We start from the raw sequence: 72,089 nt of genomic DNA on the forward strand, positions 1-72,089 counted from the left end.
CTATTTTAGAGATGGATAACTCTGTGTAACTGTTTTTCCTTCAGTAATGAATTATTAAATTGATGAGAATTCATAAGAAACAAAAAATTAGTAAAGAAGAGGAGTTAGTAACCTTCTCTGTCAGAAATCATATCTCTAATCAAGGCTGTATGTTCAACTTGGAGACTAACATTTACGCCTAAATCTTTTCTAGCATCATCTAAAATTTTCGCACCCCAGACAAATTCATCCTCACTACTTATGAGAAGACGAGAACGAATTTGATTTTCCCTTTCGCAGAGTTCAATATTCTTGCGGTTAGCTTCATCTCGCTCAAGTTGAACTTCAAGGAAAGCCTCTTGGAATTTCTCCAAAGCCTTGGCACCTTGATCAGAGATACGATCCTTATCATCTATGAGACCGCTAATTTTGGTTCTTAAGTCATGGGTTTTCTCTTTGGAATCAATAAGGAGACGCTTAAATCTGTTGGCTAAACCTAAACTGGATCTATGATCAATTTCTGAGAGGCGAAATTTAGATCTAAGTTCATTTAGAGAAAGAGATGAAATTCTATCATTTGAGAAGCTATTTAAGGAATTGTTAAGACGTTAAAGAAGGGTATCATTATCCAAGGCATTAGGAAATGAGCGAAGAAGGGTAGCTTCATCAGAAAGACCATAAATGTCTGCAAAAAGGATCATTTAAATAAGATAAAACAACAGGATGAATGAATAAAGAGAAAAGAGAAAAGTAACATACCGTAAAGCTGATTATTAGCTTCCTGAAGACTAGAAATTTTGTTCTTATATGAGGACGAATCAATTTCTAATTGTTTATTTTTCTCGCAAAGACTTTTAACCTCAGCTTCCAATGCTTCATTCTTTTTGCGAAATTGAAGATTCTTATTTTCAAGATTTTCACGTCTTCTCTCTAGATCTGAGGCAACAGCAAAAGAAGCTTTTCCATCCTGCGAAAAAATATAAAAAATATTAATATATAAAGAAATTTTGAATTATAATAATGAAGAAGTAAAAGGATAAAAATATACCAGACTATTGAGAGAATGCAAAAAATCGGGAGTCACTGATTTAGAAACTCCACGAAGAGAGCTATCACCATACAGTAAAGGAACATCGCAAAGGGTAGCGAGAGATTTACAGGTATCTGCGAATTGGCTATCTCTCATTCCTTGTAGAGAATCAGAAAAGAGGCCAGATAACTTAGCTATAGAAGATTCAGGTGGAGAATCTTCACTTGCAGAATATCATCGTTGTCCTCATCACCCTTATCACTTTCAGAATTTTCGTTGTGAGGAAGAGGAATATTGAAGGGGAAGAAGAACGAACTTTCTTTTCTTGGAGGAGGACCAGTTATTTTTCTTTGCGAAGAGCACCTTTACCTTATCACCAATCTTCGCACAACATCAGACAGATTCTTTACTTCAGCAATAATCTTCACACCACAGATAGAAATAAGAAAGAAGTGGATGGAGTAACAGTACTTTAAAATCAAAGAGAATAATTTCTTCCTCATCTGTGTATGAGCGAAGAGGAGCTAACAGAGTACTAGATTTCCCAGTCCTGTTATAACTATCCTCAGTTTTGGATCTGCGGAAATATCGCAAGAGTTAGCCGAACGAATAGTAAAAAAAATAAAGAAATATAAATGAGTTAAAGGGGAGAAGAAACATACCTCTTTCCTTTCTCGGGCCAAGAGAGAAAACCCAAGGTGTTGATAAGCAGCGAGATTCGCAGGAAGAATATTTGACCAGCAATGTAGGGTCCCTTTAGCATCAAAGGAAAAACACACCATTTATCATCTTTAGATTGGCGAGGAGTTGTGTTTTTACCAGAATGCCAGTCAATATCTTGCATGAGAACTTTTGCTTCATCAATATTATCTTTACTTTTTAAGTGAATACCCCAGCGAGTATTCTCTTTCTTCATGGAGATAAGTTCATAGTTCTCAAAGAAATTCGCCACTGTATACTTCTCAGCAACTATCTCTTGGTTTGCGAACTTAGGATCCCTAAGTTCTTTGGAGTACAGAGATCCTCTACCAGCACCACGATTAGCGAACTCTAGCATCAGACGGATGCAGTCCCCACTCAGTTGGAAGATGGCTCGCGAAAATCCCGAATGAGCGAGAATTTCATAAAATAAAGGAAGATCTGGATTATAAAGAGGGATGGGGAGACCTGCGAGAATCTGGCCTAGAGAAATTATGATTGATTGATCAACATAATATTGATCAGAGAAAATCTTGACAGAAAGAATTGATTTGGCATTCTCACCAGGAATGGTGGAGAGTGTGAAACCTTTATCAACAAGATCTTTTTGGACATCTTGTAAATTCTTCTCATATCTATGACCACTTGGATCCATGTTTGAATATAGAGTATGGGAATGTATGGAAAGTAAAAGGATTGAAGGAAGGAAAAGTTACAGTAGCAGAACTTGCAGAAGAATAACAGAATTGCAGAGACGATAGAGTAAAAATAGAAGAGAAAGTAAAAAGAAAAATAGAAAGAAGAGTAAGATGAATATATAAAGGAGATTTTCTTTACTCGAAGAAATAAAGAACATTAAGACGAAGAGACGTGAGCGGTTGAAAAGTTGCGGTTACAGAAGACGTGTCAAGAAACAAATGGACGAAAGAATACGTGTGATAAATGTAGAATATGAAAAGATGAGCAGCTGCGGCATTTATCATATCATTCTTTACTTTGCAGAGAAGATATGAGAAGAGGCAAGATGTAGGATCAGAATCTCGCAATGATAATGTTTCAGCGAAATTATCAATGACACAGCATATTAGCGTCGCAGAACAGTTTCAGAAATGATAGAATAAATGACGTCATATAAAATCACGAGAAAGATGTGATAGTCTGCGAAGATTAGAGAGTTTGCGAAATTAAATTGTAAGGTTGCGAGAATATCGCAATCATATCCGAAAATAAAGGACAGATTAGCTGTCATCCACTATGTATTTCCTTATAAATAGTCGTTCGAGTTGTAAAGAGAGGAGAGATCTTTTTGAGTAAGAAACAAGTAAATAGGAGAGAGAAAGTCAGAGCAGAGATCATTCTTGATTTCTTTATCTTTTCTGTAAGAATTCAAAGATTCAATAAAAATTAAGAGTTAAACCTAAAATGAGTTGATAATAATGAAATCATATGAGGGGTGTAGTGTAGGATTTCCTGCAACTACATAATGGCGCTAGAAACAGGGACGAGTTGAAGATTATTCTAGAAAAAGCTAAAGATTGATATTGAGATTTGTGAAAATTTAAAGTGATTGATTAAGAATTTTTCATAATTTCTTGCAATACTGTTAGCATTGAAGAAATGGCTAGAAGAAGAAATACATCCGAACAACCGACTACTATTAGAAGAAGCAAAAGAATTGCTGGAAGAGAAAGAAGTGAAATGGGAGAATCTACTAGAATGAGAAATAATAGAGAAAATCAAATTCAACCGCCAATTCAACAAACACTAGTTCAAGAGAGGAATACAGATTATGACAGGGTGAGTACACACTTGGCGATCAAATTCAGCAGAAGAAGAAAATAGAAGAAGAGCAACAAAATAGAAATTATAGACAGGAAGAGAGAAATCAAGAAGCAGATGAAGGAATAATTCATGGAGGTGAGGAAATTGGAGCGTTAGAAACATTGAGACGAAGAATACATGAAGAAAGAAGAGCTGAGGCAGAAGAAACGTGCAAATTTAACAAGGCAAAATCACGAATTAAGGATGGAGAATATAAGACTACAGAATAGAAGATCGAGAAGTATTACAAAATCATATTCAAGATCGACTAGAAGAGAAATGAGGCGAAATTCACCCACAATCAATGCTGGAAACAATATTCAAGAAGAAATATCAAATCCTAATGAAGAATATCGCGAAAATAGAGAAAGAACTGATGATCGTTACATTCCACAAAATGAAACTTTTGATGATGGGAAAATTGGAGGAAATCAAGAGAACGGCAAAATCAGGACAAAATAACCAAGATGGCGAAGGAAATCAAGAGGAAGGAAGAAGAATTTTACATGTGAGAGAAACTCAAAGAAATCAACAGACAATTGAAGAAGAAATTGAAAGACATTATGCTGAACAAGCACGTTTAATCTGCGAACGTGAAAGATTGAGAGCGGAAATGGAAGAAGAACAAGAGCTTCAGGAGACAATTCGCCAGAACAATCATGACAATCGAGAAAGAAGGCGTACACAAACCGGAATAACGATAATCTCAATGAGGAGTATGATAGAGTAAAGAGAATGGCTGAAAGACAGCGAATTGAATTGATAAGAAATGAACAAAATTATGGAGGGGAAAATGAAAGGACATCATCATTTGCGAATTCAAGATAGGATGAGGAAGAGAATCGCAGAAGAAGACGAGATGAGGATAATGAAGAAGAGATGCAAAATTTCGCAAGAGAAGATAGACGTGAACGCAGAAGAAGAGAAGCAAAATTAAAGAGACCAATGGATCAAGATTCAGGTGTAAATAAACAAATCTTGAAAGAATTAGAAGAAATGAGAGGAATGCTAAATAACAGAGGAGAAGTAGGTAGAAGACAATTGGATGAAGCAATAGAAGAAGCTGCGAAAACTCCATTTACAAGGGAAGTACAATTAGGAGGAATACCACCGAAATGCAATTTCCCGCATTAACCAGCATTTTTGATGGAACAACTTGTGCAATTCACACATTAAAGCTATGTGAGGTGCATGTTACAATGGGAAAATCATGATGCGGTATTGTGCAAATATTTCGCATCCAGCTTAACAGGAGAAGCGTTAAAATGGTTTGAAGGTTTACCAAAGAATACAATAACCTCCTTCAATCATTTGCAGACTACATTCTTGGGGCATATATAAGTAATAATTCCTCACGACCTGGTATAGAAGATGTGTTTGGATTAAAACAAAGGATTGGCGAAAGTTTGAAACACTTGACTAAAAGATGGAGAACTATGTGTAGCGAAATGGCTGGCCGTGTAGATGAGAGATATCTCATATTATCATTTATCAATGCTATGTTTGCAACAAACCTATTGTATGTCCAAATTTTCAGAGTCAAGAATACGATTACAATGACTGAATTGCGAGAACTTCAAGAAGAATACATTGCTTAGAGGAAAGGCAAAATGAAATGGAATCATATCCAGTTGCGAACACCAGCTCACAAACAGCGAATGCAAGCTTATTACCCAAGCTAATAAACACAGTGGCGAATACTTCGCAAGTACAACAAGAGAAAGGTGACAAGTAACAATCAGCAGAAATTGGTAGCTATGGGGAGCCGAGATCAAGAAGAGTATGAAAGAGAAAGAAATTTCTACAATCGGGAGGAAATAACAAGATTCAAAGACTCGATCAACCGCAAGAAACTTATGGAGGTCAAAGACCAAAACTTAATAAGGACAAGGAGTCACAAGGTATATGGGAAGAAATCAAGATGCCACCTCTAAATGCAAGTGTGGAGAAGATATGGGAAGCTATAATTTGATGGAAAATATACCAACACCATGGAACATGGGAACGGAACCACCTCCAAACCACAGAAGTCATGAATTTTGTTCTTATCATCATTTTCATGGACATACCACAAATGATTGCAGAAATGTAAAAGAATTATTTTGAGAATGATAGATCAAGGAAAACTAAACGACTTTCTGGTAGGGCATCCGCAATCTCAACCATTACCACCACCACCAGAACATCACAAAGTGAATACGATGAAAAAGAAAGAAACATTCTTCATAGAAGTTGGTGCAAAAGCAAAAAATCTATTCTGTCACTCTATCGTACATTCATATAAGACAATTGAAGATTTTCATGATAATGTTTTGAGTAGAGTGTTCGCAAGAGATAATGATGGAAGAGAAATTATGAATATTGCGAAAATCTCGCACTAGAGGAATGGCGGAGAAACAATCATTTCTTTTACGCAGAAGAAATTCCCGAAGGAGAAGAGGTGCATGACAATCCATTGGTAATAAAATTAGAAATTAATCCAAAACCAAAAGAAGATGAGGATGATGAAGCTGAAGATTCATGGGCAATCAATAGAATTCTAGTCGATACTGGAAGCTCTGTGAACATCTTATTTTATCATACTTATAAAACCATGGGTGGAAGAGATGATGATCTTATACCATCAACATATAAGATATATGGTTTTAATGGTACTGCTAACAAGCCTAAAGGGGAGGTTACTATGCGAATTCCATTGAAGGGAATATCTTCTGAAATCTCATTCTGTGTCGTTGATGTAGAATCACCCTACAATGCGTTAATTGGTCGACCTTGGCTACATGGGATTCTAGGTGTAGCTTCAACTTTCCACCATGCATCAAATTCCCTCACCCCAATGGTGTAGGAATCATAAAGGGAGATTGGGTGAAGGAAAGAGATGTTACGAAACTGAGATAGAATCTTGCGAAGGAAGAGCAAACAAGAAGGAAAACTGGCGACACAAAATCAAAGATGTACAAAGAAGTGAGAGGTTGATGGTGGATACAATCGAAAGGAAAGGAGAAGAGATGTTGCGAAATTAATGCTAGCTCAGAATAAAAATGATGAACATACCACTACCAAGGAAGCAGTAGCAGAAAATAATAAAGAAGCAGAGGATGGCAAAGGTAATAAAAACAAGAAATGTATGAATGATTAAGTTGTTGCGATTCTCGCAATAAGTAAAATTCTCAAAAATACATTTGATTGAACAACAAAATTGAGATTGCGAAATTCAGATACAATATAATGATTTGCGAGACTCTCGCAGAGATAATGAATTTTACAGAAAATAATCAGAGAAGAATGACAAAAGAGAAAGAGGCGAACCTTTATGGCGTACACCCTAGTTCGCGAATACAATTTCGCAAGAGGCAAATGTAAGACCTAAAGTACGTCATATAAGGGGGTACCTAGCATGGCTCAGGGAAAGGCTACACCGCCACCGGAACCTGAGTCATGGAGATTTGGGGTCAATAAAGCCCATCCGGGAGAGGCACCTTGGATTCTCACTTAAGCATATGACTTAGGTTGGGCGACTAAGGTAATAAGGACTCTCCCAAGGAGTGAATCTGATCAAGGCGCCGAGGTACACGGTTGAGTCAAGTGGGGGCGTTTGAAGCGTCCTTGCCATTCTTGACAAGTCTTGGCTTATACTGCACTCGGCCTGAAGAAAACCCCACTTAGGGTGCAGTCTCGTAACCATAAGCCCTATAGGTAAAAGGGATAAGAGGCGCGAAAACAACTGGTTGTTGTTAAGACTGGATGGGAGGAGCTAACCTTGTATGGTAGAAGTACGCCTCCTTGAAGGGGCAACCAGGGGGAGATAAGGGCGGCACCCTCCATTAGGGAGCTGATAAGTGTCTTAAGACGCAAATGTCATGAGGCTTTTTATTCGCAAGGATATTAAGGCTTGTCATATTTGTGCAACAATCCTGAAGAGGCAATAATACAAAAGAAAAGATAAGACGAGATCAATGGGTTTTCGCATGAAAGTGCGAAGACGTCCTGCGATTTCGTCGCAAGACGGCAATGTCATGGGGCTTTATTTTCGCAAGAATATTTAGGCCTGTCATATTGTCGCAACATTCCTGAAGAGGCCATAATACAAAAGAAAAAGTTAAGGCAAGATCAATGGGTTTTTGCATGAAAGTGCAAGGACGTCCTGCGATTTTGTCGCAATGACAAGAGGTGGCATAATAAGACCTTTAATTAGGAAGGCAAAATAAGACCACACAGGAATGAGATTTTGAAAAGAAACAAAATTCACTTCGCAAATTGCGAAGTTATACAATAAGAATTTTTTATGAAATCTCTCATTTGGATTCAAATAACAGAGGCAAGTATGGGAATGTATGAAATTAGAAAATTATGTTATATAGATTTACTCAAAATTCAAGAATTAATGATTATATTGATTAACTGTATTGCAAAGAAGAATTGTTTTAATTATGCAGGTCAAAATGAAAGAAACACAAATATACAGAAAGAAGAAATAAATGTACAAGTATTACAAAGAATCAAAGAAAGAAATAAAGACTATTTCTTGGTTAATCCTTCATTATCTTCATCAGACTTGTTTCCTTCTTCATGCGTCAGAATCTTCATCACCATCAGAACTTCCATCACTATCAGATTCTTCATCGTCAGCTTCGCTATCAGAGATAATCAAACTGGGAGTATTCTGTGGGATTTCTTCTAAAAGACAAGGATAATCAGAATGTGGGATATTATGATCATCACAAACCATTTGGATGGTTTGATTGCGAAAATGCATAGCATCATTCTTAAAATTCGCAACAGTGATCTTGATTTGATTCTTAATCTAGAATACTTGTCGTTGCGAGAAGAAAGATTCTTTGCGAGTTCCTCCTTTTCAGCTTCAAGTTCTTCAATCTTTTCACGATATTATTTTCAGAATCTGCGAACAAAAGACAATCAATTATTAACTTGATGAAATTCATAAGAAGCAAAAGATTAGTAAAGAAGAGATTAACCTTCTCTGTCAGAAATCATATCTCTAATCAAGGCTGTATGTTCAACTTGGAGACTAACATTTACGCCTAAATCTTTTCTAGCATCATCTAAAATTTTCGCAGCCCAGACAAATTCATCCTCACTACTTATGAGAAGACGAGAACGAATTTGATTTTCCCTTTCGCAGAGTTCAATATTCTTGCGGTTAGCTTCATCTCGCTCAAGTTGAACTTCAAGGAGAGCCTCTTGGAATTTCGCCAAAGCCTTGGCACCTTGATCAGAGATACGATCCTTATCATCTATGAGACCGCTAATTTTGGTTCTTAACTCATTGGTTTTCTCTTTGGAATCAATAAGGAGACGCTTATTAAATGTTGGCTAAGCCTAAACTGGATCTATGATCAATTTCTAAGAGGCGAAATTTAGATCTAAGTTCATTTAGAGAAAGAGATGAAATTCTATCATTTGAGAAGCTATTTAAGGAATTGTTAAGACGTTCAAGAAGGGTATCATTATCCAAGGCATTAGGAAATGAGCGAAGAAGGGTAGCTTCATCAGAAAGACCATAAATGTCTGCAAAAAGGATCATTTAAATAAGATAAAACAACAGGATGAATGAATAAAGAAAAAGAGAAAAGTAACATACCGTAAAGCTGATTATTAGCTTGCTGAAGACTAGAAATTTTGTTCTTATACGAGGAAGATTCAATTTCTAATTGTCTATTTTTCTCGCGAAGACTTTTAACTTCAGCTTCCAATTCTTCATTCTTTTTGCGAAATTGAAGATTCTTCTTTTCAAGATTTTCACTTCTTCTCTCTAGATCTGAGGCAACAATAAAAGAAACTTTTCCAGCCTGTGAAAAAATATTAATATATAAAGAAATTTTGAATTATAACAATGAAGAAGTAAAAGGATACAAATATACCAGACTATTGAGAGAATGCAAAAAATCGGGAGTCACTGATCTAGAAACTCCACGAAGAGAGCTATCACCATCCAGTAAAGGAACATCGTAAAGGGTAGCGAGAGCTTTATAGGTATCTGCGAATTGGCTATCTCCCATTCCTTGTAGAGAATCAGAAAAGAGGCCAGATAACTTAGCCATAGAAGATTCAGGTGGAGAATCTTCACTTGCAGCAATATCATCGTTGTCCTCATCACCCTTATCACTTTCAGAATTTTCGTGAGGAGGGATATTTGAAGGGGAAGAAGAACGAACTTTCCTTTTCTTTGGAGGAGGACCAGTTGATTTTTCCTTGCGAAGAGCACCTTTCCCTTTATCACCAATCTTCGCAACATCAGCAGATTCTTCTGCTTCAGCAATAATCTTCACACACAAATAGAAATAAGAAATGGAAGCATGGAAGTAACAGTACTATTTAAAATCATAAGAGAAAATTTCTTACCTCATTTGTGTATGAGCGAAGAGCTAACAGAGTACTAGATTTCCCAGTCATGTTATAACTATCCTTCAGTTTTTGGATCTGCGGAATATCGCAAGAGTTAGCGAACAGAATAATAAAAATCAATAAAGAAATATAAAATGAGTTAAAGGGGAGAAACATACCTCTTTCTCCTTCTCGGGCCAAGAGAAAACCCAAGGTTGATAAGCAGCGAGATTCGCAGGAAGAATATTTGACCCAGCAATGTAGGGTCCCTTTAGCATCAAAGGAAAAACACACCATTTATCATCTTTATATTGGCGAGGAGTTGTGTTTTTACCAGAATGCCAGTCAATATCTTGCATGAGAACTTTTGCTTCATCAATATTATCTTTCCTTTTTAAGAGAATACCCCAGCGAGTATTCTCTTTCTTCATGGAGATAAGTTCATAGTTCTCAAAGAAATTCGCCATTGTATACTTCTCAGCAACTATCTCTAGGTTTGCGAACTTAGGATCCCTAAGTTCTTTGGAGTACAGAGATCCTCTACCAGCACCACGATTAGCGAACTCTAGCATCAGACGGATGCAGTCCCCACTCAGTTGGAAGATGGCTCGCGAAAATCCCGAATGAGCGAGAATTTCATAAAATAAAGGAAGATCTGGATTATAAAGAGGGATGGGGAGACCTACGAGAATCTTACCTAGCGAAATTATGATTGATTGATCATCACAATATTGATCAGAGAAAATCTTGACAGAAAGAATTGATTTGGCATTCTCACCAGGAATGGTGGAGAGTGTGAAACCTTTATCAGCAAGATCTTTTTGGACATCTTGTAAATTCTTCTCATATCTATGAACACTTGGAGCCATGTTTGAATATAGAGTATGGGAATGTATGGATAGTAAAAGGATTGAAGGAAGAAAAAGTTACAGCAGCAGAACTTGCAGAAGAATAACAGAATTGCAGAGACGAGATAATAAAAATAGAAGAGAAAGTAAAAAGAAAAATAGAAAGAAGAGTAAGATGAATATATAAAGGTTATTTTCTTTACTCGAAGAAATAAACACCATTAAGACGAAGAGACGTGAGCGGTTGAAAAGTTGCGGTTACAGAAGACGTGTGATAAATGTAGAATATGAAAAGATGAGCAGCTGCGGCATTTCTCATATCATTCTTTACTTTCAGAGAAGATATGAGAAGAGGCAAGATGTATGATCAGAATCTCGCAATGATAATGTTTCATCGAAATTATCAATGACACAGCATAATAGCGTCGCAGAACAGTTTCAGAAATGACAGATTAAATGACGTCATCTAAAATCACGAGAAAGATGTGATAGTCCTGCGAAGATTAGAGAGTTTGCGAAATTAACAATTGTAAGGTTGTGAGAATATCGCAGATCATATCCGAAAATAAAGGACAGATTAGTTGTCATCCACTATGTATTTTCTTATAAATAGTCGTTCGAGTTGTAAAGAAGAGAGAGAGATTTTTTTTGAGTAAGAAACAAGTAAATAGGAGAGAGAAAGTCTAGAACAGAGATCATTCTTGATTTCTTTATCTTTTCTTGTAAGAATATTCAAAGATTGTTCAATAAAATAAAGAGTTTAAACCTAAAATGAATTGATTAATAATAAAATCATACGAGGGGTTTAGTGTAGGATTTCCTGCAACTACATTACTTGTTTTAGAAAGTTCCCAATCTAGCTAAATTCTTTCCAAAGTAGGCGGCTCAAAACCACGCCTGAGGCGAAGGCTTTAAGAATGAAAATAGAAGAGACCAAGAACATCAAAATCAGACTGATTTTGGAAATTTATGTTCTCCATCAATTCATAGGAGACTTCGAAACAAAAATATGATATAGAAACGGGCGATCTTTTTTCTTCGAAAAATCCGCCCAGAAGGAAATAAGCTACATGTAAAGAGAAAGCAAGAACATCTGCAAAAAAGAGCGAATGAATGTGCACGTAATTGTCATGCATATTAACATGGAACTGTTCTGACACAGTTTTGAAATTTTAATTTCATAGATTTCATAAGTTGAATTACGATTATTTCGAGATTTTACAGATAAATGAACCATTTAACTACCAACACGTGTAAATTTTTAAAAAGAAATCAAGCACGATACTTTTGAGGTTTTGCATCCTAATATAAGGAAAACTTCTTCTTGCTAAAGTCATAATACATGGATTTCATAAGTTTAACTGCAGTGATTTCGAGATTTTATAAATAAATGAATGAACTGTTTAACTATTAGCACGTATAAATTTCTAAAATGAAAGCACGATACTTTTGAAGCTTTTCTTCTTGCTAGCCGAAAGACTAAACTTTTTAATTCTCATTGACCAAAGTCAAAGTAGACACTTATAGCGACTTAAAAAAGAACAAATATTTATAATTATTTATTGACAAGCTCAGTAAACCCGCATAATTGCGCGGGCTAGTTTATTAATATGATAGACCTGATCAATGACTTCTCTTGACCCCTCTAACTTACATCTATAATAAATAGCTTCTTGTCAATTATTTTTCCTAAACGAAAATATATATTTCGAATGAAATATGATATCTAGCTAGTTGTCCATTTTACGCCTCTCAGAGGAAGTTTATTTTTCGATAGGTTTCTTCAAGTTTGGCTAATTACGGGTGATTTAAGGAATCAGGAAGAACAACACGAAAAGATGTGTTTAAGGGAAGTGAACTAAGGAACTGAAAGTTTGGGATGCACTATCTACAATGTCAAAAAATCAGGGTTTGTAAAATCTACAAGATTAAGCATTCAATTAAAGCTTTGAAGGTAGTCCAACAATAACTCAAAAGAAAATTCCTCTCATGACTCACCAGGTATAGAGATTTTCGCTCCTGTGATTCCGTGAGAGTATCTAAAATTTTGTTGGAATTAGTTCAAACGAGTAGGAAATTAGTGGTCACTCTTTGAGAAGCACAAAAATTGGTTCATCAAATTCTTAATTATCAAACCGTACTTCATCAACAATTGTCTTCATTATTTGGTTTACTGTTTTGAGTTTCTTATACGGGACAAACCGAGAAAGAAATGTGAAAAGACGAGGGTACCCAAATATACCTCAATCTAAAAATTTTCCACCTATAAGTCCTTTTTTCGAAAGTGATTGTCTATGGACTGAGTCGAGACAATACAACTAATCGGTTCACACTTCGTGTGATTGTCTATGGATACGAGATCGAGACAATATGACAACAAGATAACTTGGGTGATTGACTATGGATACAAGATCGAAACAATACAACAACGAAGTATGTTTACTTGATAATAGGTTCGGACTTAACCAAACACAATAGGATTGATATCAAGTAAATAGGAATTAGCGTTTGTGTATTTTACTTCTAATTATAATAAAAACAATTACAATTGCATAAATAGAAAAGAAAAAGACACAGCAAGATTTTGTTAACGAGGAAACCGCAAATGCAGAAAAACCCCGGGACCTTGTCTGAAATTGAATACTCTCAGGATTAAGCCGCTATACAAAATCTAAACCAACTTCGTATAGTTAAGACCTGCAACTAAAACTATAGTTCACCTAGTTTCGTCTGTATCCCTGCGCCTCCAACTTGTAATAAGTGACGCACTTGGAACAATTCCTTTGGTTTGTATTCCAAACAGTAAAGGAACAACAAATTTGTTCGGTAACAACTCTTTTCAAACAAGTGATATGAGTTTGACAAAAGGCTTTTCCGTTTATCCCAATAAACTCCTTTATCAGGTTCTTAGATCTATCCAATAACAACTACAAAAGTAATTCTCAAGACTTTGCAATCAATACTTCGAATCACAAATAAACGTATTGATGCCGATCTACTCAACTAATCAATCAAGGTTATCACAAAGATAAACTGATTATAGATGGATCCCCAGCCGATCAAGTTTTATGCACACCAAAGATTATGAACCAAAATCAGAAATCTTCTTCGTCTTCAAATCTTCTTAGATCTTCAATAAACACCTGCACACGATCAACTTAAATCTCTTGTGATCAATCACACATAGAACGGAGTCTGTTAACAATGGATTATCACAAGACGTCTTTAGATCTACAAACAGTCTAAAGATCCCCGTCGAAACTTTGATCTAGTTTGACTGAATCTTATATCAGAAGAGAAGATTCTCAAGCATAAACAAACTAGGTGCAATCAAAGTTCAACAACCACTAATCAATCAAATCAACCGAAAACTAATAATAAACTGCAATTATCTAGTTTCCCACCAACGGTACTCGTAGAGCTTCCCAATCCCAAAGAAGTCTTTAAAACGAGCGGTCGTAAGAGATTTCGCCTAATTAGGGTACTTTCCTCTCCGAATAGACGGCTCCAATAGTAACAACACAACTAGGTAGTTTTGCTAGCTCTGAGGATTATTTTCCTCGAAATGAAAACTTCAATATTTATAGTCAAGGAAGTTTGGACACCAAGGAATTTCCAAAACCAAAAATATTCTCAAGATATGCAATATATTTCCAAATTCGGTTTCCATAATTCCAGGAAATGCTTTGTCCAAATATTCATCGAAATCTCAGTAGAAAATCTCCAATTAGTAAATGCACATTATTACTTTTTATTTTCTAAAGTTATGCATTTTAATTGCTAGAAATTAAAAGCATATAAAACCAAAAACCTTAATTAAAAGATTCTCAATTTATTTCGATATGGGATTCTCCTTTAGCTATTAAGGAATATCTTCAAACAATAAAAGATAAGAGTTATTGCACATATTCAAAGTATGTCGACATCTTTAATTTGTAAATCTTTTTTCATATTTACAGTATTGGAACCGATTTGCCACACTTCCAAACGAGTTTAGGATTGGTTCATCTGATTTCCAAGAACTGTGTGATTAATCAAAAATATTCAATCACCATTCATGGGTTTAACGGTTCTACCAAAACAAATTTTGGTTCTACCTCCAAGGATCGGTCACATTAGCTTCCAAAATATTGTTAACTAAGTACCAGGATCGGATACCACTTATTTATGCTACATACTTATGATCGGTTGCACAAGTTATAGGATCGGTCACACCAATTACTAAAACTTGTTAACGTACTACAAGGATCGATTACACATCTTGTGATTAGTCCCAACCAAGTTCTAGGATCGGTTCCCCAATGACTAGGAATGGTCACACCAATACAAATATCGATCATACCATCTCAGGTGATTACTTAGGATCGGTTTCACTAATAAAAGTCGTACCAATACAAAAGTCAGGCCATGTGAATAGTTTTACCAAGTTACATAAAAAAGTTATGAGCGGTTATACTAAACACACATATTGGTAATCCAAAGATTTGCAATGAATAATAATACCAATAAGCCTAGAGATTTCCCTTTCGATTCATAAAACAAGTTTATGAATTGTACTTCCTTTAAATGAATGTAAAACATTGTTTCCTAAGACGAAATATTCACCCATGCACATAATCACAATAGCATTCATACGATTATGTCGATGTCTTATATACGAAGTTCAAAAGATAGACGTTATACTTCGTATTGTAATTCCTTAATATTATGTCTAACTAGAGTATAATCATCCACAGCTTCGCAGTTATCTTTTCAATATGCACGACTTGAAATATACGTTAGGAATGAAACGGTTCAAGTCAAATATTACTAACCTCAAGCGGAAGGATGATGTCGTCGTTGTAGCTCTTTACTTCTTCACATTCTTCAAGTCTTCATGTAATACTTGTAAGTCTCATATCCTATTAACTTTCTAGCTAACCTATACGAATTTGACTCTATTAAATAATCAAGCGACTCTTTAAATGAGTTTTGATTCACCAAAATATGACAACCAACCTTGACATACCAACGCTTGGTGGGTTCAGCCGAGCTATGCTCTAACAATCTCCCTCTTTGTCAATTTTAGTGACAAAACTCTTACATCATATGGATAAAAAAATTACAAGAATTCATTACACATTCTCTTGATTCCAAGTTTCAACAGCACAATAACCTGTATACATTCAATCCATAAATGGCGTTGCTGACATTATAATAACAAAACTAATACTCCTCCTAAAGGTAAGATACGTAGATTTTCAATCCGCACGTCTTTGTTAACCGGAAAAAATTGCGGTGAAATCAGAACCAAATAAGGCAAGATAACAATAGTTTTTCTTAACCGGATGAAATTGAATCACATACACATCCATACACAATTAATGGAATAAACATCAATTGTACCGAAATTTTCTTAAGAAAAAGCAATAAATATATGCAATAAAATCAGGCTTTTCTTAAACAGGAAAACGATTAACTAAAAAATTCGTTACCTCAAGTTCCGCATCCTCTTCTCCTTAGAAAAATATGTCATTAATCGCAAGTTCACATTAGAACTATCCCCCGTTGTGTTGTCATCCTCTCGCAAGACAAAAGAACAACAAAAAAAATCAACCTTTACTAGAGAAAGGTTGAAAACCAGTTTTAACTAATGTGATGCAAAAGTTGAAACCCCGAAACACATATGTTTTTATGCAAAACCAAAAAGATTCAACGTATTGTGACTTTTTCACATATTAGTTTCAATCAGAACCCCTTATGATCCTTTGATAAAGCCTACCAACATGGGATAGAACTTAATCCTGCTAAATCAAAAAGTCACCCAAACCATAAGGGTTCACACCATATGAGATCGAATATCAAGGTTATGAAAACCGAAATCAAACATCCCATAAACATACATAGCAATAATATAAAGCATTCAAGCACAGGCTGTGAAGTCGAAAAACTATCACAAGAAAAAATATAAACTAATAATTTTATTCATAAATAATAGATAGTTTTATTCAAAATAGACCTTATACAATTATTGAAAGAAATCAAAAACTGATGTATATTTTCTTTTTTTGAATCTCTAATTTTATTCTTTTAGAGTTTCCTTCAAAATTGAAGCTGGATTAAAAGACTTCACAGGATTCCAATCATCTTCTATGATTACTAATCTTGATTCAGGACTAACAACATTGTCATTGACTTCCTTTACTTCCTTTCGCAAATCCTTTTCCATGTTCCTTACTTCACACAAAATTAGATCTAATTTTAGTGAAAGGTTTTTGATAAAATCATCAATGATTGAAGAGATTTTTTCACTAGGAACATCTTGATGAAGTTCTGGAGATGAATCTGAATCACCATCAGAAGACTCTAGAAGAAGTTTCTTGTTAGGAAACAATATAGTCCATACTTTTTCAGTTTTTCGAGAGTTGCAGCTAGAGGTAGACATTCTGTCAAATCTCTATAAGATGAAGTAATAGGTCTTCCCTCTTATAAGTTCGAGAACTTTTTCTCAAAATCTTTGAGAATATTATTTGAATTAAATTCTTAACTGAAAAATCATTATTAGAAATATTTTTATCCAAATGTTTACAATAATATCCTTATTGTATACTTTTTTAGGGTAACAAGTAAGGATCCATGATAACCAGTTAGGTTGTCATTTTTTGGTTGTTGAATTTTCTTCCGTTGAAGATTTCAACATTCTTATAGATTTGAGGAGACATTATGATTGAACTATTTGGTTCATTGCTCAAATTTGATGTAAGATCTTGATGTCCAATAATTTTATTCTCCCTTTTATAAAGATTTTTGATCTAGACTTAGATCTTGAATTTTTGGTCTATAGAGTCTCCCTCTCTGTATAGTATCAGGACATTGCTTTTGATAATGCCCTCTTTGTTTGCATTGGAAGCAAACACCAGAAGTATTCCGATTTTTGGGTCTAGATTATATAAATTTATTTAACCTTGTCTCCTTGCCTTTTGATGCATACAAACCAGGTGATGATTTTCCAAAGCAATTGAGTTTATCTCTCAGTTTATGATTTTATGCTTTTAATTTTCTTATCTCATCTTGACAACATTTGATGTCGAGAATGAGTTTAGATACTTGTACCTTTTCGGAACTTTAGATCTACAAACAATCTAAAGATCCAATTCCTTAATAGAATTAACGAGCTTGACTATACCACTTTGACCAATCACTAGGAGCGGAACATATAGGCTACCGACGATCTGATTGGCTAGAATAATAGACGAGCAGCAGGTAGTTACTATGGCTCCTGATTGGCCGAATATAGGAGGACCTAGGCTTTCCAATTTGACCGGACGGTGAAGGGCGAACCCTACTGTTGATGGTGGTTTTTAGCTCAGGATTAAATTTGTAAAACCTTGCATCTGATGTGACGTCACTCTGCGAGGAAACGAATCCATGAGTGTTAATATCTCCACTGGCACATTTATTGAGTTGTTCAATATATTTACATGAAATTATCCAGACTGGAGCATGTAACAACCATCCCAGACGTTCTGTAAATTTCGGCGCCTTGCCTATATTCACTTAACATAAGTTCCTTTGAATGCCTTATATGCTATGTTCTCCGGCTGGACCCTTAACGTTGATATGGCATGACAATTTGTGTTCACTCGCAGCAGAGTAGCACGTTTTCGAATATCAAGGATAAGGTATTTTACATAAGATATTAAATCATAAAAGCATGCTGCTCTCTAGCAATGAACTTAAAAGAACACTGTGTCAACACACAGAATTCAAATCAATTTCCCTGACTAACTTGCAAAAGTTAGGGTTTTGCGCCTCGCGCAGTATATCAGACCTTGTTTGTCGAAATTAAGCCTAGCCAAACTAGGTAATTAATCCTCCATGGATTAGGAGGTGCAAAACCTTGCCCATAGTCAGAAAATAGGGAGGCGTGGCCATGCCTTGGCGCCATTTTCCATTGGCCACTCCCCATCCTAAAACCGGCCATATTTCCCTCGACCAATCAGGTCGCTTTAAACTCGCCACACGCACATAAGTTGTGGCTGGGCCCATACTTGTCGGCCCCATTTTCCATCGACCAATCGGGTCGCTCTAAAGCCGCCACCCTCTCACCAAAAGTGTAACCACGCCCATGCTTGGCCGACCCTCTTTTAATCGACCAATCAGGTCGCTCTAAAGCCGACACACTCTCACCAGAAGTGTAGCCGCGCCTTATGTTTGGCCGACCCCTTTTCTTGTACAATCAAGTCGCTCTAAACTTACCACCATACATTAAAGGCCAAACGCACCCTACCGCGCCACCATACTAACTGGCAAGCCAAACGCGCCATGTCACAACAACATATTGATCGACATGCCAACATGCCACTCTGCCACGTTAACATGCCAAGATGCCACTCTGCCGCAGTAACATGCCACTTCGTGGCACCTTGCCATAAATAGCGCCATATGTGCTAACCTACCTCCTGTTCGTGGACAACGCCATGAAAATCTTAAGATTAGGGTTTTCGGGTCAAAAGCACGCATATGTATTAACCATAGCCCTAATTTTCAGTCGTGGCACAAATCATGTCATTTCGACCCCACAACATGCCACGAGCCGTGTGGGACCCGGGAAGCCCTAAGGTTGGCACCATATCATAGCCACCCACTGCAATCCCTACTCCAGTGGACGTTTCCACACTATGGCCTTGCCATAACTCCTTTGGCATAGCTATGGCGTCATTTGCACAAAAGTATCTCCATGTCGCGGCAGCATGCCACACGCACTAATTAGGGTTTCGACATGCCAAACCTTAATTTGGGCAAGGTTGCTACGCCAACCAAAGCCAAATAACGTTCCCCAGAGCGATGGGATTGATGTGGCAACATGGCCAGTGTTTCCACGCCACATGTGGGTCCAACACCATGTCGCCAAACCCTATCCTTGGACATGCCGCCAAACCCTAGCCTTGGCCATGCCGCCAAACCCTAGCCTTGGTCATGCCACCATTTCCTAACTTTGGCCACTGAGCCAAATCTTAGCTTTGGCCATGCTATAACGCAACAGACATGGCCATGCCACAACACCACTGGCATGCCGCTATACCACGGCTACTATCATGCCACTATGACACGACTACTGGCATGCCGCTATACCAAGGCTACTAGCACGCCGCCATGCCGCTATCCATGGCTCCACCAGGCGCCGTTATGCCAATGGCGCCACTCCGCTATACAACAAGATGCAGCCATAATCAATGGACATCCTTCCTCATGAGATGCAATCTCGGCCATCCAAGTTCGCCACCGAACTGACAGACTTGTGGCAAGTTTCAGGCGATCAGCTGCCTAAATCTAGTGGCTATGGCTAGCCAGGCGCCACTTGCACCACCGTGCCACTGGCATGCACGAGCCATGCCATCCATGCCATATTTCCATTGGCGTATACCAAAACGCCACCGCGCCATTATCAGGCGCCAACACAAGGTATCCATAATCAACTGCTACCCTCCTTCATGAGATGCGATCTCAGCCATCGAAGTTCGCCGCCGAACTGACAAACCTGTGGCAAGTTTTAGGCGACCATCCAAAACAAGCCTAATAGCATTACATGTTATTTTCCTGGGGAAAGTCCCTTGACTTTGACTTGCCACACGTAGCGAAGTGCTACATGTTTTCCACGAAAACACTCGAGACATCAAACATGTCACAAACTGGGGGATGCTCATCAGGGTACTGGTCTGGCGGCTTACAAAGTGCGGCGTGCAATGCACCCGTTACAAGAAAGTGTCATGAAGTGGGACAATTAGTGGTGGTGAAAAGTAACTATGTAAATGAATTCAGTTCCTTCATTATGGAAGCATAATTTCTGACGGTTACACGAACTCACTTCCTTCATCATGGAAGCATAACGTCTGACGGTTACACGTTACTCTTTTCTTCCACCACTCAATCGTTTCCACTTCTTACGAGACCAGGGTACGTTTCAATATGACTTGTATAAATAGGCTTCACCTATTTTCACCAAACAACAAGTTTTGGTCGGCAACAATACATTATCTAGAATTCACCTGGTAGCTTTCCATTCTGCTAGCCAGCTCTACTTTCAGATACAAGTCATAAACAACCACACCTTCAGAATCAACGATTCTGGTCTCAACACTCTCTTGGCTTCCCTCCCTAAGACCAACCCTTCTCCTTTACTTTGTGACGGAAGCAAGCCTGGAACGACCATTTCTTGGTTTAGGCCAGGATTGTACAGATTGATCTCTCGAATCAAAAGTACTCCCTTGCAGTGCATTGTTTAGGGTTTAGATTCGTTTCTCATCCACACACCCGAAATTACCAAAATCAGCAGAAACGATTTTCACCCGCAAACACCTGCGCACACCTAATCAAAAATATATCACTACAAGATGGGGAGAACTCCAGAACACAACAAATCAAAAATATGGTTGAAAGAAAAAAAAATGTCCGGCTTGTACCGCGAGAACAAATCTAGTAGTGTATAATCCCAAAAGCATTAGTTTCTAATATTATGAACATTAACTATGGGACAACTGGACAACCCATCCATATATCTCATCATTTACGAGAAAATCACAATTAATGTAATTGCATAACATAATTTCTTCATTTTCTTCTCTTTTCCCTTAGAAAAACCCTTAAAGACTCTTCAAGTAGCCTTCATCCCTTTGCTCAGATTTAGTCCAACTGAATGAATCTGAGTAAATAATTTGTTTTATTTGTATTATTATTAGTTTTTAGTGTAGGTTTTTAATTTTGGTTTCATTTTGATGTTGTTTGACATTTTTCTTCGCCTTTGGAGCGGCTATGTCTTCGCTTTTGTGCGATTTTGTCTTCATCTTTATGCCGATTCTATCTCTGTTTCGAAGGTAACTATTTATAGGATTTTGAGTTCGTATGTGGCTTGTTATTGGATTATTCAAGAACACCAATGATTTAAGTCGATGACCTTTGATTTCACCTTCAATCCAAGAGATTTAGGACATCCGGTTTCGTATCAAACAATGGTTAGAGCAAATTACTTCTCTATTTCAGAAGCATCTTTTTTTGAAGAATACAACTATCTTAAATGGTTAGATTTTATTCTGGTTTATACCATCCTACTCTTCCCTACGAAAGTTGGATTATTGTAGTTCATCGCTCTTTCTCTTCGTGATTTATTCATAACTAGATTTGTGCCTGTGCTACGCACCGGGTACTTTCTTTTCTTACTAATTTGGTGTGCGCGGGAGTTTGGGGGTAAAACTGTTTAACAGGTTATCTGGTTAAAAAGTGGTGGAGGAGGCAAGTGCTCGCTGAAGCAGGTGCCCGGAGTTGTGAATCGTCTGAGCCTTTAAACAAATGTACTGCACGTGAGTACTTTGAGTCCGAGGGAATAATCTGTATGACCCTGTCCTAAACTAAGACGATGGTCGTTCCAGTTCAATTCGGTTACAAGAGGAAGAGAAGGGTCGGTCTGTAGGGAAGGAAGCTGAGAGTGTGGAAATCAATGGAGATTGATCTGTAGGTGGTATGATGTGTTGAACTGCTCTCTGAGTGGACGAGAGAAATCCTATGAAAATAGTCGATGCAGCATATCAATCTCCTATATGTGGTGAGAGTTGAAGGTAGTGGAAAGATGAGGAAGTGGGAGATCAAGTAAAAACCATTTCCATTTTGTGCGGAAGACTGGGTTGATAAACCACCCACTATTCCATTTACTACTTAACTATCAACACGACTTACCACAACTCTCATCGTGGATGTACCTCACATGGCACGTGTTGTAGGCCTCCTGACCAAAAACCCTAGTGATATCCCCTCATGTGACGTGAATTGATATCTCATGTGTGAGTGATCAATATTTGACCTAAGACTATGAATCTTATGAACTGAACCGAGGATGTTCAATATTATGATAGATGAAGCATGGAATGTTGAACAGCAACATGCTCTGCTGACCATTTATGTTGAATTAGGTAACTGATGACTATGTCAGACACTATGCTAGTTAAAGCAGTAATGGTAGTCGAATGACTTAGTGACGATTTTATGAGATTGCTGGGTCGATCATAAATCGTTATATTGGTGCACTGAGCACTTGTGAAAATAATCATCACTGAATGATCATTTAAGGTCTTTCTCGATCCATGTATCATGAGTCAGTCGAATGACGAGGAGAGATTATAATATTAAAATAATGGTTATAGAGAACCAAATGTTGGTTGATGAACCAATAAAATACAGATCAGTGGTAACTTCTCAAATATTGATAGCTGGATCAACATGAGAAATACTGCAACTCAAATATTGATAGTTGAACCAATACGAGGAATATTGCTCTGAGCAATTAAATATTGATAGCTGAATCAATATTGGTGGTTCTGAACCTTGTTGACCGTCATCCACTACTAGTTGAAGCAATTAGGGTTTCGCTAGATGGAACATTGATGATTAGAGCAAGTATTGCTAGTCAGAGTAAATACTGCTAGATCCATAAATAATTGGTAGCAAGACCCAGTAAAATATTAACCGAATATTATTTAATTAATTAATTGAAATATTGATAGCTGGATCAATATTAAGATATTGGTGTTTGAACATGTTCAGAATTATGCTAGAAAGAGCATTCAATTCAAAACCCTAATTATGATCATTGGATGATCGACCGAAAATCAACCAATGGATGAAAGACGGACCACATCTACTAGTAATGGACCGACTATATAGTCTTTGGATGCAAGACTGAGCATTTACCAAACTCCTTTGCAGAGCATTTGGTGAAAGGATGGTTAATTGTTGTTTAACCATTATTAAATTTTGCTTGACTGAGCAATAGGTAGTAGAACCTAGTCATGGAGAGAGGAGGGACCGACCAAGAGGTGTGAAACCGGCCCTTGGTGGTCGTGGGACCATCTGATAGTGAGTGGATCATCATTCCCAGTTGCAGGAAGGAATTTGAACCAATTATGGACTCTGGATGATTAATTAGGTCAAAAATCATTAAGAGAGGTGGGACCAGCTTCTATAATCCAAAGGGCGTACCTGTGTTGCCATGCTTTTCGCGGACAAATCCTGAGAATTTTGGTATTTTCTGATGATCTATGAAATTGAGTTTAAATAAAACTCTTAATAGCGATGGAAGGACCGCTATAATATGTATTAAAATAATATAATTTTAATATTTCTCATGGTGGTAGAAGGATAAATTATGATGGTTGCGGGACCATTTGTTTTTTCATGAGTTTTGATTGAAAGAGAAATCCTTGAAGGAGGAAACACTAAAATAATAATAAAATAAGAGTTATAATACAATATTATGGAAAGGGGGAAAGGGACCGACCAAACCGGCGGCAGGCCGGTGAGCCCACCCACACGGTTTTCTTTATTTTTTTATTTGTTATTATTTATTTCTCTTCTTTTTTCTTCTTTGATCAGGTTTCCATTCCTAGTTCTTCCATGGATGCTCCTTTGAGCATTATTACTAAATACATCCGTGCCTTATGCTCGGGGTTTACTCGGGGTGCCCTAAACGCCCGAAAGGTAAATATCCATTACTTTCCATAGAATTCGACCGAAAGAAGCCATGGATCCTGATTAGATGAATATTTAGGGTTTAATTAGTATGTAATTTCTAGGAATTTAATCCGATGAATACTTCGACTAGATTTGATTAATAGTTACTCTATACTAGCATATAATATGTCTGGGAGCATTTAGATATGATGTGATCAGCATCATACGTTGTTCTAGGTTGATTCAGACACCAGAGATGAATTCTGAATTCAATAAAAATGTACCGAGTCTTCCAGCTTTAATCATGAAGTACATAGAATATTAAAATTTCTGCCTCAGAAATCCTAATATTAGGGGTGTCAACGGGTCCGGGTCCTCCCGTGTATCACTGGACCCGGAACCGGACGCTATTTATAAAGGTCGGGTCCGGGTCCTAATGGTTCTGGGTCCAGTTCCTAAACTTGTGGACCCAGATTCGGACCCGTTTAGAATCCCGGGTACTCGTCGGTTCCGGGTATTTGGTATTAAAAAAACTATAAAAAGAAACCTAAAAAGCTTAATATCTTTCTCTTTTTGGCTTGGATCATAGTATTTTTATAAAAATTTATTATTATTTTTTTATTAATATACTTAATAAAGATTAAATGTAAGAAAAAAAATGAAAAAAAAAATTACAAGTATTTTGCTAGTCTTGGCTTTGTTTTTTTTTTCATTTTTTTTCTTACATTTAATCTTTATTAAGTATATTAATAAAATAATAATAATAAATTTTTATAAAAATACTATGATCCAAGCCAAAAATTACAAGTATATTTGGTCCTAAGTTGTTAATGGGTTCAAATTTAGAATCCGGACCGGACCCAAATCGGCAGGGTCCGGTTCCGGGTAATGGGTACCCATTGATAGCCACACCTAATATCACTATCATATATTATTACCGCCATGGTATTGCTAAACTACGATTCACCTTGTGAATATACAGATTTCTCATGATTCCAATACCGATCAGAGATGCATAATTTTTCCGATGTGATTTTACGAATATGATGTTCGTCAAAAATTCACCATCAACAGCGGGGCGAAGCCACGTGGTGATGTATTTTTGATTTGGTGTGCGCGAAGCTTCGTCTGGCCCAGTGACTATGCATTTTTTATTTGGTGTGTGCGGGGCTTCGCCTCTCCCCGCCCCGTGGTGATGTATTTTTGATTTGGTGTGCCGGGGAAAATACATTAAATAAGTGGAAAAAATGTGCAGATTTTATTATCTTTTCTTTTTATTTTTGCACAAAATATGTGAATTTTTCCCCTTCATATATTAAATTTGGAAACAAGAGTCCTAATATATTAGGTACTCGATATTCAAATTGAATTTTGGACTTCCATAAAATTTTGAACATTGTAAGTTAGGTTTTCCTTTTGAGTTTGTAATTTTTAAACGAATCATATGTTGCCAAGTGCCCTTACCTAAATATTGTTACGCCAAGAATTCCAAATTGAATTTGATTTCCTTTTTTAATCTTTTTCTTGTTCTTTTTAAATCAATCATACGTTACCAAGTGTCCTCACCAAAACACTCGTTTCATAAAACTATAAAAAGAGGCATATTTCGGACAATTGGAAGCGAGAATTTCCTCACCGTTTAACGTGGGAGATTTATTTGTTTAGGCCTTTAAATCTTTAGATTTGTATTTTTTTATTTTTTTGCATTTGTATTTGGTTTTTAATTTTCTTGTTTTACGATGTTCTTTATTATCTTGTAAAACATCCATGTAACCTTTGTTTTTCCATAAAATAAAATATTACATGGTAATAAAAAAAGAGTTTTTTAAAAAAAACAGCATATGTCCGTATATTTGATAAGGTCGCAGGTGAATTTGCTCGATGAGTAAAATTATCCAATTTTTTTATATTCTGTTCCAAAACACCAATCTGGTTACTACCGGATGCGGTTGCCCGCCCTTAAAGCTTCTACCACAAGTTGCATAACTAAAAAAAGAAAAGAAACAATGTACATGTTTTCTGCTCATTTCGAAATCAAAAAGCATGTCATTACCTGCCGCTATGTAAACAGCATTGCTAATAGGGGACATCCATTTGTTTGGGGTAAACCAGTCTACTTTTAACCATGGATTAGTACATCTCCTAGCAAATCGACACCCATTAGCAGCCATGTACTGCGAATAGAGCTGGCAAACGGGCGGGTCGGGGCTTGCCCGTTACGGGTTACACGGGTTCGGGTTAATACGGGTTGAAACCCGCGGGTTGAAATTCTTCACGGGTTGTCATTTCTTCAACCCGTGCCCGTAACGGGTTGAACCCGCGGGTTCACGGGTTAGCCCGCCCGTTTCAGAACTGACAAGGGTTGCAAATTAAGCCATCTTTTCTTGTCCATACTGCCAAGGGTTGAACTCAATCGGTTGCACAACCTCGATTAAGCTATTCACTTTTGCTCTGTGTTCATTATACTTTGGCATGCCAATAGGAAGAATTGGCAACATCTATTATTTTCTTCTTCGTAATGAGAACATAAAGCTGATCAGAGTACTACTTACGAGTACAACAGATTCTCGAGCAGCCATTGTCAGGATATCTGCACATGACACAACCCCTGGGCACACCTTCTCTACTGCAGTCTTTATATCATCAATAACATTGAACCCCCTCACAGAATTCTGCTTAGGATTCGCGTTTTGCTCCCCTGTGAAATTTGATGCGTCATCGAGCAGAATTGAACCATCACATCCCTGATAAAGTACACGAGATAATCAATAATACCAAAGCTGTCAATCCATGAATAAATTTGAGAAATCCACTGGCAAAAGGAAAAGTTAAATAGCGTAAAGAAGAAAATTACATTGACAAAGCAGTCATGAAAATGCAAGCGGAGAAGAGAAGCACCCATTCTTCGTTCTTTGGATACCGCTGCGCTAACAACAGATTTCACAGTAGAGAAAATATGCTTACATGATTTGGACTTTGGAGTATAATTTACCGAGAATTTAGCATTAGAACTTCCTATAAAAAGTATCACAATAAAAAGGACTAGTACTTTGGAAGAGGAAGCCATTGCTTTCTTCTTTTTGTGGTGCACCTACAAATGAAGCGGATGACAATAAGTGTTTGTGAGTTTGTGTTGAATATACGCAGTGAAAACGTGTATTTATAGGAGGTTTTCAATCTGATCAATGCCCACCAAACTAACCCAAGAGAAGAGACAGCAAAAAAGAAAAATACAGTACTTCTTTCTCCTAATCTTTCTCGTTTCGTCTTTTCGAAGAACTAAAGTGGATTTTAGTTACCAAATTTTTGTTTTTGTTGAACACAAACACATGAACTGGAAAACAAGCCATGAACCATAACTGTTGACTGATGTGCATATTGCACCTACTAATTGCCAAGAAAATGTCTGTATATGCAAGTCATTATTAGGGTATCGAATCTTTTTCAACTCCGAGTTTACGGTCTTTCTTTGTATTCATGTATTTAGCCATTTCTAGATGTTCTTAACAAATAAAACATCTGGATGCCTTTTGCTGTATCTAGGATTGTGTACTTGTATAGAAGTATTGGTAGTTGGTTGCTAAACTTATGCATCATTTATACGAACTAGTTGCAAACTTTTGCTCTGTTTAGCAACCAATCCGTGTCTTTTATAGGTGAAGATAGCTCAGTCACGGGTTTACGGGTTGAACCCGCGGGTTCACGGGCCGGGACGGATTAACCCGTTTACTCACAAGCCGACATTTCTCCAACCCGAACCCGGCTTGTTTCAAAACAAGCCGAGCCGGGTTCGGGTTTTCACGGGCCGGGCACGGGTTAACCCGCGGGTTTTGGCTTGTTTGCCAGCTCTAACTGCGAACCAGTCTACTTTTGTCTTAGTACGTGCATGAAAAATCACATCAATAGGCTATGGCATTCACGTGGCCATGTACGAAGTGCATTATATCGATTTTCTATGGAGAACATTGATGAGTCATTTTCCTAATAAATGAAATTTTTGTTTTTGTTTTATTGGATGAAAAATGAAATATCAATGGGTATTTTTAATATGTAGATGTGTCACGCATCTTCCGGGCACGGACGCGTCATACCAGGATTTGGGGAGCTGGGCAAAACTTACAGCCGGTGGTCAAACTGTTTTCTTTTTGATGTGGACGCTTCAGTTTTTAACCTTAGACAAACAGACTCTCTTTGTACATAGGAACTCATAAAGCCAAAGAGAGACGGAGATTCTGTGGTGATTGGAAGAAGGAAAGATGGGTGCAAGAACAGAGGATGAAAAGAGAGGAAGTGGAACACAGGTTGAAGAAGGAGAACAAAGAGAGGAAGCGGAAGCACAATATGTAGAAGCAAAAACATCAGTATGGTGGGATATTGAACACTGTCCTGTTCCATTTCTTCATTCTCGTCAAGGGTTATCTTCTTCATCATCTTCTTCGCATTCAATAGCACAGAACATAGCTTCAGCACTAAAGAAAATGAATTACAGAGGACCCATTTCTGTATCTGCTTACGGTGATACAAACCGTATACCGACTTCTGTTCAACATGCTCTTTCTAGTACCGGCATAACTCTCAACCATGTCCCTTCTGGTAATTTGTGAAGTTCTTTCTTTTTCTTGGTTTTTTACTGTTTGATGATATGCCTGAATGAATTAGTTTTACACTTCGTTGATAGAGAAAAGTGGGATTATATGGATGATTTAGTCACCTTATTATTGATATTGTATCTGCCCTGGATTTATTTGGTTGTTGATTATTTATGGGCATGTATCATCTAGGACTATGACTATGTTCTTGATTGTGTCAGTCTGTGAACCCATACTTCTAACTGGTTACAGTAATTCCATTGTGAATCTTGGCCACATATCTGGGAAGGGTCTTGAAATACAATATAGAAGAGTATGTCTCTTGTTCTTGTTTTGATGAAGGATCTTTGCTTTCTTCAAGCTATATTGTTTGGTAACTTTTGAATAGCATATTTCATTCGTCTGTGTCAATGAATTTTCAACTTAACTAAGTTCATTAGAATAATCTTTCTGATGTCATCTGCATTTGGGTACTCCTTGACTCATGTCTGGCCCTGTACTGCACCACAATTAAAGGGTGGTACTTAATGATAAATTCTTTTACCGTCACATAGAGATCATCTTGCAAAAACCACCTGGTCAGTAGTTGAGTTTATGATTTCTTTGTCGTCGATTTTTCCTGTCATTTTTTAAAATTGTAGGCTTCATTGTCCTCAAATAGATTTACGGCAGCATCATTTATAGATATGTGGAGTAAAATCTGCACTGGAATTTAGCGAAGTATATTAAAAGTAGCCAATAATAGTTAGATTAAGTTGGCTCATACTGCTGTGCGAATAGAACATAGAACCTTTGGATCACATAGAAAACAAGAAATTGCCGAGATGAAATTTTTCATTGTTAATAAGCTAGCTTGCGTATTTACTTATATATGTATGTATTTTCCCTCTAGATAGATATATATGTATGTATTTTCCCTCTAGATAGAAATTAGTCACGAGCAGCAGAATATTGTAATGTGGTAGTGTTTTCATTATTAGTAGTTATTGATGTTTATATTCACCGGATCTTTTTGGACTATAATAAAGAGTTATGTCCATTGATTGGCAGAGAAAATTGTTAAACATTGTGCTGAGATTGCATTACCCTTGAAGAACTTTAACGGCCACTTCTCATCTTCACTTGCATTTTCATTACGGCTATGCTAGGAGCAATCAAGAGTTTCCTATTATATTTTGTATTTCCTAACTATGGCTATGGCTAATCTTAGTCATTTCACCGTACTAAGGGTGAAATGTGTGGGTGGATATGATACAGGAGACAGCGAAAATGACTGATTTCAGAGCCGTAATATGTAGTAGAAATTTGGAATTACCTTAAACATGAATTTATTATTACCATTGATGTATAAATTTTGGATGCAGGTGTAAAAGATGCTAGTGATAAGAAGATTCTGGTTGACATGTTATTTTGGGCAGTAGACAATCCTGCTCCAGCTAATTATTTGTTGATTTCTGGCGACCGAGACTTCTCCAATGCTCTTCATCAATTACGGATGAGAAGATACAATATACTTTTAGCGCAACCACCAAGTGCATGTGCTCCACTTGTTGCTGCAGCTAAAAGTGTGTGGATTTGGAGTGTTCTTCTTGCAGGAGGATCACCATTGCCTAATAAGGGCCGAGATACATTGCTACTACATCCTGTTTCTGGTAGTGTCTCCTTGGGAAACCAAAAGATATCTAGTAATGCAAGGACTTTTGGTAATAGTCATAAAGTCGTTAAACAGGTGTGGAAAGTATCACAATTCAACAGTATATCAAGGACCTCAGGTGATCCAGTTCATGAGGATGCTCATCAGAGCAATGAAAGCTCTGAAGAAGAGCAGCTTAAGGTAGCTCCACATCAATTCTTTGGTGCTAAAAAGTCCAAAGCTACGTCTTCCACCAATTCTACACACAGCAGTGATGGTACCATCCCCGAGAATCTTGATCCTTCACTGAGCACATGGAACAGGTTATCCAGTAATTATGAACTCCATTATCCCCATCATGCAAGGTCGAAAAGTCTTCCTACAGAAGCTGATTCTGATCCGGTTAATGTTTATTCACAGAGTACTGGATACCCTTCTGGTTTTCAGTCTCCGCATCATTTACAACCACAAAACAGGGTATCAAAGTCAAACTTCAATACAGAGGGATATCCTGTTGCTCCAGAATTAGCATCCTCCGGAATGTGTACTAACGACTATCCTATTGATTTTTGGGATTGCCAAGGATGTCCGCAACCTCCTGACTATATGGAAGGCCTTATCGGTGTCATTCTACTTGCATTAGGCGGCCTAAAAGAGAATAAGATGGCACCAACTGAAGCAAACATAGCTGATTGGATTCTCTATGGAGATCCTACGCACCACAATATTGATGTTAAGGAAGTGCTGGACATTTCCATTGAGCGAGGGAGAGTAAACAAGCGGCAAGTTGGTGCACTTCTGGTTTACATTGGGAAGACTCAGGGAGAGCTTTGGAGGTGTGTTAACCCTATCGGTGGAAATCTTAGGCAGTATCCGAAGGAAGTGTGGGATGAAGTCAAGAAGTTTCTATTATCACCGAATGGAAGATCTGACGTTATTGCTTCCAAGTGCAGGTAATGTGTTTTTTCTATCATTACGATACTGTGAGATTATATGGCCTTGGAGGGATTGTTTTCCTAACCCAGAGAGCTGCTTTGCATCTTCTGAACAGGTTTGAAGCAGCTACTATTCTTAGGGATGCTTGCTTACAGAACTATGTCTTGGGTGATGTGCTCTTAATTTTGGACACGGTAATCACAATAAAAAGGTGGATCAAGCCTCATTTTTCGGGATGGCATCCAGTAAAAGTTAGTCCATTTATAGAGTAATACAGTGGAGGTAGTAAGAAAGAACTTGTACTTGATTTTCTTAAAGCATCTTTTTGGCCGAACTGTAAGAGTAAGAGTTGTGAATATGGTTCTCTTGACAAGAGGAATAAGGTACTTGCCACATTTTAGTAATTTTCTTGCTTCAACAATCAAGATAGATCAGTAGATGGCAGTGGCATGGTGCCTCCTATCATAATCTATGCATTGTGTTTAACATGCCCGGGCGCAGACATTCACAAAACCTGCCCTCTACTAATACAAGGGCAGGGCCTACCTTGTGAGGGTGGGTTTTCTCACAATATGGAAATTTGGGATGTAAATAACCTAAAGCTCTAACCCTTTTTCACATTCCTCGAAAGTCAAAACTATATACATTTTGAGATCGGCACTTTGGAACACAAGGAGAAAACCAGGAAATTACTACTCCAGTTCAGGTTTGAGATCAGCTTGAGAGAGGATTTGTAGTCTAAGGGTCGCTTCAACTGATGATCTCCAGTAAGTGAATGGAAATCATTAGTGAAACGTAATCTAATTTCAACAAGAGATATGGAAGATGCTGTAAACAAAGTTGTTAGATCTGGGGTGTTGTTTGAGTTGTTACTAAAGACTTAGGTAAAACAAAAGAACAAGAAGAGAAAAGTAAAATATAAAACTAGAATTGTGTATTGATATGGATTATCGGTATGAGCGAATCGTGGTTTTCAAACACTCTGATCAATCTCCCTTCAACTGCTTGCTTGCGTTCCTAGCTGGAAGAGAGGGCTCTCGTCAGCAAAACGGGTACCTGAATTTGATCATCATTTGCCACCGTTGATGGAAGGCTCTGCATCTCTTTGGAGAGCTAGTCCAGGTAAGCAATTACCATTTATGTTTATGTTATGATTTGTTTTATTTTAGTTTGTCGAATTATTCTTTTGTAATGTTTTTGCATGAATGAATGGTAAACCTAGGTTTTACATAATTGGTATAATTGTGGTGTTGCAACTCAACCTGTGTATTCTTAATTGACTTATAGGTATCTGCATCAGAAAACAGAATGAGTGGAAACCGGTGAAGCTGATGGTAGAATTTGACAGCATCAGAGAACAGAAGGAAGAATGCACGAGAAGCTGGAGCTGAAAATTGACCACATCCAGGAACAGATGGATCAAGAAGGTACTTTCTGGATATATTTGTCGTTCCATCTATTTCAGCATTTGTTCGTACTAGATGAACGATATGAAACGGCAACCTTTTCTATCGACTGTTAGGAACTAGAAGACTAAATGGAAAAGACATCACTATACACCCGGCGATACAAATGAAAAGTGTGTTGCAGATCAACTGTCAAGGGGTAAAAGGATCTTGGGGAATTGTGGACTATGGAAGAGCATCACGTAAATACATAACATTGTTATGTTCACCTAGTAAATTTTTTTCGATGATAAGCGCCAACACATCTGAAGAGAATATCTACAGGTTACAGATCCTCGTCGTGTTGGACGTAAAAGGGGATAAGTCGTTGAGGCTAAATGCTAATGCTAAAGCAGAAGCGTCAAACGGATAAGTGGGAGAACACCCGGAAGGAAATAGCAAATTGAAACAAACTGGTCCTAAGTTGACCGTTGACCAAGAATGCTTGAAGCTGTTCACAGATTTATTTATCTATTTTCTTCTATTTTTTTTATTTATATGATACTGATTTAATGTGAGACTGGGTTGTACTTTTCATTCTCTAGTGAAGTTAAACTATCCAAGTATTGAGTCGAATCATCATCCCAAGCAACCTCGCAAAGCTGACGAGAAAAGCAGTTAGTACCTTTAGTATAAGCAAATATCAGCACAAATTAGATTAGGAGGCTTCTACGCTTTGTAACCAGGTCTGAGAAAAATGAAGGCCCATGCTCAATGATCTGAACCAATATAGAATTGGATTAGAACATACATTATAAAATCATACAACAAACTACATTCAGTATCTCCCTCTCTCTAAATCAAATTCAGTTCACAAGCCAATATTCTTATGTTACAAAGTTTATTTCAATATGTATCCTACGCTAAACTATCCTTGTTCTATGTGAGATTCATTCATTTACCAATTAATCAGTCAAATCATCGAGTAAATTAAGATCTTCATCTTCGACTTTCGCGGTGACTTCGACAACTGGTTGAACCTCCAAAGACTCGATCATAGCACCCGAGTGAACGTCAAGATTAGCTTCGTTTTCATCAGTTTCTCCCTGTTCTGTCTCATCAAGGAAAATCTCCTGTAACCAAAAAAGTTAAGTGTTTCCATTACGTTCTTCGCAGAAGAAACTGCAATTACCCAGACATAAGAAATCCAAAAGAAGAACTACTAACAGAATTGACCATTAACAAATACCTTGTTTTCCTGCAAGGTTGGTCTCTCAGACTCCACAGTCCAGTCACCCAATAGGTTCTCTAACAGCATAGTGTCAAGTGAGGTAGAGTTGTTGACTGTTCTTTTTGTATGGCGTTCCTTAAGACGCAAGTTGTAATGAACATATATCAAGTCATTCAATCTTTTGTTTGCAACAAGGTTGTGTGTCTTTGAACGGATCCGGTCATATATACTCCAGTGATGTTCACATCCAAAGGCCGAGCACGTCTGGCCTAATATGCGCATGGCTATCCGTCGAAGATCTAGGCAACTAATTCCATGGTGTTCCCACCATGTAGCTGTCAAAAAGAAAACCATGATACAAACAAACGGTACCAATTATAAACAGAGAAGTGGAGTAATTTTTGAAAATCTGAGCAGTTATACGCATGAAAATGTCACCTGGGTCCTGTTCTGTTCTTAAGCTTACAGCCAACTCCATCCCAAAATCAGCTTTCGCAGCAGTAAATTCAATAATCTGAAACAAGAATACTCGCTGTTAGATGAAATGCTTCTAAGGTTCAAAATGGTTGGAATAACAGGAAATCAATTAAACTGAGAGTACCGATACCTGCTTAGATGCAGAAACTCTCCTTGAAGGATCTGGCTCTAGTCGAAAAATACATTCATTTAGTCCACGAATAATCTCGGACTGCTCCGGGTGCTACAATTGTGTAGGATAGTGTAAGATTTAATCGCAACTAAAACCATAACTTGCAAAAACTGATATCAACTTAAATTCTCTTACGTTGTCGAAATCGGGACGATAACGGCATGACGGATTGAGGAAGTAAGCTGCCATATACAAAGGATGATGGAATGAGTCCCAATGGTTTTCGATCACTTCCCAGTATGGTCCGTATTTCTGGATATCATCACCATGGATAGACTTGATCGTGTGCTTAGCCTTGTAAAGGTCATTGTAAAGAGATCCCATGGGCAGTCGTTCTTCAGTATCCAACTTCTGAAGCACTTGCAAGATAGGCTCCACAGATTTTTTTACAAATTGCATCTTCTTCCAAAACGTAGGATTTAAGACGATATTCTCAACTCCTTTGCCTTCATCCAGTTTAGAAAAGCGGGATGAAACCCATTTATCTGATTGAAACATTCTTTTAATGTCATTCCTATGTTCCAATAATCTTTGCAAATTAGCAAAACCAGACGTAATCCTCGTATGAGCGGAACTAAGAAGTTCCCGACCCCTTGTAAATTCTTTCTTCATTAGATTTAGCAGCCATGGTCGGTTATAAATGAACTTTGTAACCGTTTGGCCATCGTTCATGCACTCCCCTACCCACTTAATCTTCACAAAATCTTCTAGCATCTGATCAATACAAGAGGCAGCACATGGTGTCCAGAACAAACTCTTCCTCTTCTCCTCGAGCATTTTCCCAGCAAGTTTATAAGTTGCAGTATTATCGGTTATAACCTACATTTTCGATCAGTGAACACATAAGGCTGTTAATCAATAAACCACAATGAAATTCAATGTACCTCAAAGAAAGGGAAGTCCTCAAAGAGCAAACAGTAAGGAAATTTAGTTACCTGCACCACATGTTCCTCGCCGATCTCTTCTACTACTCCGTCCAACAACTTGAACAAATTTTCAGCATCTTCTACGATATCAGTCGAATCAACAGAAGAAACAAAGTATCTGCCACGTGGACAAGATACAAAGAAGTTGATTAGTGTTCGCCCTTGTGAATCTTTCCAGCTATCAGCCATAATAGTACAGCCAAAACTTGTAAAATGACCCTTAATATCCACAGAGTACTTCTTAATCTCAGCAATTTCATCCTCGAGAAACTGACCAGCTATATGTTCACTAGAAGGGATTTTCAAGCCTTGACCATATTGACCAACCGAGTCCAGCATCTTCTGGAAATATGGAGAACTGGCTGCATTTGTAGGAATTCCAGCATGATAGAAAAATTTGCAAATCGCAGATGTAACTTCCTTGCTATTTCTTATAGAAGATCCTAGCTTTACTTTTATCACATTGGCTGATGGCTGTGATACTGGTGTATTGTTTGTCAGCATCTTATGACTAATAGTATCCAATTTTGATCGTTTTGGTTGTGATTCATTATCAGAAGGTCTACGCCTAACTCTCCTGTTTGTGTCCCTCTCCAAGCTTTCTTCATAAGCTAATAACTTTGTTGGACTACCATAATCTACAAGATCTTCGTCTTGTTCTTCCTCCGGTACATAATCATTATCTGAGTGCATGTAGAAACTTGCTGTTTCCTTAGTATCGGGTCTCAGATTTTTCCTGCCAGTACGATGCCACTTCATGTTCTCTTTCATATCAAGATATACTTGCTCTGGAGCATTTTTGCACGGAGCGACTTCTCCAGGTATCCTAGCTAGATGCTGTTTGAACCTGTTTATACCACCACTAACAACTTTTTGACAGTAGTTGCATTTCACCTTCTTTTTCCCTTCTTCTTGTGCAACACCGTGTTCCCAACCAGGATCAGTATATCCAAGTGACCGTAGAGGAGTCTTGTGCATAACCGCGCTCTTATCATTCGCAATGACTTGCCTCAGCTTCTGTTTACTAACAACCGGACTCTCTTCTATCTCATAATCCTCATTAGAATGCCAAGGCAATGTCGCCTGCTCTTCTTCTTCTGATATCTGCCTTTGCTTCTTAATAGATTGACATCCTTCCAAAATTTCTTTCATTTTCAAACAAACTTCTTCTGGCGCATTGTTGCAGTATGTAACTTGACCTGAAATCCTAGCTAAATGTTGCTTGAACCTAAATATCCCACCACTTACTACTTTCCCACAATAATTACACTTGACTTTCTTCTTATTGTTCTCTTGAGCACATCCATGCTCCCATCCAGGGTCAACCATTCCTCCCGATCTATGTGGAGGCATCTCTTAAAACTCTTGACCAGCTTTTACACTCTCCTAGTTCACCTCCTACATTCAAACAAACAAACAAACAAAAATAGTTACAAAGCATTTAGTGTAACAACAACCAGGCATACCATGGTGATGCGTAGCAAGAGGTTCCCTGCAGAGACGCTTCCAGCAGCCTTATAGGCCCAATATGACCATCAGCGTGCTTGCATCCCTTGGATGAGGAGCTGCACCGTGGAACGTGCAACTCCCTCATCGAAGAGGCAACAGAACTGTGAATTGAATGATTTCTAGAATTGAACCCTAAATAAACCCCTAATAATTCTTAAAAATCGAGAACTAATTAGGAGAAAACAGTAATTATTTGGAAAGAAAACCTAATAATTAGGAAAACAGTTTAATTATGAGGTGGAGCGCTATTTAGAATCATAGAATACAAATGGAGTTCTTGAAGATTCTCTTCTTCTCTGAAAATTAGGGAAGGTTTTATCTGGAAAATGAAAATTAGTGAAAAAAAAGGAAAAGAACTTACAGTTACAGGGATCGGCCTAGTTTGCTGCGACGATCTGCATCTGCTCCGATCTGTTCGTCCTTTCCCTTTTTTTCCTGTTTTTCGAAAACCTAATTTGTTGCGAGTCGTAACTGGCTCGACTCAGAGGAGAGAGACGGGTATAATACGAAGGACGAGGTAGGCCAATGTTTTATCGTGGGGGCCCAATTTTATACAGGCCGGTTGTGAAGTCATATTTGAGAAGAAATACTCTTGTTTGTTAAGGGCAAATCCCATTGAACCCTCATTTTCGGCATACCTAAATCTTTCTAGGCATACAAAGCAATAGTCCCAACTTGGGTGACCTTATAAGGGGTACCCTATGGATAGTTCAATTACCTATGTGCCTTAAATCTTCTAAATTACTAATCTATCCCTGACCCTAATACAAAAAACACTAAATCAGTTTTCTAATCTTCTAGTTTTCTTCTAGTCTTCTTCTTCCTTCCCTCCCCTGCCTCCCTCACTTCATATCGCATCGCATCGTCGTGAAACTGATAATCGTCGATTCATGAAAAATTGATCGTCGATTAAACTCTACTATATAATGGGTCATCGTAAAACTGTAACACGTTCTAATAGATCAGTTGAACACCAACTGAAGATGAAGATGTAGAACAAAGTGAAATCCAACCACAATTCGAACCGGAAGAACAAAGTGAAGAACCAACACCTGAAATGAGAATAAGAAAGTAAGTTTCTACAAAGCCATCTCGTATTTGATGCTTTTTGATTGGTATAATAGGTTTAATAGTCAAAAATTAGGGTTTTGCGGCGGTTACAGGGTAGGGCTCGGCTTAAAAGTATTCCCAGATTTGCGTCGAGCTGTTCTTGAAACTGAACTCTGAAAATGCATATGAACAGTTCGGCTTAAAATTTTAGATGAGATTTGAGCCGAACTTTGTTAAATAGAAGCCTTGTATTTAGGATCGGCTTATTCGATACAATTAGATTTGAGACGAACATGTATTTGTAGAATTTCATAGATTGTTCAAGTGTATAGGCTCGACGTATCCTATGATATTATTATGCGCCGAACATATTTTACAATTCCTAAGTATAGATTCGGCTTATTCGATACTATTTGTTTTGAGCCGAATATGTGTTGTTAGAATTCATCATTTTTGCAAGTGTAGAAGTTCGACTCATTTTATGAAATCATTATGCGACGAATAGTTGTTTTAATTTGTAAATATGGATTCGGCTTATTCGATAATAGTAGTTTTATGCCGAATATATATGTTGGGCTTGGAAGTATTTTGTGCATATAAGTCGAACTACTCTCTGTAAATGATAATTAAATACATATTTCATATAGTTTGTATTCCTTTGTTGTTCGAAGTATTAGGCTTATAAGTTTTATGCTTTTGTCAGGAAAAATGCAGCTAAAAAGAAGAAGAAGATGGAGGTAACACCTTCTACTTCTAAAACTCCCGATCCTCGAGGAGGAGGTAAGAAAAAATTGGGAGCGAACCGTAGAGGAACTGACATAGAAGAAGTAGATGAACAAGGAAGAGTTGGAATACAAGAAGAAGAAATTTATGATGATGAACAAGGAAGAGTTGGAATACAAGAAGAAGGAATTTATGATGATGAAAGAAGTTTATGATATTCAAGAAACACAACCCCAAAGAAAACCCGAGAAAGGTAAGAAGGTTGCACAACCAAAGTCAGTGAACAAAGTTGCAGAACAACGGGCTACAGGTTTTCACATTCCTGATGAAGATGATGTAATCTCACCTAGATCGGATGGTGAGCCTCATGGTCTTCCGGAAGATGGAGGAAATGTGTTGATTGGTTACGCCGAATCTTGGGCAAAAAGGATTTATGAGACTCCTGATTACAACCGTGCAGTCCGAGTATTGAGACACCAGAAGGCAGCAGAATGGAAACATTCTGAAGAGGTTGATGAGGTGGTTGCTTACGTACAATCCTCTGCTTTATGGTCTGCCATTCAATATGGACATCAAGAATATGATAGTGTGACAGCCTCATGTTTTACCGAGAGATTTTGTCCATAAACTTACACATTTCAATTACCTTTTTGGAGAGATTTCAATCTCTCCTGATGAAGCGAGAAAGATTACAGGCCTTAAAGCAAGGGGTAGAAGCGTGGATGCTGATGATTATGACATGAGTTGGGAAGAGCTGTACAAGTTGTTCGAGGAAACTCTTAGTTGGAGTTCATTCAAAACTGAGTTGGAGTTTTGTCGATACGTTAGAGATGTCGATTCCGTTTGCATACCTGGTGGAAGGAAGAAGAAGAATAAGAAGATCAACTTAACTAACCTGAAAAAGGAATTTGAGTGCACAAAGGAGAAAGTAAAGAAGGGGGTGTCGGTAATGGACGAGATCAAAGTGAAGCAAACTGGAACCGCATACTTGCTTTATACTCTTGGCAGAGATATCTTTCCTGACCTTACCAGAAACAAGGTCAATGCTAGTTATCTCCAATTGGTAAAGAATGTTGAAACCATTAACAAGTATGCTTGGGGAACGGATTCGCTAGCTTACCTGCTGGACCAACTTGCGGCCGCCTCTAGGTTGACAAGCAAAAACATTGGAGGAGCTTCAGGTAATTCTCGATGATCAAACTTGAAATTTTCTGGGTCATCAGTGTATGGTTCGGCTTATTACTGTGGTCACATATAAGCCGAACCATAAGTTTTCTCAGGTTCGGCTTATAAGCCATCCAATGTTTTAAGCCGAACAATGCACTGAGTTTTCAAATTTCTTTATTACTTTGTTGTGTCAAACCAAACAATGTCTACTGTTCTATTTCTATTAATTCAATCATTTTAAGTTAGTTATGTGGTTATTTGGATGTAGGTGTGAGTATATAACCATTTCCCAATTTTGGAATTGGCCAAAACGTTTGAAAAGGATGTCGAGTGGGTTGATACAGAGCCAACAACAGCAAGGTACGAGTATGAGGACTCGAAGAAAAGGAACAAAAAACAGTTGGTGGCAAGTTTGAGGGAGATGTTAGATACAATGGGTGTTGATGACGTCGTTTTTCAACCATATGTGAAGGAAGATGAAGAAGATGAAATTGTTGAAGATGAGGATATGTCGGTGGCTATGTACCATGGTCCATTGTTTTATCCTAGTGGTTATGTAATATACGATCCTCGGAGAATACTTCGTCAATTAGGATGCATCCAAAAGGTTCCTTTGTTTGACGAGAAATTCATGTTGTTGCCAAAGGGTGGTAATGGAACTAAAAGCACCACTTCATCATGGGAACCAAAGTATGATCCCGACCCTACCCTTGAGTATTGAAATAATTTAGATACTAACAAATTAGATGTTACCAAGCTAGTACCTTTAGGTGATGATCCATGTGAGAGGATCCGGGATACATGGATTGGTATAACCAGATTTCGCATCCCTTCATTATCAATAAGAAAAGTCAAAAGAAAGCTGATAAGGCGAAGGCAATCAAGATCTCTGCCAAGTCTACTTCCGAAGAAGTAGTGATGGCTTTCAAGATAACGGTAAGAATGATTTCACTTTATACTCTTGCATATATAAGTTCATGGTAAAAATGTCTTCGTACTCACGGTTGGAAGTTATTGTCAAATGAAAATAGGTTGCTGTGGGTAGGGAGATGTTGAAAAAAATGATGAAGAAACTTGGTTGCAAAACACTTATGACTATTGAAGAACATAAATGTCTCTACAACAAGTGGGATGCAATTATAAACAAAGGACAAGAACCCGAGGAATCCGAGGTACCCACACAAAGGCCTACCACTAAGAGGTCTCGACAAGTTAGTGAAGGTACAAGTGGAGGTGGTACTAGGGATGATGCGTCGGAAGATGAACGCCAAGGAGGAAGAGGAGGTGGTCGTGGAACTAACAAGAAGGGTCATCGTTAAGTGCACATTTAAGTTTTCCAAGTTCTTTTTAGTGTTTTCTTAAGTATTAAGTACACTTTGCAAGTTCTTTGACTTTTAGGTGCTGAACTATCTTTTTAATGTTTGCGTAAGTGCACTGGATTCGTTTTATGGACACCTTGAATTTCATGTTTTAATTGATAGCGTAATACTTAATTATTTAAGTTGGTTTCCTGGAAATTCTAATATTCTTTGTTAGGTTCGGCTTGTCCTGTAATTGTAGTTGTAAGCCGAATTATGTATGTCTTAGGTTCGGCTTGCTCTATAATTTGAGTTATAACCCGAGCCTTATAAATCATTATTGGCGTGTAATCCAGTATATAGTTCGGCTTAAATCTCACCGATATGGTGATTCGAACCTGTAAAAATTTTCAAAAAAATAGCCGTTACTTATATAATTCGGCTTAAATCTCACCGATATGGTGAGCCGAACCTGTAAAAATTTTGAAAAATATAGCCGTTGTAAAACTACATTCTACATGTTTTTTTTCATATTCTTAAGCACATATGCTCAAAAAATGGCACCCCCAACTGCTAAGTATACTCTAGAAGAAGATTTTATCTCTTTGCACTAATTATGTAGCATACTATCCAAAGAAGGATGAAGAACGACGAGTGAAAGGTTTGATGAGTATGTACTACTTGGTTAGAATCATGAAGCCTTCTGCACGGAAACAGGTAATCCTCGCAACCAGGATAGTGCGTCCTTGTTTTGCGGAATTCAAAGTATTAAGAAAACAGTCACAAACTTCATAGCTTTAGTTCGGATTGTGAGTCTATATCGACTCAAAGGTGAAACAAACTCTGAGATTGAAGTTCGAGCTCTAGAGGAATGACGACGATGGAAGGGAAAGAATTTCAAATATAAAGATCACTACCACATTCTTAGAAGGTTTCTCATTACCCGTTTAGGATATTAGAAATTTATTGCAAGGCTACTATGTAGCGGGGATGTAATCCACATTTTCTATGAATTTGAAAAGTCTATTTGGAATGATATAATAATTATTGTGTTCATGAATCATGCCAGATTCGGCTTTCATTGAAATATTGTTACAAGACGAACCTAACAAAGAAACACTGTTTTTTTTTTTTGTCAGGTTCGGCTTTCTTCAAAAATATACTACAAGTCGAACCTAACAGACTAACTATGGGGTTTTTTTTCCTGTCAGGTTCGGCTTTCATCAAAATAATACTACAAGCCGAACCTGACAGAAAAACTCTGGCTTTTTATCACTCTGTCGGGTTCGGCTTTCCTTGAATTAATGGTACAAGCCGAACCTTCTCATGTGTTCATGGTTCCAGTTTCCAGAAAATGACACGTTCCATAACCAAAAAGTAAATCATTCAAGTATTTCGTTTTGATGGGTACATGTAACTGCAATTCTAGTCAAAATATCATCCTCATCATACACGAAAATCAAAAGACACAAAATACGCGGATAAATCCATGAAACATTTTTTATGGAGATCCTAAACGAATCTCATCCTCTTCACTGACCTCTTTCCCATCCTCTTCACTGACCTATTGCTTATCATCTTCATCACTTGAAAACTCAATTACTTTTCCACTTGGGGCTTGCACATTCAAAGAATTCCAAAGATCCATTTCCGTCGCATAATTTGCACACCAATCCATCGAATAATTATTTTCAAATCTAGGCTAAAATGCTGCACTCATCAAGGGTGGTAACGGGAAACCGGGTTTAAGTTTGAGGCTGATAAAATGACAATTTTGAACAAATCCAATAACAAGTCTTATATCCTTTACACCATCATGGCAAGGTTTTGTTGGAGGCGCGTAAGTAAATCTATTACCCGTCCATGCGAAACAATGTACGATACAATTGAATGTCTCCGCTATTAAAAACCCACAAATGGGCATTGCCATCCAATGTTCTTCGGTAATGATAAAATCCCCATGCAAACGACGTTCGAATGAAACGTACTCCGCTTCCACCCCTGCATCTCTTCTTGGACATGTTCTCATCATTGTCTTATAAAATTCTTTGTTTTTACGTTGGGTTTGTAACAATCGTTGCCGAATATAGTTCACTTCATTTTCAGGGGGCACCGATTATTCCCTTCCTTAAAAGGACCAAGTTGTTCCGCCGTGACGTAATAACCACAATTTCCATCACCTTGCACGTCGTCCATTGCTATAATATGCTCATGAATTAATGGCTATAGATCTTCCAAGTAGTTATCGTACATAAAATTGATAGGCCTCAAATACTTACCGTACTTATCTCTTTTGGGTCCTCTAATCCTACCAATTTCATGTACGGTCCTTTTCTCCTTTATCTTAGTTTGTGAAGGATACATCTTATCCTTCCCCTTCACATCCTCTTTACTATCCTTTACTTGTGACGGACAATCATTATCATTCGCCTCTTTGTTACTTGTTTCGGCTTTTTGAATACTCGGACGACCTCGTTTTTTTTGGTACTTTGACTTCTTCCTCCTTCATCAACATCTCAATTTCCTTCTTTGCCTTTTCATACCTTGCATCATGGTAATCAAACCCGGATGAATCCCTTTTAGTATCCAATAGTTCCTTGTTGGCTTGTCTAGTTTGAAAATTATTCATTTTCTTACTCTTCCTACCTTTCGGTTCACTCTTCTCCGGTTCCAAAATATTTTCTTGGGTGAAAGGATACATGAACGGCATCATGTTGTCCCATAGGATTTTCTTTTGAGCTCGTAACATATTCCTATACATCTCCGCCAACTTTTTCCCATTTGTCGTGTCCCATATATCTAGATCATCCTCGTCGTCTTCCGTTGGGAGAGCATCGAAGCTTAATTGTTTCCAAAAATGATTAATATCCTCAAATGGTATGATACCATCCTTGTACCGAAGTAGGTCGTGGCGGCATGGAAGTCACATAGATGTCTTCATTTTACAAACACACTCTTCCTCCAAGTTGGCTCCTAATGTCTTAATCAAATCCACTTCTTGCATCAACAAGTCGATGCATAGATGGGAGACTCTATAAGTTAATTTTCGTAGCCAATTACTAACATAATTCTTGTGTCTAAACATAAGGTTATGCTCTAACGCGACTTTAATTCTCACAACATCACTTTTGAAATATTCATCAATTGCATCAAAAACCGTGACAAAAGTGTCAACACATCCAAAAAGGTTATTCTTCAACTGATAATGAGCCGACTCTACCATACTCGTGGCTTGGTTGTCGAAGTTTTTGTGCCGATTTGTGAAACAACACATGAACCTTTCTTTATTAGGTTCCAACACATCTTTGACCAAGTAAGTAATAACATCGGGGTAGTCGGTCTTCCAATGCTCAATAAGCATTTTAAATTTTTCTTCATAGACATCCTTGGTGATTGACCATACCAAAGCTTCCCATTCGCCTTGGAAAGAAGTCCACAACATCTCATTATGTTCATATGCTTTCAATAATTCCTTCTTTTTCTTTACTAGTGTCTCCAACGGTAGTTTAACAATATTCTCTAATTCTTTCAACTTAAGTGGTTGAATTATCGGTTGGCATTTTTTCCTCACATTGCACCATATATGAAAGGTGCAAAGAAAGTTGAAAGCATACGGAAATACCTTCTTAATAGCATACATCAACGATGAATCTTGATCGGAAACGAACACTTTAGGAAGATCACCCTCCCGGAAGATTAACTTCAATTGTTCTAACCCCCAAACATAACTCTCTTTCTTCTCGTTTTTCAAGAAACAAAAAGCCATGGTGAACGGTGCCTTTGTCGAAGTATGCCCCACAATGTTCATCAACGGCATCTCATATTTATTAGTATTGTACGTGCAATCCAATATAATAACTTGTGGGAAGCATAGAGCCAATTGGACGCATTCCGGGTGGGCAAGGAAAAGGTGTGTGACTTGACCGAAGTTATCCAACTTCTTTTGGCAAGCGTAGTTATTCTTCACCCCTAACCACATTACTTGTTGCATCACCGTCCTACCTTGCAAATTAAATCTTCTAATCTTTTGTCTTGCATTGTAGATAGTTTGCATGGTCGACTTGTTATTCTTGTTGTCCGCCTTCAATTTGCTAAGAATCCTAGACGGTGGAAAACTTGCTCGTGTCATCTTATCCACTTCTAGCATCTCGTCGGGTTTGAGTCGCGCTACTTTCGCGTGTCCATGAAGGTCTTTGGGACGTGGGTGGTTATGACGACAATCCATATCTTTATTCATTATCCAATATTGATCTTCTTTGTTCAAGGACTTATTCTTGAGGTTGAAAACGATCTTGAAAGGGCAATTTGTTTTCTTCGTCTTCGTCCTATTCTTTCTCCCGGTCTTTCCAACATATACGGTACCCTTTTTAACCTTTCTAGCGTCGGTTCCACTACGCTCACAAATCATTTCAAACCGACATCATCGGCTTTGTTGTCCTTTAACTAGTATACAATTTACCTTCATCTCGTGTTCCTCAACCCAATCAAGAACTTCGGGTTTAGTTTTCCATCTCTACGCTCATTCCAAAACAAATAATTTATAGGAAAAAAACTTTGGAATATTCCGACAACATTAAGGTAAACAAAAAGTTCTTACATACCAAATCATTATGGAAGTGATCCTTGGTATCCTCGTGAATTATGTCTACTGGATCAAGTTGATTTTCCATGGGTACAGGTCCGCCAAGCACAATCTACAAAGAATATCACAAGGTTAAATACTAGAAAAGGAATATAATAGCAATGTTCGGCTCATTCGATAATCATATTATATGCCGAACCATGAACATTTGCATGTTTCGGCTTATACGATATTCTCAATATGTGTCGAACCACGAATAATATTTTAACCCAAAAATTAACAAATTCATGTTCGGCTCATACTATAATCATATTATGTGCCGAACCTTGAACATTTAGAGGATTTGGCTTATACGGTATCTCAATATATGTCGAACCAATAACAATATTTTAACCCAAAAATTAACAAATTCATGTTCGGCTCATACGATTTTGAACCAGTAGTTATTTTTATTCCGGGCTATTCAGGATGCTATGAAACTTTCATATAAGCCAAACTAGTGTCTAGCAAAAGGGAAACAAAGAAGAAAATTATAGGTTCGGCGCATGTTGTAAACAGATTCAGTGAGCTGAACCGTTCATCATTTGGTTGATTCGACTCATAGATGTGAGCCGAACCTCAACCTGGTTCGCCGAACCATGAAGCAAAAATCTAAACTTTTGATAATTTCGAGCTATAAAAGTGAGATTGATCATAAGATAGAAGTGTACCTGTGTATTAGAAGCATTGGGTTCCTCATATATGTACTCATCGTCTAGATTTATCTCATAAAAAAAATCATCATCTTGAGTTTGAGCTTGAGTTTGAGCTTGAGTTTGTGTAAAATCATTCTCATAATCTAATAAATCAGCCATTTGGGAATCATTGTTGTAGTTGATATGTATTTTCCTAGGTTTTTTATATGAATTATGACCCTCTTCATCCTCCATTGAATCAAGAATTAAAATTTTCTCACTTTATCCTTCTTTCTCTCCTTCTTAACTAAAACTTTGATTTTTTTCCCCCAAATTTTTTCATCTAAACAACCTTTATAATTCTGAAAATTATCTTAATCACTAAAGAAAATATTTAATCACTAATCCAGATTACTAACACTAATACGTAAAGGGTAGATTTTCCATTAAAAAAATTTGGGTTAAGGGGATATCTGATTTTGTTATTTCACAACCTTTTTGTCTTTATTCAGTATGCCTAGAAAGATTTCAGTATTCCTAAAATCAGCGTTCATCCCATTAGTGGGACCAGAAACACATATAAATTTGATGGACAAATGCTCAAATTTGGATGTTAGCACATCCCGTCTCAAGTTGTCAATCGCATCGTGCTAGGATAATCATCTTAAGTGAGGCCGAGCCTCGGCTGAGATGTGGCTCGTCTCATACTGAGACACATGGTCGTCTTTGAGTCGATAACAGATAGGTTCATCTAATGGTTCTCATGTCATTTCCGATAAATTCAATTATTTTCGACTCTAAAATCGTATCTTTTGACCCATTTTTTTTTATATTATCACTTTCAATTTAAACTTTCACTCTCAACCTCTTAATATCTGAATCAAAATAAAAAAAAATTGAAAAAAAATGGTCAATTCATCACAAACCCAAAATACTTCAACAGAAAACATGTCATCAACAAAAACTTGCAGTGAAGATAATGCTAGATTATGTAACATTTACGCTTGATTCTATCAATGGTGGTCAACAACATCATAATACTCTTTAGGGGAAAATTCATAATTTTTGTTTGTCAAGAAACTGGAATATTCAAAAACTTGAAGTTTCGGGATTGCCAAATCGTTTTAATGTAATCAACAAAGACATGAACTGTTGGGTTGCTTTGATGATGTAAATGGTTCGTTAAATAGGGAGCGGTGAAAATGAAGTCGATTTAGTAATTAGGGTTTCAAATGGTTTAATTGATATTGAAAACGTGTTATGTTTTTTGTAATAACTAAGTTAAAAATATTCAAACTGCAACAACGAAAATCTTGGAAGGAATGCCAAAAAAATACTCTTCGAGTTTCAAGCACAAAGCATGTTTCCACATCCTTAGAAAGATGGACCGATACAATCATAATCATTTAAATGGATTTCAAGTACCATAAAAATCATCTTACGAGACTGTAAATGTTTCTCAGCAACATGGGTCTCCTTGTTATTCACCGAAAACAAGCTCAAATCCTAGTCCCAATATTGGAGGTTTCCCACGTGGTAATTCTAGTCTTAATGTTAATGGAAATGCAAATAGACTTGATGAAATAGGTGTCAAAAGAGGGAAAAAAACAGAAAGGCAGTTCAAGATGCCGAACAATCATCAATTTCAGAATACAGCTGATAAGAAACAATTTGTTTCTTGATCAATGGCCAGCAAATTCAAAGAAATCAATAAACCAAAGGGTAGCAATTTGCTTAATATTTTTCTTGTTATTATTATTGAATGGAGAAGGCCTATTACTTAGAAAATAAGGAAACAATAATACTCCTAATAAATATAAATTCCTAATAAAATAAATATTTCAAAAATAATGAAACACCTAAACAAATATTATTTGTAATTGGCATTTATCCAATGCCTCGTGCCTCCGTTAGACTTGTGTGCTTCCCGCGTATGACACTTGCTAGCCAATGTGGTTTCCATAATTTTGAGAGACTTTATCCATATAAAGGATTATAGGCGTCAAATATGCTTGAATAACCTAACGGATCAACACCGTTGACTTGAACCATAAGACGTGGTCTTATCAACAACCTTCAAGATTTTTTTGAAGAAAAGAAATGGATATTGTTAAAATATTAGTAGACGTCAGAAAATGGTTACAAAAATGAGGAAAGGTCGTAAGTTGGTCGATCAAAATTTGTTCAATGCGCACATGAGAGAAATCATGGGATTGTACATGTACAGAATGAATGAATCACAACAACGCTTATGGCAGGATGAAATTATTCAAGTTCAAGCACATAAGGAACGACAATGATGAGCAACAGTTAACATTGATCTTGATGAAGATGACTTAGATGAAAATGAAAATGAAAGTATTTCCATTTCACTTGTTTAGTTTGAGTTTTAAATTCTGGATGCAATTGTTAGTTTTTAGTTTAAATTCATTGTAATCTTTATTCCTATTTCAATGTTTGTTTAATCCAAACTACACAAATCAAATTACACAAACCATAAAGTAAAAATATATTAAATCATGTGAGGATTTCTTCTTACAAATTCAACCCAATTGTGCGCCGTGGGATCATCCCTTAGTCTTAAATGTAAACCCGTGTTTTGAATTCTCTCTTCTACCATTTTATACTCTCTTGCGGGAACACCATTAAGGAGTTGCACTTATTTCCTCAAATTTTTATCCGGATAACTTGTCCAACTGGTATCCCGTCGGGTCTCCCCAATTTCCATATTATGCAAAATGATGCAGGTAAACATAACCTTACTCATTTCTATCGGTTTAAACAAACGATGTGGTATACAAATCATGAAATTTTCTCTTCAAAATTCCAAATGCTCATCCAACATCCTTCCTATATGCCATCTGCTTCCCATTAAAATGAATTTTATCATGGTGCTCCTCGGCTTCGGGTAACTCACTGAAAGGATGAATTTAAGTTGGTCACGCTGAATAAATTTCGTCTGACATAAAATACCTAATTTAGTTATTGCTATTAACAGTGAAATTTTCAAGGAACATTTCCAACTGTCTGCACTTCCTCATTTTCCAAATTACGATACAAAAATTGAAAAGAATTTTAATTGAAACGACTTAAAACAAGGAATATATGGATGAGAAATTTTGATAATTTTTTGTGAAAATAGAAAATAGGCATATAACCATTGGATTAATGATTAGAAATATATATGTTATCCTCGAAATTGATATGGTCGTCTCTAGTTACACCGAGGCTTGGTTCATGTTAAGCCGAGGCTTGGTGCAATCTGTGACAACCTTCCTGGCACTACACCATTTTTAAGATTTAGCAACCCAGAGTAGCAACGACACTAGCGCTGTTGCAAAATTTTTGTTGCTAATTTTTCGCATCGCAGATGGTTGTTGCTAATTTCGCAACAACAAAATTTCAGTTCCGAATAGCAACCACTAGGTATTCATGCATGCGAAGTACGCGTGTGGTCGGGAACACATTGACTTGTTTTTACGCCCAAGTCAAAGTTTGGTCAAGGATTCTATATTTTTTTCCACCCTTCAGTGAGTCGAGCTTATCTATACTTCTCGATTTTTCCATCTGATTTTCTCATCCACATAACAGAAATGTATTCACTATATTTCATCTCTTCTCGATATGCTATGAAGAAGAACTTCTACTCCGAAGAAATCCAACAAGGTAATAGGTTTAGATTATAATTGTTTGTTCTTTTTTCTTTGTATATCTTTGTTTTAGAATATGTTTGCTAATGGATTTCTTTTGGAATTTATATTGCAGCTGTAAGCATCGATCTGAGTTTTTAGGCCAACTGTGAGATTTGGAAGCATCAATCTGATAATCAGGTAATAAGGTCATCTCTTTGTTCCAGTTTTATGATTTGGGTCCAACTTTTTTGATTCAGGGTTTGAGAAAACGGGGGTATAACAACCACACCCAACAATCCGTTCAAAAATCTGTATGGACAAACTCCAATACAATTCCGAGAGCACCAACTTAAAAGCGAGCTCAATCAAGAGATATATCAAAGATAGTAATCTCAATTTCTCAATACAATCTGCAATCGAACAGATAGAAATCTGTGAGCCTGATTGATATGAGAAATAACTTTGACGGTACCAAAGACCAATGCCCAAGTGCCAATCAATTCCTATCCAACAATCAAGGTTGGATTTACCAATTGATTGAACTACGCACAACCTGTGATATTTCAATTATATAAAAAAAATATAATGCAGAAAAGAAATTACACTGACACCAGAAATTTTGTTAACGAGGAAACCGCAAATGCAGAAAAACCCCGAGACCTAGTCCAGCTTTGAACACCACACTATATTAAGCCGCTACAGACACTAGCCGACTACAAGTTAACTTCGAATTGAAAAGTTGAGACCTAACCAAGTCTCACATCGATTAAGGTACAGTCACATTCCTTAAGCCTCTAGAACCACGCCGGATTCTGCGCACTTGATTCCCTTAGCTGATCTCACCCACAACTAAGAATTGATACGACCCAAAGTGGATGAATTATAAGCAAACCTGTCTCACACAGATATGTCTATTCTGATAGATAAATTTGTCTGTCACAAAAGTACCTATGAAGTTTTATTCCGTCTTATGATAAATCAAGGTGAACTTGAACCAATTGATAATCCGGTCTTACACTCCGAAGAGCAGCCTAGAAATATCAATTACCTCATGATAACTTAACTATATGGCGGTAGAAGAAGTTACTACGGAATCACAAAGTCTGAGACGAAGAACTTTGTGACTACTTTTATATCTTACCTATTGGAGATAAATCTCGACAAAATCTTAGAGAATATAGTAATCAACACGAAATAACGAGTAAGATCAGAACACGCAACTACGAAGAAAATGGTAGGATCTGGCTTCACGAATCCCAAACGAAGTCTTCAAGTCGATAACCTAATAGAGTTTTGAAAAAATCTAGGTTAAAGTAGAATCGACTCTAGTATGCAACTAGGACATAGTAAAGTGCCTGTATTAGGTTTTCCAGTTGTTAAAGTTCTCCCTTGTATAGTTTTTCAAATCAGGTTTTACTTATAGTCAAAGCTAAGATAACTTAATAACAAAGCATTCATTATTCACCATTAGATGAAAACCTGATTTAAGATTCAAGCTAAGTATTCTTTAAAATAAAGAAATAAATCTCCACCGCTAGATGGTTTTAGTTTGTTACACACAGATGAAATATACTTTCATTTAGATATGGGTAACCATACCTAAACGAGTATATTGAGTGGGCTCAATAACAATTAACCGAAGTTAGCCACATGATCACTTTTATCTTAACCATATTCATCTAGCACTTCTAGATCAAATATGATGATCAATCAATCATGAAAGATAATCAAATGAATCTAATTATGTCTCAAATGGAGTTTCTCAATTATTCACCATTTCATAGAAATATATATGAACCAATTGAATCGAAATCGGTTTGATTCGTAATCGTACAAAGTACTTATACAAGAATCAATTCATCAATATTAAGCCACGGTTTACAAAGATTGCACTCCTTAATTCATAAATGTTTATTTCATGAGTATGAAAAACATACATGACCGATTCTAGAACATAACCACTGAGTTCGAAAACTAGGTACAACAGTTCCGGACTTTGGTCTTGTCCAGATGTTCGCAAATTAGGTACGTGAACAGCATTCCAGACCCAAATCAGGTAGAACCGTTCGCATACTACGTACACAAACAAGGTTCCCGAATCTTTACAGGTAAAACGGTTTGCATACAATGTACGAGAACAAGGTTCCTAAACCTGAATCATAACAATACAGTTCGCATACTAGGTATGCATACCGTGTTGTATCCAGACAAGGTTAATTGTTCTAAACTCCCATTTCAATCATTGAAACATCCTTAGAAGACGACAATAGCTGTCTCACACAAACTATTAGCTTCAAGTAATTTTCAAGTGATCGAATGTTCAATACGAAACTTTCCAAGTCGACATCAAGTGATTGTCTCACACAAATCAAGAAAATTTTCACATGATTATCTTTTGACTTAATATTTCATTTCCAACAAATAAACGGTTTCCAACTAAACTCGTCGAGAATAATGATGAACATAGTTAAAGCAAAAAGCTTCCAATACATATTTCGAGAAATAGATAAACGAGATAAACTCAGCTCGAAATATCAAATGTGTATAATGTAAAAGTCAATATAGCTATACGACTTAGTCTTATTAGAAGATAGAACATAATAGACTTTTAAGTGATAGATAAGTTTTAGTCTCCACATACCTTTTGTTGATGAAGTTCCTTCAAGCTCTCATCAGTAGATCTTCGTCTACAATCTATGAAAGTCGGGAAGTATAAAGCTCAACTAGACATTTTATCATAATACGAGACATAGCTATAGGTAGACTAGAAATCAAGACTATAGTTTTGATCAAATAAAATTGACAAACAAGCTTGAGATAACAACGCTTGCGAGTTCGACCAAGCAGTGCTCTAACAATCTCCCCCTTTGTTAATTTTAGTGACAAAACTATTAATATATATGGATTACAAAATAAATAAACTTTGTAACTTCTCATCCATCATTCTTGATTTCCTTGGCTCTTCAACATTCCTTGAATTCTTCGCTACTCCAAGTACTCCAATGATTCTGAACGTGTTCAACTCAGCATCATTGTTGTTGAAGATTCGTAGCCATAACAATAAGAAAACAGATGTTCTCAATCATTGTTATGCAGTTCCATAGTATTATTACACAACATCAAAATACAATTGCATCACAACTTTGACAATAATACTACGGTGGTATGTATCTCTCCCCCTTAGTCAATACTTCATCGCACAATGAAAACCACTCCCCCTTACATAATGATCCGTAAACCATATGTATGTAGTGTGAACTACCAAATAGTTCTCCCCCTTTTTGTTAATATAAATTGGCAAAGGTACGAAAACTATTGGATCATAATGAAATTCTCAAAGAGACAATTCATGACTAAAAGAGAACATATTAACTTTCTTAAGATGCAATCACATAATCGAAACTAAATACATTCATCAAGGAGTTAATAAAGATACAAGATAACCCCTACAACATTCCACAGCCGCACTCCCCACAAAGATTTGGCAATTAAGCACAAGTTCAAATAAGAACTCTCCCCCATAAAATGTCATTCCTGAAAGAACAACAAGAGTGACCTTACTTTTACAAGAAAATAAGGATTTCTTTAGACATTAACAAATCACAAGAATTTATATCCAGTAAACTCGAACAATTTAACCATAAGAAGACCTTATTGATTAATTTAATCGGAAACACTCAACATATGAAAACTTACGGAGCCATACAGTACTTTCATATAAAAGTGGATCATGGAAAGATCAATATTATGGGATTTTCAAAAGTTCATTCTATGTTTTATCAATATTTGCATAATGACATAATATACTTAACTTTTGATCATATGAGATAATCATAGTTCAAGGACATAAACACAACATATCCTATAATATGGCACCCCACTTACGAGTAGAAATCAGGAAGACCGTCTGGGATGGTGGGTAGAAAATGGGACCGATCATCCCCACACGTTGGTAACTGGCCAATGGTGTGCATTTTCAGCCCCGGCTAGCATCCACTTACGAGTGGCAACCTGGATGGTCGTCTGGGACGGTGGGCAACTGGATTTTGTTCCACACAATACTGCGCTAAAATCTAGTCATTTCGATGACATGCCCAAACTTGTGAACCTTAGGGACTCCTAAGTGTATATTATGGGATGCACATTCAGGATACCTTGTTGAGATATCCTTTTGGCAACTGGCCAAATGAGATTCTTTTTAATGTTATGGATTCTCTTTGGATTCTTGAGTATGCGGTATGGGACGTTTGCTCAGAAGGTCCTGATTGTTGTTCCACGACAAACTGAAGAAACCTTGTGATTTCTGAGCATCTGGTATGATACTTTTGCTCAGGAATCCAAACTGTAAGGCTTGTCCACAATAGTTTTTGTTTTAAGGTATGAATATTGTAACACCCCGTGTTTTTTAGCATGACGCATGCTAAAAGATGTGTCATGGCCTAAGATGAAGCTTCATCTCAAGCTCTGTTGCATGTTAAATGGAACATTGGCCTAGAGCCAATATCACACCAAAGGTGCTTCAAGCCAGTTGGGTGGATGGCCTAGGAAAAGTAGTGCCACAATAGCGCATTACGCAAGTCATTGGCCTATGGCCAATTGATAGACGCATTTATGTGTCTATTTTGATATCGATTTTGTATATTGTTAGTACGCATTTTTGTACTTATTTTGGTATTTTTTGTCTTTGTAGGTGTTTTTGGAGAAATGAACATTTACGGAAAAATTGGCTCGAAAAGTGATGTTTGCATCCTCGGGAGAAAGTACTGGAGGCACCCTGGAGAAGTGTTATTAGCACCTAAGAAGCATTGTAAAGGGCATTCAAATTACTATTGGCACCCAATGATTTACTAAAGGCACCCCAGGGCACCCGGCTGATAAAGGAACCTGGCATGCTGATAAGGGCACCTTTCTTCTTCATGTTCAAACATGCAATTGGCTGGAAACTATTTGTCTAAAATTGTGAACTTTTCAGGATCAAAGTTAGACAAGTTTTATGGAGATTCAACTGCCAGATTCGATTGGGATGGACTTCAATTAATCAGACAAGGCATGTATATTCGTTGGATCCGAATAAATTTGGTTGGATCACCGGGTATTGAGAAAAACATGGGAGAGGAATGTTGTTGAAAATACGCGAGCTTCTTGAAAGATTTGGACAAGAATTTGGTGGACTTTCTATTGGATATGGACTGGGAATGATCCAGTGCATCGAAACATGGAAGGTACATGTCTCATATTAGGAAAAAGAGAAGATTTACAGGGGGTTATTTAATTGGGATTAGTAGAGACATGCAGAAACTTTTTATGTAAGATATTTAGGATGACTCTCCGTGAGTTTAGAGATTTTTAGAGACTCTCTGAATGATTTTCAAGGAATTATGGTGATTCATTAAGACAACAAAACATATATGAATTTCAGCTTACACACATGAGACTAACAATATATTTATTTATCTTACAAAATTAATATATGAATATTTCAATGAAAATGTATCAGTCCATGCATGGCTAACAGAAATTGTAACCATTTTCCCAATAAAATCAAAACGAGACGAACAGAAGGGGTTTGAATCTCTAGTAAAGTCATTGGGTTTTGGGAAAAAAACAATTTCTTTTTCATTTTTTATGAATTTATTGACTGTAGCTTCTTTAGTTATTGTTTTTAATATTTTGATATTTAATCCTTAAAGAAAAGAGAAAGAACAAAGTCTCTCAAAATATCACCTACTTAGGAGAGACTTTTTTTTAGCCATTTATGGTATGTTTTGTAATAAAAGTCTCTACAAGTCTCTCAAAACCGTAAGTCATTGATTTCAAATTACAAATCCAATAACAGAGAATTCTGAAGACTTTTAGAAAGTCACGATCCAATAACATAGATTGCTTGAGATATTAAGGATTTTAAAAGTCTCTGAAATTCTTTCAATATCTCCACAAATCTCAATTGACTAACCCCCCGTTATGTAAAACAGAATGGGAAATATTCTCGAGTTTTGCTAAGTGGCGTGAGGGAGTTACGTGAAGTATTAAGAGTATACTTACGTCTAAGATTAAGGATATCAAGTTTGGGAGAAGTTTGGTGTAATCCAGCACCGTGTAAAGAAGAAATAAAACAGGGAAAGATACTCGAGTGATTTGTTTTTGGAAAGTACGTGGGATAGAAGAAATATTCTCGGGATATTTGGCTTGTTTAGAAGTTACAAAAAAATAAGGATAAGATTTCTTCCAAATCAGGAAAGTATCGGATAATAACAGAAAGCCGTGTGAAGCAAAAAGAGAAGAAATTATGTCGTGACTTCCGATGAAAGGCAGGGAGGGTTTTTGGAAGATTTCACCGGGTTTTATTGACTTTTTGAGTATATATATGTTGGTTGGAGTCCAACAGGCGGTTGGAGAGAGTTGGGGGAAGTAGTAGAGCCGAGAAGAAGAAGTTTCTTTGTTGTTGCGAAGAAGGCCAACTGAAGAACATACGACAGAAGAAGGGTGTCGCAGAAGCAGTCGTATATTCAACTGCAGAAGTTAGTTGTCGCTCTTCATTATTATTTGCAAAAGACTTCCAGTGACTAAAGTTCATTTTTTCAGCAATTATTCCTTTGTAACGGTGAACTCTGTAACGCCAATACAACGTTGCAGATTCGCTGAGTTATATAATTTCTTCATTAAAAACAACTTTTGAGACATGATTTATTATTTTGATCGTGTTTTTACCATGAGGAGATAAACCCCACCACTGGGACAACGGAGGAAGCCTTATTTCACAATTTTTTGGTAACTATATTTGATTCTTTATGACTTTTTGCACTTGATTCAATTGATTTATGATTTTCATTGATTAGTTGTGATTTCGTTTGATGGTGTATACTTATACGTAAGAGCTTTTGATATACCATGCTTGTGATTTACATCTTATATTTTAGAAATATACCATGGAAAATAAATAGAGTCCACAAAAAGAACTAGAATTGTTGTGAGTCATTATATGAACCAATTGAATGTGATTAATGGTGGAATCTGAAGTCCTAGTCACTCGTAATCTTGTTACCATCCTTTTGTGTATATTTATTAGAATTAGAATTTAAGTCTAGAATCGAGTCTACACAAGTTCGAGTGAACGACAATCTTTTTACCACTATCTACAATCACATCACCAATATCGCAACAGGCCAAAGCAGGTTGGCCTTGGCAATGTACAACCATCATGGCTGGACACTGGGGTGGCATATGGGCCAAAGCCGGAAATACAACCATCACGACCCTTTTTACTGGACCTGGCTCAAGAAATGTTCGACCATCATGGTCGGACATTGGAACTGGCTTGTGAGCCAGAATTGAATGTACATCCATCACGACCGTACGCTGCATTTGGCCAGGGGAGTCATATGTAGCCATCACGGCCTTGGGACTTGGTGAGTCACCCCCCACCCCCACCCCACCCCCATTTCCAAAGTTTTAGAAAATGAAAGTTAACATATATAGGAAGGGATAGTTGGTTGAAGGTGCATATGCAGACCATGTACAAAGTAGGCTTCATAACTTAGCCGGAATGGTGTAAATGATGCTTAGGCCTCATTTATAGCTGTGTAGCCTTGCCAATGGAGCATTTTAAGCATGGACATTGTTATACCATTCCACAATATCGATGATGCATATCCTTTATGTATTTTGACGGAATGACCTATATGGACTAGGCCATTACCATTATTGCTAGGCCACGGCCTTGAAAACGAGTTGGCTTAAGTTACTTGTCCCTTTAACGATGAACTACGGTATGTGCTTGATCCCTTTGGAGTAGGGAATGGTACGTAGGAAGCCGCAATGAGTTGCAGCATTGCCGGTCTAGCACGTTGGACCCTTATATCATCTATGCTCGGTATCTCGATGCAAGAGATGACTGTGGCCAAGCATGACGGGGCTTAATTACATGCCAAAAAGTGGATGTTCATACGTCCTGTCAAGTTATAAAGAGTTGTAGGCGAGGTAAGGTAGGGAATGTCAAAAGGATTAGAACAGCCTATGCCTAAGTCCAAGGCATATGCCTTATGCCTGGACAAGACCCGGTGTTATCACAGTTACTCAACGATATAGGAAATTCAAAGATGAATTTCCTACTTTGAGGAAAAGCCAGTGATGCATGCAATATTCATTTGCCTTGGCCTTATAGCCTTACACCTTTTTGTGGACAAGGGTAAGTTTGGAACAGTGTAGAAGCTAAGTTAGCTGCGACATGCTTACAGAGCATGCTTGCAAGGTAAACTGAACGTGCTTTTTTCTAGCTTGAAGGCCCGGTAAGTAGCTTCACCATGGCGCATCGGGGGAGTTATGGCCTGCGCGCCGGGCGTAATTCTCCGGTCCGTCACAGTTGGTATCTGATCAAGTTCTGAGAAAACTCTAGGGACTGTGAGTAATGGACTCGTCAAGTGAGTACTTTCCTTAATGGAAACTTAAAATTGGAGAGTAGGCCAACTTTTGCGCGGAAAGAGTTAGTAATTTCTAGGCCATTTACTTTGCTAATCGAGTTGAGCTTGTTCAAGTACTGTGAGTTTTCCAGACCTAAGTGGCACCTCACTTACGAGTAAAAATCCGGAAAACCGTCTGAGAAGGTGGGTAGACAATGGGACCGATCATCCCCATACGTTGGCAACTGGCCAATGGTGTGCATTGTCAGGCCCGTCCAGCATCCCACTTACGAGTGGCAACCTGGATGATCGTCTGGGACGGTGGGCAACTGGATTCTGTTTCACACAGTACTGCGCTAAAATCTTGTTATTTCGATGACATTGTGAACCTTAGGGAGTCCTGGGTGTATAATATAGGATGCACATTCAGGATACCTTGTTGAGATATCCTTTTGGAAACTGGCAAATGATATTCTTGTTAGTGTTGTGGACTCTTTTTGGATTCATAAGAATGAGGTATGACACGTTTTCTCAGAAGGTCCTGATTGTTGTTCCACAACAAACAGAAGAAACCTTGTGATTTCTGAGCATCTGGTATGGGAGTCAGGAATCCAAACCGCAAGGATTGTCCACAATAGTTTTTGTTTTGAATTTTAGGGACGAAATTATTTAAAGGGGTGAATATTGTAACACTCTGTGTTTTTTAGCATGACGCATGCTAAAAGATGCGCCATGGACTGAGATGAAGCTTCATCTCAAGCTCCATTGCTTGTTAAGATGAACATTGGCCAAAAGCCAATATCTCACCAAAGGTGCTTCAATCCAGTTGGATGGATGGCCAAAGAAAAGTAACGACACAATGGCGCATTACGCAAGTGATTGGCCTATGGCCAATATCGAAACAGGCCAGAGCAGTCTGGCCTTGGAAATGTACAGTCATCACGGTTGTACATTGGAGTGGCCTATGGGCCAAAGCCAGAAATATAGCCATCACGACCCTTTACTGGACCTGGCTCAATAAATGCTCGACCATCATGGTTGGACATTGGAACTAGCCTGTGAGCCAAAACTGAATGTACATCCATCACGACCGTACACTGCATTTGTCCAGGGGAGTCATATGTAGCCATCACGGCCTTGAGACTTGGTGAGGTCATCAGAAATTGAAAGTTAACATATATAGGGAGGGATAGTTGGTTGAAGGTGCATATGCAGACCATGTATCAAGTAAGCTTCGAAGCTTATCCGGAACGGTGTAAATGATGCTTAGGCCTCATTTATAGTTGTGTGGCCTTGCCAATGGAGCATGTTAAGCATGGACATTGTTATACCATGCCACGGGATCGATGATGCATATCCTTTATGAATTTTGACAGAATGACCTATATGTACTGGGTCATTACCATTATTGTTAGGACACGGCCTTGGAAACGAGTTGGCTTAAGTTACTTGTCCCTTCAGCGATGAACTACGGTCTGTGCTTGATCCCTTTGTAGTAGGGAGGCAGCCGCAATGAGTTGCAGCATTGTTGGTCCAGCACGTTGACCCCTCATATCACCTAAGCTCGATGCAAGAGATGATTGTGTCCAAGCTTGATGGGGCTTATTTGCATGTCACAAGTGGATGCTTAGACTTCCGGTAAAGTTATAAAGATTTGGTAGGCGAGGTAAGGTAGGGAATGGCAAAAGGCTTAGAAAAGCCTATGCCTAAGTCCAAGGAATATGCCTTATGCCTGGACAAGACCCGGCGTTATGACGGTTACTCAACGAGATAGGGAATTCAGAGATGAATTTCCTACTTTGAGGCAAAGCCAGTGATGCATGCAATATGCATTGGCCTCGGCCTTATAGCCTTACACCCTTTTGTGGACAAGGGTAAGTTTGGAACGGTGTGAAAGCTAAGTTAGCTGCGACATGCTTACGGAGCATGCTTGCGAGGGAAAATGAACGTGCATTTTCCTAACTTGAAGGCCCGGTAAGTAGCTTCACCATGACGCATCGGGGGAGTTATGGCTTGCGCCCCAGGCGCGCCGGGCGTAATTCTCCGGTTCGTCTTAGTTGGTATCTGAGCAAGTTCCGAGAAAACTCTCGGGACTGTGAGTAATGGACTCGTCAAGTGATTACTTTCCTTAATGGAAACTTAAAATTGGAGAGTATGCCAATTTTTACACAGAAAGAGTTAGTAACTGCTAGGCCAGTTATTTTGCTAATCGAGTTGAGCTTGTTCAAGTACCGTGAGTTTTCCTGACCTAAGTGGTACCCCACTTACGAGTGAAAATCTGGAAGACCGTCTGAGACGGTGGGTAGACAATGGTAATGATCATCCCCACACGTTGGCAACTGGCAAATGGTGTGCATTTTACGGGTGGCGACCTAGATGATCGTCTGGGATAGTGGGCAACCGGATTCTGTTTCACACAGTACTGTGCTAAAATCTTGTTATTTCGATAATATTGTGAACCTTAGGGACTCCTGAGTGTATAGTATAGGAGCGTATTCAGGATACCTTGTTGAGATATCCTTTTGGAAACTGGTCAAATGAGATTCTTGTTAATGTTGTGGACTTTTTTTGGATTCCTAAGTATGAGGTATGGCACATTTTCTCAGAAGATCCTGATTGTTGTTTCACGACAAACTGAAGAAACCTTGTGATTTCTGAGCATCTGATATGGGACTCAGGAATCCAAACCGCAAGGATTGTCCACATTAGTTTTTGTTTTGAATTTCGGGGACGGAATTCTTTAAAGGGGTGAATATTGTAACACCCTGTGTTTTTCAGCATAACTCGTGCTAAAAGATGCGCCATGGACTGAGATGAAGCTTCATCTCAAGCTCCATTGCGTGTTAAGATGAACATTGGTCTAAAGCCAATATCGCACCAAAGGTGCTTCAAGCCAGTTGGGTGGATGGCCTAGGAAAAGTAGCGCCACAATGGTGCATTACGCAAGTCATTGGCCTATGGCCAACATCCCAACAGGACAGAGCACGCTGGCCTTGGCATTGTACAACCATCACGGCTGTACATTGGAGTGGCCTAGGGGTCAAAGCCGGAAATACAACCATCACGGCCCTTTACTAGACCTGGCTCAAGAAATGTTCAGCCATCATGGTCGGACATTGGAACTGGACTGTGATCCAGAACTGAATGTACAACCTTCACGATCGTACATTGCATTTGGACAGGGGAGTCATATGTAGCCATCACGGCCTTGAGACTTGATGAGGTAATTTTGTTCCCATTTCCAAAGTTGTAGAAATTGCAAGTTAACATGTTTAGGGAGGGATAGTTGGTTGAAGGTGCATATGCGGACCATGCACCAAGTAAGATTCATAGCTTAATCGGAACGGTGTAAATGATGCTTAGGTCTCATTTATAGTTGTGTGGCCTTTCCAATGGAGCATGTTAAGCATGGATATTGTTATGCCATGCCTCGGGCTCGATGATGCATATCTATTATGCATTTTGATGACTGGCTTATATGGATTAGGCCATTACCATTATTGCTAGACCAACCTTGGAAACGAGTTGGCTTAAGTTACTTGTCCTTCCAGTGATGAACTATGGTCTGTGCTTGATCCCTTTGGAGTATGAAGGGTATGTAGGAAGCCGAAATGAGTTGCAACATTTCCGGTCCAGCACGTGGGCCCCTCATATCATCTAAGCTCGGTAGCTCGATGCAAGAGATGATTGTGTACAAGCTTGATGGGACCTATTTGCATGCCAACAAGTGGATGCTCATGCTTCCTATCAAGTTATAAAGAGTTGGTAGGCGAGGTAAGGTAGGGAATGGCAACAGGCTTAGAATAACCTATGTCTAAGTCCAAGGAATATGCCTTATGCCTGGATAAGACTCGGCGTTATGACGGTTGCTTAAGTAGATAGGAAATTCAGAGATGAATTTCCCATGTTGAGCCAAATCAAGTAATGCATGCAATATGCATTGGCCTTGGCCTTATAGCCTTACACCCTTTTGTGGACAAGGGTAAGTTTGTAATGGTGTGGAAATTAAGTTAGATGTGTCATGCTTGCGGAGCATTCTTGCAAGGGAAAAGGAATAATCATTTTCCTAGCTTGAAGGCCCGGTAAGTAGCTTCACAATGGCGCATCGTGGGAGTTATGGCATGCATACCCAGGCGCGCCGGGCGTAATTCTCCGTTACGTCACATTAATCCACCAATATGCATATGTTTATAAAATGCTCAGGCAATTCAATATGGACAAGGTGCATCCTTCTAGCATTCCCGTGATTAATCAAAATTTAGATGTACAAAAGGATCTATTTCGTCCCAAGGAAGATGACGAAGAGGTATTGGAAGATGAAATTCCGTACCTAAGTGCAACATGCGCATTATTGTACTTAGCACAATGTACTCAACCTGATATATCATTCTCAGCGAACTTGTTAGCTAGATACAACTCAACGCCAACACAGCGTCATTGGAATGGTATAAAGAATGTTTCCATATACCTAAAAGGAACCATTGGCATGGGTTTATTTTATCCCTATGAAGAAGTAAGAAGTGTTAGAGCACTGCTCGGTCGAACTCGCAAGCGTTGCTATCTCAAGCTTGTTTATCAAGTTTAGGTGATCAAAACTATAAGTTTTGATTTCTAGTTTACTTATAGCTATGTCTCGGATTAAGATAGAATGTGTATTTGATCTTTAGACTTCACGACATTCATCGATTGAAGACGAAGACCTACTGGGGAGAGCTTGGAAGAACTTCATCAACAAAATGTATGTGGAGACTAAAACTTATCTATCACTTAGAAGTTTATTTTATTCTATCTCCTATTGAGACTATGTCGTGCAGCTATATAGGCTTTTACATTATACACATTTGATATTTCGAGCTGAGTTTAACTCGCTTATATCTTTCTCGAAATATGTGTTTGAAGATTTTTGCTTTATCTACGTTCATCATTATTCTTGACGAGTTTAATTAGAAATAATTTTTTGTTGGAAACTAAATAATTAGTCAAAAGATGATCATGTGAAATTGCGTTGAAACATCTTACATGATTTGTGTGAGACAGTCATTTGATGTCGACTAGGAATGTTTCGTATTGATCAAACAATCACTTGAAAATTGCTTATAAGCTAATGGTTTGTGTGAGACATCCGTTGTCTTCTTCTAAAAATGTTTTAATGATTCAAATGGGAGTTTACAACTAAAACCTATGTCTGGAAAACATCACAGTGCGCGTACTTATTGTACAAATAGTGTTGGTATGATTCAGGTCTGGAAACCAAGTTTGCATACCAGTATGCGAACAATTTTAACTGTTAAATTCTAGGAACCAAGTTTGCATACCAGTATGCGAACGGTTCTACCTGATTTAGGTCCGGGACGAGAGTTTGCGTACCCGTTTGCGAACTGTCGGACAAGACCAAAGTTTGGAACTTAAGTTTGCGTACCCGTTTGCAAACTAAGTGGTGAAAGTTCTAAAATCGGTTAAGTATGATTTCATACTCATGAACAAATACATTTATAAATTGAGGAATGCAATCTTTGCAAACCGTGGGTTAATGTTCATGAATTGGTTCTTGAATAAGTACTTTGTACAATCATGAATCAAATCCGATTTTGTTCCAATTGTGTCTTGTATACTTCTGTGAGAATATAAACAATTGAACAACTATATAAGTAACGCAGTTAGATTATTTGATTATCATTTGATCTAGAAGTGTTTAGTGAATGTGGTTAATACACTAATGTTCATATGGCTAACTTCGTTGAGCTATTGTTGAGCCAACTAAATATACACGTTTAGATACGGTTACCCATATCTAAATGAAGGTATATTTCATTTAAGTGTAACAAGATAAGACCATCTAACGGTAGAGAGATATTTCTTTGGTTTTAAGCAAACTTATCTTGTATCTTAAATCAGATTTTCATCTAACGGTGAATATGAAATGCTTTGTTTCTAAGCTAACTTAGCAAATCCTGATTTGAAAGCCTATATAAAGGACAACTCTAACAACTGGGAAACCTAATCCCCACACCTCATGTGTGATACTAGTTGCGTACTAGTTGAATCTTAAATCAGGTTTTCATCTAACAATGAATATTGATTGCTTTGTTTCAAAGCTATCAAACCTGATTTGAAGACTATATAAGGGAGAACTCTAGCAACTGGGAAACTTAATCCCCACACCTCCTATGTGATACTAGTTGCGTACTAGAGTCGATTCTCCTTTAACCTAGGTTTTTCCTAAAACCATTATAGGTTAACAACATGAAGACTTCATTGGGGTTCTGAATCGAGACCTAACTATTTTCTCTGTAGTTGTGTGTTTTGATCTTACTTGTTCTATCGTATTGATTATTATCTTCTCTAAGATTGGCTCGAAATTTATCTCTGATAGGTGTTTGAGGGTAAAAACGGTTTCTGCTGATTCTGGTAATTTAGGGTGTGTGGGTGAGAAACGAATTTAAACCCTAAACAATGTACTGCAAGGGCCGTTCCAAAGCCGGCCTAAACCAAGAAGTGGCCGTTCCAGACTTGCTTCGGTCACAAAGTAAAGGAGAAGGGTTGGTTTTGGGGATGGAAGCGAAGAAAGTGTTGAGATCAGAATAGTTGATTCTGGAAGAGTAGTTGTTTTCTATGACTTGTATCAGAAAATGGGAAGCTAACATATGGAAAGCTAGCAAATGTTTTCTGAGTGTTGTATGATCCTGAACTAAACTTGTTGTTGGTGGAAATAGGTAATGCCTATTTATACAAGTCGAAGTGAAACGTACTCTGGTCTGATTAAGAAATGGAAAACGGGTGAGTAAATGGGAGGAGGTGGTAACCGGTAACGCCTGGAATTGATGTTCCATAAAAGAAAGCGTTTCATCATTACTCCCTGTATTTACTAACCGCCTCATCCTTATGATACTTTCTTATAACGGGCGTAGTGTACGCCCCACACTGTAAACCGCCAAACCAATACCCAATGAGCATCCCCCAGTTTGTGACATGCGTTGATGTCTCGATTGTTTTCATGGAAAACATGTAGCATGTTTTTGTCGTCTGGCAAGTCGACCTTGGGAGACTTGTCGGCTCGGTGACCTTCGACGGTCGAGATTTTGCATCTTAAGAGGAAAGGTAGTCGTTGATTATTTCAATCCTTCGTTTGGTAGCCAGTGGCATGAAAGCATGCTCGGTATGGCTTTAATATGGACTGGTTTATGCGCGACCAAAAGTTAGGGTTTTGGCTTTGTTTAGGCGCGACCAAACTAGGGACAAAAGTTGTCATGCGTTAGCTGGTAACCTTGGACGGCTAAGATATGCATCTTAGATGAAAAGGTGGTCGTTGATCGTTGCAGGCCTTCGTTTTGGTATCCGCATAGGGAAGGCCGGTATAGCGCGGCGCATCAAGGTGGTTGACATGCCATTGGCACATGTGGCATGACATGCCTTGGCGCGGTTTGGCGTGGCCAAAACTAGGGTTTTGGGCCAAAGGTTACCATGCGTTGTCTAACGACCTTGGACGGCTAGGATTTGCATCTAGGATTGAAGGGTGGCCGTTGATCGCAGCACTCCTTCATTTTGGTAGCCGCATAGGGAAGGTCGGCATGGTATGGCGCGACAAGGTGGTTAGCATGCCATTGGCACATGTGGCATGGCATGCCTTGGCGCGGTTTGGCATGGCCAAAACTAGGGTTTTGGGCCAAAGGTTACCATGCGTTGTCTGGCGACCTTGGACGGCTAGGATTTGCATCTAGGATTGAAGGGTGGTCGTTGATCATCGCACGCCTTCGTTTTGGTAGCCACATAGGGAAGGCCGACATGGTAGGTCCAAGGCAAATGGCGCGGACGGCTTGGCATAGTGGGGCCAAGGTAGAATGGTGTGAACGGCTTGGCATAGTGGGGCCAAGGGTTTGGACGACTTGGCATGGTAGGGCCAAGGAAAGCTGCGGTTGGCTTGGCATGGTGGGGCCAAGGGTTTGGCATGCCATTGGCGCACGGTGAGGCCAGCATGGATAGGGCCAAGGGTTTGGCATGCCATTGGTGTATGGTGCGACCAGCATGGCTAGGGCCAAGGGTTTGGCATGCCATTGGCGCATGGTGCGGCCAGCATGGCTAGGGCCAAGGCGCATGGTGCGGTCAGCATAGCTAGGGCCAAGGGTTTGGCATGCCATTGGCGCATGGTGCGACCAGCATGGCTGACATGCCTTGGAGCGGTAAACGTGGCTGACATGGTTTTCCATTGGCACAGTGGTGCGGCTGGCATGGTTGGCATGCCTTGGCGCGAAGATGTGGCTGGCATGGTTTTCCATTGGCACAGTGGTGCGGCTGGCATGGTTGGCATGCCTTGGCGTGAAGATGTGGTTGGCATGGTTTGCCATTGGCACAGTGGTTCGGCTGGCATGGTTGGCATACCTTGGCGTGAAGATGTGGCTGGCATGGTTGGCATGCCTTGGCGCGAAGATGTGGCTCGCATGGTTTTCCATTAGCACAGTGGTGCGGCTGGCATGGTTGGCTTTCCTTGGCGCGAAGATGTGGCTCGCATGGTTTGCCATTGGCATAGCGGTGCGGCTTGCATGGTTGGCATGCCTTGGAACGAAGATGTGGCTGACATGGTTTTTCATTGGTACAGTGGTGAGCACTCATGGTTGACATGCCTTGGCGCGGTATCATGAGAATTAGGGTTTGGCATGGATGATGTTAGTCAATGTTAAGGGTTTTGCCGTGGAACATGACCCATGTAAAAAAAGGTACCCCGGTAATTCTTACGCAGGTGTTGATTGATTCAATAAATGTGTTAATGGTCATAGTGACGTCATGTCGGATGTACATTTTTACGATTTTAACACTAAGCTAAAAACCACCATCAACATTAAGTCCCCTGCTTAGCTCGGAACAGGAGCATTGTTGCGAGGTAAGCATAAGATGGTGACGGTCAAGGACAAAAATCGAAACGACAAGTCGTGCAAAGATGGTCGGTAAGGTCCGACTAACCTTTTTCGAGAGGTAAGGAGAGTCCATGATCCTCGTATTTGGCGGCCTTGCGTAGATTTTATTCGTGGTGTAGACCGTGAAGTGGTGATATGAAGATCGCCGGCTTAGTCTGGATATGCATCACCTTGGCTGGGTTAGGGAACATCATGACGCTGGCTTGGTGAGTTGTTGGTTTTGGCGCGGCACGGTGGTGCAAGGCATGACGCGGTTTGGTGAGGAGAAGCATGCGCGGACGGCTTGGCGTGGTGGGGCCAAGGCAATGGCGCGGTCCTGAAGAGGCAAGCATGGCGGACGGCTTTGCATGTGGTGGTGATGCAGGCTCTGTCAATCCCCATTTATTTGCCTATGCGCATTGTGACTTTGAAACAAATTGGCTTGCGTTCAAGATGAATCTCCTGTGTCGAAATATGTTAGCAATTCCAAGCCAAACACAGATGATGAGTTCTTTACGACATCCTCCACGATTAGGAAAAATCATCCCAAGTATGTGTCGATTCTTCTGACTGGTCCAGAAAGTGAAGGAGAGGCCCGGTCGGTTCGGCCATGAGGTGTAATAAGGTTTTGTCTTCGTAGGAAAGAGTATCATGCTTCTTTAACTTTAAAATCTCTATGAGTCCATTGCGTCCCTTTGAAAAATGGATGCGATTCATGATGAGCCAGGAATGTGTAAAGGCCAGTTTGACCAAGGCGTAGATCATTGATGTTGTCTCGGCTTCTGCAGTGCTTCAAATTAGGAAAGATATTCCAAGCTTGGTTTCTTTTATTTCCAGATGGTTTCCAGACACTCACATGGCCATATGCAGGTGAGGGTGAAATGACTATCTCCTTAGAGAGCGTGGTCGTGTTGTTGAACCTTCCCGTAATAGGAAACCTCGATGTCAAATTGTCTGGAGATGAAGAAGAAATGCGCGCCACTCTGGTTGCGAAATCAAAAGGATTCGTTCGGAAAGAAAACGAGACGAGGTGCTTCTATGGCTGGTGGGTGTCTCAGTGGTTTCCCGATGAGTTGGAGCCGAATCAGAAGAATAGTACGCTTCATGTCGCGGCGTTCTTGGCTCTTTGGTTATCCAGAGATGTTTTCGATGACGGCTCGGGTAAGAAGGATATAAGACATGAACTTATCAAGTTTTCCATAAAATTGTCAAAAGGTGTCGTTCTCCTTATTGGCGGCTTGTTTCTTGGTTCTCTGTACAGACACTTGGATCAGCTGGTCGTGGATATGTGCGCTTCAAATGGTTACATGAAAGTGGCTTCGTATATTCATGTCGCCTTTCTCCAAGCGTGGATGTGGGAGCACTTCGAAAGGTATCCTCCAAAATCGTTGGCCGTACTTCCCGAGTCTTGGGGTGGCTCTAGAATACTGCGCTGGTCGAATAGCCGCCCAAAGATTGGTTCGAACCTGGTTGGCTTCCTTGACAACTCGCACACGGTCAATTTTCGTCCATGGGCTCCGGTGCATGCGTCCGTAACTCAGATCAGTACCTTTGCTCCTGCTCCGAGCATGTCTTTGTCTTCTGATAAAGAGGATATGAGTGTTGGAGAGATGGTGTTCATGCGAAGCTGCACGCCCGGTCATGTGTCGTCTTTCTTTCGAGGATATTGCAAAGAAGTCTCTTACAATATCGATAGGGTGGCTCGACATATGGGTTTTGACCAAGGGGTCCCACTTGTTCGTCATCCGGTTGTTCCAGAAGTCTCGTCGCCAACTGTTCTCGATGCTACTGTTCTTGTGTCGGGTAAAAATCTCCCTTTCCTGCTTGTGGAACGAAATCCATCAACAACCTCCAAATATAACATATTTTGGCAGGATGAGTTTCTCGTTTTCCATGGATTCGTAAATGATGTGGTAGAAAACCGTCGCGGTAAGCCTTCTCTTGCGGTTTTAGCGGAGCATCCACTATTGAGGGATCCTTCTTAGGCCAAACGAAAATCCGTTAGCCCGAATGAAGATAGTCCCCAAGTGAAGGAGCGAAGATCTAAAAGCCGTGCAGATGGTTCCCAGTCAGTTTCGATGGCCCTACCGACTTTCAGTTCGTCTAATATGCGGGTACGTATGATTTTCCTCTTGATTTTAGTTGGATCGCGTATATCCTTGTTTCTTTTCTGAGTTTTCATATTTGTATCTTGCCTAGGGTCTCAGCGGCGTGAACGCTTTTACCAAACTTTCAAGTAGTCAGAAAACATCGTTTCTCGAGACGTAGGGTGGCGGTGTTGAGCCTATCCATGGTGATGGGGAACCCGAGAAGGATGAAAGTTCAGAGTCCAGTGATGGCGAGAGTAGTTCTTCCGATAGCAGTGCTGAATCTTCCTCTGGTCGGTCTGAAAGCGAATCAGTGAGTCTCCCGCATGTTTTTTTTTCTTTCTCTTTGGAAAATATCTAATCTGTGATATTATAGGGGAAGCCGTTTCTGAAGATGGCCCTGAGATGGAGACTGGTGGAGATACAGATTTGTATCCAACTGTGGCAGCCGCACCAGGTGACCTTGAAATGGATGTTGATCGAGATGAAAACGTCGTTGTGGCTCAGACAATGGAGAGTACTGCATTGGACGCGGGTGCAATTGTCGTTAGGAATCCCTTGCCGGTCGTTGATGCAGTCGCGGGCGCCACTTTCAATCCTCCATACCTAGTTCCTCATCCAGATCATGTGTTGATCGGGGGATTTAGCGTGCCAGCCAAACATGCGGCGCTATACACTAAGATATGGGAAAGCTATGGACATATCGCCACGACCCAGAAAATCACTAGTCGATTTGCGTTGGTTAAGCGTGTGGAGGAAGCTTTGTGTTCGATTGACGACATATGCAACGTGACTGGTCATACTGTTTCTGAGTATGTAGTCTCGAGTTGGAGGTTCCATCGTGACGTGTGTGTAAACTTCGAGTTCAATGTTCCTTGGTTTCGTCGAAGGTCTCTCTGAGGTTGAAAAGTTGCTGGCCGAAACAGTCGAAAGTCCTTCAGCGGATATGGTGAAGAAGCAGGAAGCGGAAGTCGAGAAGTTGTCCAGGAAGCTGAAGTTTAAGAGGGCGGCTCTCCAAAGCACGAAGGAGGCTTTCTCCAAGAAGAGCAAGCCATTGTTGAAAAACTTTCCTTGAACGTATTTCTGTCTTCTGAACTTCTTATTTTAGGTTTTTTTTATTGAAAGGAAAATGAAACGCCTAGTTATGGTTTTGATTGCCAGGATTTTTGGGTTGGTAGACAAATGTTACCCTGAGGGTTTTGAATCATTATTTAGAATGAATCGTTTTAGAATAATGATGTTTTGGTTATGAACATAAGTGTCATGAGTACCCCATGAGAGTCATGGAATTGTGAATGTTGTGCGATAATAGAAAGCATGAAGCATGGGAAAATATGGCTATTGGTTTTTATTTCCACTGTGACGACTTGAGGTAGTAGACCATGTATTTTGTCTAGCAAGACTTACTCGGTTTTTTGGATCTTCTGGTGAAAAAGGAATCCCCCGGATGTAAGACTGATTTTTGTGGGAAACATCACCATGACTATGGAAAGTACCCAGCCATTCCTAGTCGTGCCGCCGATCCCTGGTCGGATCGTTTGCTTCTAACCCCTCGGAAGTCCCCAGTCGAACCTTGCCGTGTTACGACTGGTAATCGAGTCGCCTGGTAGCTGAGTCGTTGATTCCTGAGAGGATAGTTTGATTCTACTGTCCTGACGTCTGGGTCGAGGTATGAGATCGAGGATTGAAAACTGACGTTGTGATCGAAAGATCAATCTCCCACTGTGGTCGCCAATTGTTTGAGGGTGAAAACGGTTTCTGCTGATTCTGGTAATTTCGGGTGTGTGGGTGAGAAACGAATTTAAACCCTAAACAATGCACTGCAAGGGAGTACTTTAGATTCGAGAGATCAATCTGTACAAATCCGGCCTAAACCAAGAAATGGTTGTTCCAGACTTTCTTCGGTCACAAAGTGAAGGAGAAGGGTTGGTTTTGGGGAGGGAAGCGAAGAAAGTGTTGAGACCAGAATAGTTGATTCTGGAAGAGTAGTTGGTTTCTACGACTTGTATCAGAAAATGGGAAGCTAACAGATGGAAAGATAGCAAATATTTTCCGAGTTTTGTATGCTCCTGATGTGAACTTGTTGTTCGGTGGAAATAGGTAATGCCTATTTATACAAGTCGAAGTGAAAAGTACCCTGGTCTCATTAAGAAATGGAAAACGGGTGAGTAAATGGGAGGAGGTGGTAACCGGTAACGCCTGGAATTGATGTTCCATAAAAGAAAGCGTTTCACCATTAATCCATGTATTTACTAACCGCCTCATCCTTATGATACTTTCTTATAACGGGCGTAGTGTACGTCGCACGTTGTAAACCGCCAAACCAATACCCAATGAGCATCCCCCAGTTTGTGACATGCGTTGATGTCTCGAGTGTTTTCATGGAAAACATGTAGCATGTTGTTTTCGTCTGGCAAGTCGAGCTTGGGAGACTTGTCGGCTCGGTGACCTTCGACGGTTGATATTTTGTATCTTAAGAAGAAAGGTAGCCGTTGATTATTGCAATCCTTCGTTTGGTAGCCAATGACATGAA

The 72,089-nt window shown here is 38.6% G+C and overlaps 3 protein-coding genes and 1 long non-coding RNA gene across 4 annotated transcripts; 2 read left to right on the forward strand and 2 right to left on the reverse strand.

Annotated features, from left to right (window-relative positions):
• Positions 1 to 26,694: 26,694 nt before the first annotated feature.
• LOC113361885 (peroxidase 4-like) lies at positions 26,695 to 27,327 on the reverse strand. Its single transcript, XM_026604969.1, has 2 exons — positions 27,056 to 27,327; positions 26,695 to 26,945 (listed from the first exon to the last, which is right to left on the reverse strand). The coding sequence occupies exons 1-2, from the start codon at positions 27,266 to 27,268 to the stop codon at positions 26,703 to 26,705; spliced, it is 456 nt and encodes a 151-aa protein (XP_026460754.1). The 5' UTR covers positions 27,269 to 27,327; the 3' UTR covers positions 26,695 to 26,702.
• Positions 27,328 to 28,405: 1,078 nt separating this feature from the next.
• LOC113357995 lies at positions 28,406 to 31,763 on the forward strand. The gene is made up of 3 exons (XM_026601492.1): positions 28,406 to 28,794; positions 30,155 to 31,376; positions 31,475 to 31,763. Exons 1-3 carry the CDS (start codon positions 28,458 to 28,460, stop codon positions 31,629 to 31,631), a joined length of 1,716 nt encoding a protein of 571 aa, XP_026457277.1. The 5' UTR covers positions 28,406 to 28,457; the 3' UTR covers positions 31,632 to 31,763.
• A 110-nt stretch (positions 31,764 to 31,873) lies between these two features.
• Positions 31,874 to 33,365, forward strand: LOC113361886. The gene is made up of 3 exons (XR_003365402.1): positions 31,874 to 32,481; positions 32,647 to 32,786; positions 32,882 to 33,365. It is a non-coding gene; the product is annotated as an uncharacterized LOC113361886 (long non-coding RNA).
• Positions 33,366 to 33,519: 154 nt separating this feature from the next.
• LOC113357996 lies at positions 33,520 to 37,560 on the reverse strand. The gene is made up of 7 exons (XM_026601493.1): positions 37,421 to 37,560; positions 35,560 to 36,948; positions 34,760 to 35,443; positions 34,583 to 34,675; positions 34,414 to 34,489; positions 33,994 to 34,310; positions 33,520 to 33,877 (listed from the first exon to the last, which is right to left on the reverse strand). The coding sequence occupies exons 2-7, from the start codon at positions 36,901 to 36,903 to the stop codon at positions 33,710 to 33,712; spliced, it is 2,682 nt and encodes an 893-aa protein (XP_026457278.1). The 5' UTR covers positions 36,904 to 36,948; positions 37,421 to 37,560; the 3' UTR covers positions 33,520 to 33,709.
• Positions 37,561 to 72,089: the final 34,529 nt, after the last annotated feature.

Source organism: Papaver somniferum, chromosome 3 (genome assembly GCF_003573695.1).
Source record: "Papaver somniferum cultivar HN1 chromosome 3, ASM357369v1, whole genome shotgun sequence".
Taxonomy (NCBI): domain Eukaryota; kingdom Viridiplantae; phylum Streptophyta; class Magnoliopsida; order Ranunculales; family Papaveraceae; genus Papaver; species Papaver somniferum.

Bases quoted from the DNA above. Each gene is read 5' to 3' on its own strand.
- LOC113357995 (XM_026601492.1), top strand. From the start codon at position 28,458: ATGGGTGCAAGAACAGAGGATGAAAAGAGAGGAAGTGGAACACAGGTT. The intron at 28,795-30,154 runs GTAATTTGTGAA...TTTTGGATGCAG, and splicing joins TCTCAACCATGTCCCTTCTG to GTGTAAAAGATGCTAGTGAT. The intron at 31,377-31,474 runs GTAATGTGTTTT...TCTTCTGAACAG, and splicing joins GTTATTGCTTCCAAGTGCAG to GTTTGAAGCAGCTACTATTC.
- LOC113361885 (XM_026604969.1), bottom strand. From the start codon at position 27,268: ATGGCTTCCTCTTCCAAAGTACTAGTCCTTTTTATTGTGATACTTTTT. The intron at 26,946-27,055 runs GTAATTTTCTTC...GTACTTTATCAG, and splicing joins TTCATGACTGCTTTGTCAAT to GGATGTGATGGTTCAATTCT.
- LOC113357996 (XM_026601493.1), bottom strand. From the start codon at position 36,903: ATGCCTCCACATAGATCGGGAGGAATGGTTGACCCTGGATGGGAGCAT. The intron at 34,676-34,759 runs GTAAGAGAATTT...ACACAATTGTAG, and splicing joins ATCGTCCCGATTTCGACAAC to CACCCGGAGCAGTCCGAGAT. The intron at 34,311-34,413 runs GTGACATTTTCA...TCTTTTTGACAG, and splicing joins AAGAACAGAACAGGACCCAG to CTACATGGTGGGAACACCAT.